At 41.0% G+C, this 72,089-nt stretch overlaps 1 long non-coding RNA gene across 1 annotated transcript; it reads left to right on the top strand.

The window, feature by feature from the left end:
- The first annotated feature begins 20,248 nt into the window (after window positions 1-20,248).
- LOC136290516 (uncharacterized) lies at window positions 20,249-47,217 on the top strand. The gene is made up of 3 exons (XR_010721166.1): window positions 20,249-20,357; window positions 42,229-42,369; window positions 46,876-47,217. It is a non-coding gene; the product is annotated as an uncharacterized lncRNA (long non-coding RNA).
- The last annotated feature ends 24,872 nt before the right edge of the window (window positions 47,218-72,089 follow it).

Below are 72,089 nucleotides of genomic sequence, written 5' to 3'. Positions count from 1 at the left end.
GCTGTTGACAGAACGATAGAGGCTCCACCAGAGAGTCTCAAAGGGCACTCTAAATAGCTGTTAGCGATGGGATAGGGGCCAGAGTGTTCCAGCAAAGTGTGCACAGGCTGGAGGCTGGTTTGGACTGCAAGAGGGCCATGGTGGGTAATACATCAGATCCGTCCACCTGAAGTACATAAATAGCTGTAATTACATCAGCATCCAAGTGCCTCACAGCACTCCTCTAAGCTAGAGATTTCCTGTTATTCCCAATTTATGTAGAAGCCTAGGGGACAAGAGGACTATAGGATTTCAGTGGGATCCAGACCTTCAGTTACCCTTCCAAGCCCTACCCTTGGGGACATGTGTATCATCGTGCAGGAATGGCCTCTGAAGGGCTGCCAGCTGCCTGTCCGTGGGGTGGTGGAGCTGGACTGCACTGACCCACTGCGGCCATTTGGGCACCGGAGCTCACACAGGGCTTGGGAGCTGCTTTGCAGGGTGGGAATAGGTGCAGATTTACTGGGAGAGTGGAGTGGGTGCGAGGGTTGTAGCACCCTCACTGGCACCATGCGCTGGGTCCTACATGCTCCTGCTCTCCTGAGCCAGGATCTTGGATCTTGGGGGATCCTGATGATAACTTCCCAGGTGATATCAAAACAGCTTTCTTTTCCTTAAGCTTTTGCTGAACTAAGAAAATCAACTTGAAATATAATCATGAGGTGCTGGGAAAGGTTTAGAGAGAAAAGCAGCATTTTTACCAGCCTGAAGTGGTGCAAATATATTTGAGATGATTCTAACAAAGCAAGACTTATCTCACTGATATCTCATTGGCTTTACCAAAACAAAACTTTCTTTTGTGAACACAGATAAGCCATTTTATCCAATTCTTGGTAGTCAGTTGCGGGATAAAATTGTTATTTTGCCTTTGTCCTTATGATGTTTTTATATTTTATGCTTCCCAGGACAGAAGCTGTCCTGAAGAGTGACCAGGGCTTAGATCTCAGCTGAGGTCTCTGAGTGTTACAAAGGCAGATCACTGCATTCCAGTTTCAGTATCAAGCCAAAAATTACTTGTCTTAAAGACTCAAGATCTTTGCTTCTGAGAAAAAAAGTCACTTGGGCAAGGGGAAAGAGAAGCCCACAAAGCCCTCAGTCCTCAAATTAAGTAGGTTCTCCCATTTTATACAAATGAAAGTGAATATGTCTGAAAGGAACATAAGAAAATCCCCACTCTTCTCTGGCATAGTTACTCTGACATGCTCCCATGTGAAAGGGCACTGTGTACCCTACTAAGGATCAGGAAGGATTGTGTCCCTTGGCTCTCTTCTTGAGGCAAATGTACAAGTGGTATCTTGGGCTCAGATGAGTGCAATCCTTTGAAATTTGATTTGTCCCCTGGTCCTGTTGCCTGCTATGCAGAGTTGCAGTGGGTGGGACCATCATGTTGATGTCCCCATTGGTGACTGCATGTATTCCGGGAATGTTCTGTAATACAACCTGGCTCATTGTTGACAGCCAGAACTTTCCAGGTCCCTTTTCTTCTCCTTGGCTCCCTCACTTATTAGGAGGGCAGTAATCAAACAGGTGTACCTGGAGGGGAAGGATGTACCACCACACCAAGCTGAAAGGTTCAGGCAGAGCAGGAGAAGGCCTATCCCGGGGAAGAGATCTCTTGCCCCCACGTGCAGGCTCTCCTTATACATCCATCCTTGCCCGGTATATTACCCAAGGGCAGACCTGACCAACTTCTTAGCAGGCAGGGTGCCATCGTGACAGATGGGCACTAAAGGGGCAGCCAAGAAGCCATGTATTTGCATCCAGTGTGTTTAGCGGTTGGGTTCCCAGCCAGGAACGTCAGAGCAGCTGTCCACCCTCAGTTTACGTGCCTGTAGTTTAGGGGGATCTTCCACCACTAATCCAGCTTCAGAGATGGTTTAACTTTCAAAAATTAAAAATAGCATTCATTGCCCCTTATGGAGAGTGAGTCTTGACCCATTTGCATCAAGGGCTGGTGTGGGTGAATGGGGAGGGGGGCAGCATCAAAGAATGGGAGGGTGGGGAACTGTGTTAATCTTCATTTGTCTTTTGGTTGGGATCTGCTTTGGGATTGTTAGGAATGCCTCCACAAACCAGTCAGATCTGGCCAGGGTGCCCAAGGCAGGACTTGGGCTCTGCTGAGAGAGAGCAGAGAGGAATGGATTCTTCTACCCTATTTATCTCAGTCCTAGAACTCCATGCTACCCTGTACTGGCAGTGTCTAGACCTAGTTGTTCAAAGTTGACATTTTAAAGCCCTCTAGTTAAACTGAATCCTCATCGCAAACGTCTAACATCTCTGTGTCAGATTCTGCCTCTGACAGATGCCTCAACCAGGCACTTATTCTCTCTTGACCTTGCAGAGCTGCAGATGCAACTCTTCACAGGGATGGAATAAGATTTTCTCTAACTCTAATTATCAAATGTTCAGGTGTATTTGGAGGTTCAGAGCTAGAACTAATAAAGGAGTTAGATTGGAGAAAGTCAGACACTGAGGTGCTCAGCCTGAGATGCTTAACTTCTAGAAAGAGATCCAGATCAGTGGTTTGGGGGCTTTAGCCCATGCACTACACAAACAACTTAAGGAAGGGTGTGAACCAGATAACATATGGGGAGCCCTCCTAATTAACCCCAAGGAAAGGCTAAATACGGGTCAGTGTTTTCAACTTTGCCCCTCCTGAAATGTGGGGTAGTGATAGCCCAGCAATTGAAGCATCTCAATTAAGTGTTCATCCAAAGTCTAGAAATCCTTACATGTCAATCAGTATGACATACATATGTGGAAAAAGTTACGAGAGCCCAGGATTTAAGTTTTTTATTCTCTTGCAAAAGATTATTTTCCAGCCACTGGGGTATCGGGGGAAGCCAGTTGTACTTTACATTCCCCCTGGTCTGAGTAGGAGCTTGCCACTAGACCTCTGCTCAGACCAGAGGTTCACCCCTGAACCTAGGTTTCAGTGTGATGTAGTTGCTTGGTAGAAAAGCTGTTGTTAGAAATGTAGCTGACAGTATCAGTCAAAATGTTTAGGGGAAAACTTTATGGTTACATCTGAAGCACTCAGTGCGCCTAAATTTTGCACACCTGAACACTTGTGTTCTTTTGGAGCCTGGATGCTCAAATACGCTCTGATCCTAATAAGATTTCAACTTTGAAACCTTACTGGTCATCCTAAATTATCACAGATCTTGCAAAGAAAAAACTATTATAAATTCTCCAAACTCCTATTTTTCAGAGTTACTTTAGATTTGTGATGACTTGAGATTTAGAACATGACAGAGTGAGATGGGGAATTACTTCATTTCACCTCTGACTCTGAGTAAATGTTCTTATCTGTGCTAACATGTGAGGTCATTCAAAGCAGCTGGGGTTATCTGTCACACCAGAACATTCCCAATCAGCCATCATGATGTGACCTGTAGTCTGTACAACTGGTCATCTGTTTACAGTCCAGTCCATGAAAATGTGCTGATATAGTTGTTGCTTTACCCTCCAAGGTCATTCAGATGCAGTTGGATTTTTTTTCCACCATTTGAAACATCTTTTCTTCCCCACCTTTCTCCTTGTCTATGGTGTTACTTATTTTCCATTGTAAATTAAGTCTCATAAAGCTTGTGAATTTGAATTTCATATGAGAGATACACAGAAAAATGTTGAATCTCATCATGATATCTTCCAGGGGCCCCTGTGCACACCTCAGTGCTATGTAGCATTTGCAGCTTACAAGACGCCTGTTTGTTGTCCCAGTGTGGTTACCACAGCCATGAAAAGCAGCACACTCAATCCTGGTATGTGAGTTCTCCTTAATCACTGGGTTTCAACCCTTTGTCTATGAATAGCTTGTGTTTGTAGGAGTATTTTCCCTGTCTACCCAAGGGAGAGGGAACTTTGTAGTGTTTTGCCATTTTGCAAAGTAGTTCTACACAACATTCAAACCTTAACACCTTTGGGGTGCTCTAAAGATAATAGAGATAATAATTTGCCATGTTTGTTTCAGCTGGTGACTTTCTTCAACTTCCCCTCTCACAATCTCAGTACATTTCATTCATCATCTGCAAACTCTGTACTACAATGTAAACCAGGGAGAACAATTTCTGGAAATGAAGACCTGGAGATGGCATTATTAGTACTGAAACAATAAGCAGAATAGGAAGAAAGGGGACATAACAAATGAACATCAATTTTGCAGAGTTATTGGTATATGTTAAACCAGAGTAACTACTAAAACATATAGTTATGTATGATACTTTATGTATTTAGTATTTCTATTCAGAAGATGCCAAGGCATCCTGTAGATAGACAAGATGAAGATTCTGGTAGACAGCTAGTAACCCAGGAATGCAGAACTCTGACAACACAGGATTTACCCAGTGTCCCGCTGCTATCTAAGTAAAGGAATTGTCTGATTTGTGATGTTCACTAGGCATCTCATGGCACGTGAAATTCTTCTTAAACACAGAACTCATGGAGTTAAAAAACAAGGCAAGAGCAAGTCAGTATAATAGAAAGATGAGGAACATACACCATAAAAGTTCATAATTACAGAGGGCAACAATCAGTTAATAGCTTAATGGTTGGACTCAATGATCTTGGAGGTCTTTTCTAACCTTAAAAATTCTATGATTCTGTGATATGAGCTTTGCTTGAAGCAAGGAAGGATGGTTACTCTTCTCTTCCTCATATTCAGCTTTAGCCATCAGTTTTGCTCCCTCTCTTGCTTGCTGAGGGGATTTCTGCCCCCATCCATGAGAACAGAGCACCTTCACCAGAAGCAACTGTGAATCTCTCGCACTGGCGGAGTGGTTAGGGCTGCTTTCAGGAGGAATTATGGCTGCTTAGTTTGGGACCAGCATGGGGAAAATCAGAGTTATTCTCCACCCAGGCTGGAGCAGGGATGTCTGCAACACCAGCCTGTCCTGCATCCTCTTATTCCAGCTGGCAACGTGGCCATGTCAGTGTCTGCATCCCCTGGCAGCCCCCAGCTTCGGTGTGCAGAGCACTCAGTGTTGGTGGATAAAGAAAAGACCTCTGTAATAACTGAGCAGAATAAGGCTTTGCTTTCAGGAACTTTCTGGACTCACCCTATTCCCCAATCACTGTAATATTCCAGCAAATATTTTGTGAGACAGTTTTCACACTGCTTCTAGGAACACACAGAATATTCAACCAAAATGTCATGTGTCGTCTGTTTGACCTCTTGGCGTTCATTGATGCAAGTTTACCTCATAGCTACTATTTTCCTAATAAATTCTGTTTAGGGCTTGTTTTTCAAGCTCAAATGGAAAATCCCAAATTGTGTCATGACAAGAGAAAACACTCCTACATGCTGAAAATGTTCTGTTTTCCACTGCTCTGTTGCCAAAGTCTAGGGGTGAAAAAAGGCTCACACAGGCTGAGTGTCGAGGGTGTAGTAGAAGTGGGAGGTAGCCAACTTGGAGTCTGAATCTTGTGTGTTCCTTCAACAACCGAGTTGCTATTGCCCTGGTCCATCCACAAAGGATCAATTAATCAAAGTTTTCTCCTTAATCAACAGATGCAGCCATCCCTGCCCTGATTAGCTAGTGGAAGGAATGTTTTCCAGTGAAAGCAGTATAATTTGCTCACACAGTGCTGGGCAGACCACAATCAGTTTGAAGAAGTGTGAATCTTGCACATCTGGATGCTGGACACCTCTGGACCACAGCACTTGGAGACGTGTTGGTGCAGCAGAGTTCCCTGAGGCTTTACCATCTGAATCTGAGCTCTGCCTCTTTGCAAGTCTGAACTCAGAGCAGCATTTCAGGGAAATGAAGGAATTAAATTCCAGATAGGCCCTGGGAAATGGTCTGGATGATGAGGTGCCTGAATCCAGAACACAGGCTCCAAACTCCTTCTCAGCTGCCATCTGACAGAGCAGGTGCCTAATTTTCTGCTAGAAAGCCTAAGCAAACCTGCCAAGACTTGGCAGAGCTCAGATACCTGGACACATGCATGAACCTCATGGGTTTCTCAGAAGAGCCACTTCTCTCCCACTCCTACCTGTGGACCAAAGGGATGTTCAGATAACTGGGACACGGCCCTTTGAAACCAGCTGCAGACTTGTCCTTGCAGAGATCCTCCCCTCCAGTTCATCTGAGGCTGGACTATCAGTTTATGCTTTGTTTCCAAGGTCAGATAACCTTTAGGTTATTGAAGAGATACACCCTATTGAAGTCTTATCATTCTCTGTACACAGTCAAATATCTATCAGGTCGGGGGACAAAAGGAGCAGTGAGCTGGAGGAGGAATGTTGTTTTCAAATCTTGGATTCAATCTCCTACATTTCAGGTGTGTGTTTTCAACCGATGGTTAAATGAGAGGGTTGGAGGAAAGGCAGACCAGCCTTGAAGACAGAGTAGCAGAGGATTCACAGCTGAGTTATGTACCTAACTGCATGGCAATGTTTAATTTGCCTTTTTTTCAGTTTTATGTCACATACTACCAAGACCTCCCTTCATATTTTAAGTTCAATTTCTAAGCTGCAGAGTGTTTGTCTTCAGCGCACTCCAGATCTGAGCTAATGTCTATAAAAGCTGAATACACTTTAAAGGCTGATTTTTAAACGGACTGTTTAAATCTTCCATTGTACAATATTTACCCCACAGATTTCAGTGCGGAACTCATTTTCCCTACAGGGAAAGGGAGAATAGTTTTATCCTGAATGAAGCCAACTGACTGATGAACACATGTTCAGGCATGGTGTGTCCTCATGTCGGTGGTTTCCCAGGCCTTTCTGAAGAGACAGGCTGACATCTAAGCTCTCACATGTGAGAAATCTCAGTGCAACTGAAGTAAGTGACAAAAGTTTCTTGATTTTCCACTGGGAGTGATTTCACTGAAAGCAATTAGAACTCAATAGCAGAAACACAAAAACATCTCAAATGATAACGTGGCCCAGACGTTCATGCTGAAATGAGAATTGTCTTGCTGAGACGTCTTACTGGGGAGAAATACTTTGAGAAGAATTGCTCATTCCTCTTATGTGTAGGAAGTGGGGGACTGAGTTAACTCCTTCCATCCCTGCAAAAGGACCTGATTTCTCACAAGGTGAGCTGGACACTGCACAGCTGAGTTTCCCAAAAACTGTTCATCACTTAAGAAATGCTTGGCTCTTGAATCTGTCCCAAAAACTCTTCTTGACACATCCAAAGATAATCTTAAGTCTGCCAGAAAGACTTTGGAGCCAAAATGTTAACCTTTCATTTTTCTTATCTGTCTCCACTGAGTTTAGTCCTGCTCCCAGGGAAGAAGCCACAGGCTTCTGCTGCAAGCTGCTTTGCTCAAGTCATTCACTGCACATGTCCAAGTGTTTTTGCAAGGAGAGAAAAGCCAGCTCCCCACCAGGCTGGCTGCTTAAGGAAAGCAGGAAGGTGGGTAGCAGCAGTTAAGGAGCTTTTTCACACTCCAAGAGCTTGGTCTGTTCTTTCTCTTCACTGAGTGAGCTGATTGGCATCCAGGACACATTTAATCCTGCTCTGCGAAAAGGCAATATTTTAACTAAATGGCTTGTTCACCTGAAACCTCACGTTTTCCAAGAAAACATGCCAAGCTGGGGTTGAAAATCTGCATGCAAGTGCATTATGGGATATGTGTGATGATTTCATGACTTTCTATGACACTTCTTGCAAGGATAGCAGCAGGCTTTTGTGTATTAATGCAGTGAGTGATTAATTTTCTAGAAATCCTTACCTTATGGTAGATAAGACAAGTACAGATGTAAAATACAGGGATTGCTTCACCCACAGGCAAGTCCAGCTGTTTCCAGGTGGAAGCCTGCCATAGTTTCACAGTTCATAACTGCAGTGTGTAAAATTTTAGAGCTGAAATTGTATTTCTCCCACATACTGACTGCTGTAGATGTTGCCACAAGCTGCATGTAACAAGGTGAGCAAGGGGATGCTGACTTCACCTGTTAGTAGAAGGTGACTGGTCAAATACTGCCTTTAAAGCAATCTTTCATCAGTGCCTTGAGTCACCTTCACGTTTCCAGTGAAGGAAGCAGGTCTTTAGCAGCTGAGCTTTCAACAGGAAAAATTTTCTGTAAATGTGTTAAGGAAAAGAGCATTTAAAAAAGATGCTCCTTAGAAAAAACGAAGGAGGAGTTCATCAAATTGGGTAGGCGAGGGTAATGATTGTACTGGGAGAAACCCTAGCATAAATATGAACGCAGACCAGACCAGTCAATAACATAAATAATTGAGTACAGATACTGGCACTGAGTCGAAGGAAACATGGAATGTGGGATCAGGTGAGAAGAAAGCAACAGAGCTCCTAAATGTCTTGTTTCACTGGTCAGAAGGATACCAGCTGGTGGGAGAGTAACAAGACAGTAACTACAAACATTGGGATTGAGGAGGTGTGAGCAGGGAGGAAGAGGAAACTTAGAAGAGGAAAAAGTAGTCAGTGTTAATCAAAACGGGACTGAGTCATAGAAAAGTAAAAAACTGTGAGTGTAGCGGGAGAAATAATGAGACCTGGGGCAAAACCCCAACATTACACCCCACTTCATGGCACAAGAATTGGTTTGAATATGTGGTTTTGCAATCAATATATTAGAAGAGACATAAAATAGCTGCAGTATTGGTTGGCAGTGGGCCGTGTGATCCATCTACTCACTGTATCTGTCCACCATGGGATTTGTTTTCCCTCCAAATGCTGGGCTGACTCACACTTTAATGTGTTTGCAATTGCACAACTGCTTTTGGATTTCTGTGAAACAGGCAGACAGTTCTTTTAACCTCCAACCTTTGTCTCTATTATGAGCTTTTGATGCTGTTGTTTTGTGTGTTCGACTAAGTGAGGATCAGACCCTGTGACCCTGTGGGCTGGAGGGGACCCTTCTCCTGGCTCACCCAGGACTCTTAGCTCCATGTAACAGCATAAATATCCAAAGGCCAGACTCAGTGCTGCTGGAGGCAGTGGAAAGGATGCCACAAGCTCAAATGACCCAGGGCTCAGAGCCAAAAGTTTCCTTGAACAAAGATAAGGAGACACTTGCCCAATTCATGGAGACTGGTGTTTTGTGATTCATTTCCTTTTTTAGTACATTGTGGAAGGAGAAAGGCCTTTCAATGGGAACATCCACAGGATGTGTACAGTCAGCATGAGACTTGTGCTCTTTACAAATTATATGCACTTAAGAACTGAAGTCACTTAAAGCCAGACAAGTTCCTCTCGAAATGACAGTTCCTGAGGAAACAGATCATGAAGTTCAAGACAGGACTTGCACTTTCTTGGAGAGAAAGAACCAGAATCAGAAGTCAGCAGGATCTGGAGGAGTTTTTACACTTCCAAGGGAAAAGGAAGGAAGAAAATGGAATGACATTACTGCACAGTGAAGAGGGGGCAGCTTAGAGATCCTGACTTCCATCTTGGAAAAAGGGGGGAAAAAAAAAAGAAACATCCAGGGACAAAATGAGAAAAAAAGTGCCAAAAAGTCATTTGCAAGAAGAAATTTTATTTGACTTCCTGTTCTATTGCTTTTTTTTTTTTTTCCCCCTTTGGCTACTCTTTTCTTTGCACACCCTGAGCTTCATTAAAAGGCCATTTATTTCACTAGTTTGTGCATCAAGCTAATTATATCCTGTGCACAGCACGCTTGGACTTGACAAGCCAAAAGGGACAGCTAGGACTGAATTCCTTAAAAACAGGGTTTTTTTTGTTTTATAGTACTATAAAATATAATGATACAGTTCAGTCCCAAACTTGCAGTAACCAAATTTGTATGGCACAAAATCCATTCCTCCTAATTTGGACTTCCTAGTTGAAGACTCAAATACTTTTCGTTGCTGTATTTTCTCTATCTCTGGTAACTGCCTCATTGAAAGGCGTCAGGAATGATTTAACCGGTAAAATTAAACTGTTGTTTTTCTATCAAGAGTAATGCCTGGGGTTGGCCAAAATGGCATGAAAGATTCAGGAACACATTGATTTAAAAATAACATTTAATTCCAATATAATGTGGCTCCAAGGCCCCTTTTAGTGAGATACTTTAAAAGCATAAATATAGGCAGTACTGGCCTTGAAAGAATTTATATGCTGGAGGCTCTGATCCTACCAATATAAATCTGTGCCTAGATGGAGGATTCTATCTGTGGAAAGTTCAGTACTGCTAATGGTTATTGAACCAGAAATTACCCCATTTAAATCTCAGCTCTCCAGCTGAATTTGTGAGGCTGAAACTCCCCAACAACAGAGAGAAGAAAAAAAAAAAAAAAAAAAAAAGAAAGAAAGAAGAAAGCTGCTCCTGAACCAGACACCAAAAATGACACTTTTACAGCCATTTATTCCTAGTTGCAGTTGTGCCATAAATAACCCAAGATAGCCCTTTTAAAATAATTGTTTAGGGTCTGGAAGCCTAACTAATAATTTCCAAGTAACAGGACTTTAACTTCTAACAGGATGGAAGATAAGAATTAGGAGCATGACTGAGAAGTGTCATCCCACAACTCTGTAGCCTGGCTGTTTTCAGGGACTGCCCTTCCCTGGCCTACCTCTGGTCCATGTATGTGCTGTACCCCACAAATATCACCAGACAGAAGATTTTTGGGCATATATTTTGCCTAAGGCAAGGCTGTATTGTTAGATCCTGCCCCTCAATGTTTGGTTTGAGCTGATCATGTGAAAAAGTGAGCAGCATCTTTTGTGCTGGGTCACTCCTGAACACAAGATGCCTTGAAGTCATCGGAACCTCAATATATGAAAGATTTACCCCCCAAAAAACCCCAGAATTCTTTATATTTGACTATAAGTGCTTGGATCTTCATGACAGAAGGTTTACTCTGGCTAGACCAGGGTCCCCTGAGTTCACAGTCATGAAACCACCAAATGGCAAGACTATAATGAAAGTGTCCCAGAGAAAATATAGATGGACAGGGTGTCTGATGGACACAAAATTAAACTACAAACTTTTTTCAGAAGGACCAAGGAGAAGTTTGTTGGACATAAAAATGTTTTGTTAACTTGTTCCATAGCTGGATTTAAGAACAATATTTAAAAACAGGGTTTGGAAGCAGATTTGAATTGAGTATGTATGAGCAGAACACCAAGAGGTTTCATTTTAAATTCCAGACATTGGGATTTAAGTCAAAAAGTATTCACGGCACCTTCCCTCTTTGCTTTCCACCAGTTCTCGACACAAAGTATTTCTCCTTCTGGGAGGGCCTAGCAGCACAATTGCCTTCTTTCCAAATATTTGTTGGAATGACCTCCCATTTCAGAAACCAAAGGAAAAAAGAAAAATCATTAAAATTTCCCATTAATCAATATTAACTTTGATGTTAGCCTCCCTTATGAGCAGAACCCTTTCTTACAAAGGATGAGTGTTCTTAGCCTGTGATAAGAAAACAAGTTATTTAATCAATATATTTTCCAACATACGTGTTCCTTGGCAGTGGCTCTAAGCTGCCTCTTCTGAGTATGCGTGTGTCTCTCCTCGGATATGTGTGTGTGTGTGTAAGCTTTCTTGCCTCAGAAAACAGAGCTGTTGGACATGGATAGGAATGTGTCTGGCATCTTTAGAAGAAAAGACTCAGAAGGAAATCAGTATTTGAGTCAGTTTTGCAAGATATCCAGCTCTGACTGTTTTGCGGTTAACTTTCCATTCCAAAATTGCTAATGGTGAGCTGTCCAGACCTTGTCCCTTACCAAAGAATTTTGGAATCATGAGAAAACAATGAGTTAGCCAGTAGGAAAGATTAACCTCCCAATCTTAATCCTTCCAACTATCGCTTTACATAAAAAGAGCATTCATGTCTAAACCACTGCTAAAGACTCTTGGATAAATTTCTCGCCTAATTCCACAGAAACTGTCATTTCCACACCAAATATACAGTGATTTAATGTGAGCTGGCTACAGTTATTGTTGCAGTAGTGTTCAAATTGCCATCTAATACGGGAGTCCTGGTAATGGTACTACATACTGCATTGGCACAGAGAAAATTTACAAGATGAACAGACAAGAGACACAGAGGATTACAGAGAAAGGAAGTGTTTTTATATTTTAGGCAGTGAAGTCTCATACTAGTAAGATGATTTGCCCATAAATATATAAAGAATTTGAGAAGGAATGTGAAATAAACCCAACTGTGCTAAATCCTGCATCATCCATCCCTATTGCTTTGTAAAGGACATTAGGATTTAATTTATTGTGGAAAAGGCAGGTTGTCCTTTGTGATTTCACTGATGCATCCACAACCAGAACAAAATGTAACACTTCAGAATAACTAAAGAAATAGTTTCCCAGAATAGGTCTGCTGTCAGTCCCTTGTAACAACTGCATTTTAGGCCTAGGAGCAAAAGGATGCTTTGTGCCTGTCACTTACTCAGGCATTTTAATTCTTGCTGCTTTCCTAACCAGGACCTAGTCTGCTCAATATATTCATAGTGCTCAGGATACTAGTTTTAAAAGTCAGAAATTAAGAATTTTATCAAGATGGGGTAGTTTTTTTGCTGGGTTGTTTTTTTTTTTTTTTTTTGGTTTTTGTTTTTTTTTGTGTTTTTTGTTTTGTTTTGGTTTTTTGTTGTTTTTTTTTTTTTTTTAAATCTACCTATAACCTACCTGTAAATATGTGTCCAGTCTCTATCAGTGCTACACTGCCTGACTGGTGACGTAAAATTGGTGGTTGCGACATTGACATCTTCTATCTATATGGCTGTATAGCAAATTTGTGCACTTTAAGTTGTGAAAACTGTAGAGACAGAAATTGGATCCTCATGGAATTGCAGCCTCTATGCTCTGGTGGCTCCAGGTGAGCTGATGAGAGAGCAGCAAGATCTGCTCCTGCACAACCTATAAATCTACCCTGGGAAATGTGCTTGTTGATCATCTGAATGCAGCTTTCAATTAACACATTTTGGATAGGAAAAAAAATTGAAAAAAAAAAAATCCATCTTGCCCAAGTTCGGATTCTGACCCTGCTGTAAGGGCTTTGGAGGGGTTTGGTGATGCTGAGCCCAATAAAACACAGGACTGACACTGAGTGCCTGGATACCACTATGGAAATGCAAACGTGTGTGGTGGTGGGATGGGGCAGAATAGAGGGTTGTGTGCTGTATTCCAGTGCCTCTGCAAAGGGAGATTTTTGCTGTTAAGGCTCAACAGCTGTAACTAATCCAGTTGCAGGTTTACCTCTGGCTCCAAGTGCTGCAGTTCTTCAGCCAGCACAAGTGGTCAGCACTGTTCTTGACAAGAAAAACAAGCTCATAGCAAGAGGACTGACAACTCGCAAGTGTTACGGACAGAGAAGGTTTTGGCAGTCTAGAGCCTTTTTATCATTGCAGTGCACCAAGTGAAAGCCTGCATATAGAAAGGGAAGAAAGGACAGTCTGGTTCTTAAAGGTCTTTTCCTCTGCTCAGCACTGGTGAGGTCACACATGGAAAACTGGGTCCAGTTCTGGGCTCCTCAGTGGAAGTGAGACATGGACACAAATCAAGCAAAGGGCCATGAAACGCCTGGAGGGGTTGGAGCATCTCTCCTGAGAGAAGGCTGAGAGAGATGAGACTGTTCATCCTGAAGAAGAGAAAGCTTAGGAGTTCTTATCAATATGTAAATAAATAACTGCAGGGACGGTGCAAAGAAGACAGACAAGATTCTTTTGGTGGCAAAGGAGTGAGAGGCACCGGGCACAAACTGAAACACCGGTGTTCCTCTGAACATCAGGAAACACTTTTTTATTGTGAGGGTGAGTGGCACATGTTTCCCAGGGACACTGTGGTGTCTCCAGTCTTGGGGCTACTCAAAAGTTGTCTGGACTCATTCCTGAGCAAACACCTCTAAGTGCTGTCTCTCAAGCAAAGAATTCAGACAAGATGATCTACTGAGGTCCTTTCCAGCCCCAATTAGTTTGTGATTCTGTGACTGTCCAGCTAGAAGCCTTATGTGGCTTTACAGCTGCCAAAATGCTGAAAAGAATAACTTTAAAAAGTCATGCATAATACTGCTCCTCGTCTTCTGGCTCAGACTGATGAGGAGGGTTTGAGCAGTGCCCCTCCTGAGTGCACAAGCAGTTTCTGTGACATAAAAGGGTGCTGTCAATGTGCTCTTCCCTTCTTGGGAGGTAAAAAAGAAACAACAATCTTTTATATTTTCAGGATGTGCAAGGTCTCCCTCTTCCCTCTTGCAGTAGGGGCACCTGCTCTGGGCTGCTGTGCTCACTGCAGAGTGTCTCCAGCTGCAGAAATATCTGTTGTGACAGCAGGACAAGGGACGTGTCAGGAGGCACAGGAGATAAATGGCACAACAGCCGTGCTAATGCTCTCCCTAATAATGCAGCTGGAGAGCTAAGAACCACTTACCTCGTTGCTGGATGAAACAAATCAAAGAAAGCAGCTTCTCTACACAACGTACAACGTACGCTACTGTGTCAACAAAAATTATCCAGGTGGAAGTTTATTTTGCCATACGACTCAAAGTTTTTTTAAAGAAATTGGAAAAATTGGTTAATATCCCAACTCTTTTGTTGGACTTCTAATTGTATTTGGGTGCAGTGAGCAGCATTTCCTGGTCAAATGATTTTTAAGGTGGTTATTGTCTGTTGAAAGAATAGGAAGAAAAATAAGAATAGCAAAAAAATAGAAGCTTGTTCAATTTTCTGGAGTTACTATCACCATCTGTGCTACAATTGCACCTGCAAGTCCCTTGCAGTGCAGCGCTAACCCATCCAGACCATCCTCATTCCAAAGTGGGCAAAGGGTCCTTAAGCTGCTCCAGAAGAATGTGACTGCTCCAAAACGAGAGGTGATGCCTGTTACAAACCCAAGAATGGATCCAGTCTAAGCTCAAAGCTTTAACACCTGTATTTACACTTCAGGCTGAGGAGCTGTTAAATATTATGGGCTTCATACATCTAGATAGGGAGCTATATGCACACACAGACTTTAAATATAGATGACCTCCATCCATGGAGCGACTCCCATCCCATCTGCTGGCAGTGCCTGGGTGGAAGCACTATCATCCAAGAAAGATGATCTCAAGCCCATGAGCCCTGCATGACATGTCCCTTCAAAGCCCTGGCAGGCTGATGCTTGTGCCCAGAGCAGGGCATAAATGGTTTTCCTGAAAGCACTAAGGCTCCTTGTCTGCCAAAAGCCAGCTCCAAAAGCCTGGAGCTTCAGTTAACAGAGATAACCAAGTGCATAAAATTTCCTTATGTAGTTCAGTAGCTGATTTATTTTTAATGCTCTGAGCAAACTATCCCGCCAGAGGAGATTTATCAGTTGTCTGGTCAGTCCTCTGGGCAAAGCCAGGGCTCCTGATTCCCTCCAGCAGTTCCCACATCAAACCCAGCAACAATAGACAAGGAAGTGTCAGTTATTAAATGGGCTGAAAACACTTTCCATTGTTAAGTAAAGGATTTCCTTATGATTTCCCATGCCAAATAATAAATTCTAAGTTATACAGTGTGTGCCATGACAGACCAGCACCACTGCGAAGAAGATAAATATTAAAACCAAATGACATCTTCACCATTTCTTGTCAAAGCTGGCTCATGACTATCCGCAATAGGTCCAAGGCTGAGTTTAACTCTTGTTTTTCCCCTTCCCCTTCCATTCTCAACTTGAAGAGATGAAAGGGGAATACAGCTTTTTGAGGGAGAGCTTTGCTCTCACATGAGGAGAGCTCGTTCTCCAGACATTGAAGTTGTGGAACAGCCTGGCAGAATCGTGCCGTGATCTTTTCCATTTCCCTGGAAGCAAGAAATGCAAACTTGTTCATTGCTTCATAAATACAGTAAGTGTTACAGTGAGGGTTTTTTTTAATGGGACTTTCTTTCTTTCTTTCTTTCTTTCTTTCTTTCTTTCTTTCTTTCTTTCTTTCTTTCTTTCTTTCTTTCTTTCTTTCTTTCTTTCTTTCTTTCTTTCTTTCTTTCTTTCTTTCTTTCTTTCTTTCTTTCTTTCTTTCTTTCTTTCTTTCTTTCTTTCTTTCTTTCTTTCTTTCTTTCTTTCTTTCTTTCTTTCTTTTTTTTCCTCCAGTAACTAGAAATTGAAAATGCTCAGGGAAAGAAGAAGGATTGTAGGGGAGCCCAGTTCCCTTGGGCAAGCTGTTGTACACATGTACAGGAAATTGAATGCAGAAATTATTGCATACAAGGCTGTTAAAGAAGTGTTGGGGTTATAGAACAGATCTTTCAGCTGCCACCCATCGTGGACATTCCAGTTGTAAAGAATCAAGTTTTAATACAAATCTACTGTCCCAAATTACATTTGTCATTTTCCATAAACTAAAAGTCGTCAAAGATTTACAGGTAGGTAATTTTATTCTATGTTACTTTAACTCCTTTATTTTCACTCTGAATTTCTAAAAAAGGAGAAGGAGAAGGAGAAGGAGAAGGAGAAGGAGAAGGAGAAGGAGAAGGAGAAGGAGAAGGAGAAGGAGAAGGAGAAGGAGAAGGAGAAGGAGAAGGAGAAGGAGAAGGAGAAGGAGAAGGAGAAGGAGAAGGAGAAGGAGAAGGAGAAGGAGAAGGAGAAACCCATTGGTTTGGTAGAATTTATTAGGATGCAGTGGCGTAATGGCTTCTGTTCTTGGTCTGCTGAAATATCCGTGAAAACTCTGAGGGCCTTTTCCAAAATACCTTAGCTCTCTTGAAATAGGAAGTGTGATGCTGCATAAATAGAACACAAAATCTGATTGTGCTTGATGTGACTATTTATTACATACATTCTGTTCTCCTGATCTGATATTCCACCATTTACTACATGAGATCATAGCATGCACTGGAAGTGAGATGGCTTGTTTCTAAATAATTGTGACAATGAAGCAGTTTGATATTCAGATCTTCAGTTGCTACCAGGCATTTCGATTCTGCTTCCCTTTCTCTGCCTCTACTTTTCTTCCCGTTTTCAAGGCAACAGATGAAAATATGTCTCAAAGCCATCTGCAGAATTAAATTTGAGATTATGGTACAAGTAGGTACAGTACCAGTTAATTTAATTGGTTTTGAAAGAGGTAAAACAAAAAAAAGCTTACAGCCCTATCACTGAAATCATATTCCAGAGGCGTGCTACTTCATGCTAATTTTTTTCCCAAAATTCAGCTGAATTTTGTTATCAGCAAATCAAAATCTGATCTTCCAAATTTAACATAAATTCTGATCTAAATCCTTTTTTTACTTGAAGCCAGACACAAAGTACATTTTTAAACACTGCTGCTCAATTTACACCCTGACTATTAATGTTTCATCTGGCTGTTCTAGTCCTATTCATTATTCCTTCAGACTTTATAAATGCACAGGACAAATCCCCCAAGTTTTGCTTCTCAGCCTGCAAATTCAATTTTGGTGACTCTGCGTGAACTTTGAAGCTCTGGCTGGAGCCAGTCACTAGGAACTGCAGCTCCTACTTTGTAGAGGCTTAGTCTTGATTTTGCAAAGAGCTTTTGTGTAATCAGTCAATTAGAGCTGTGACCAGTGATCCATATCAGAAACTGATAGGGAGTGCAGGATTGGTACGCTTGGAATCCAGGTTTCAGCTTTTCTGGTTAGGTAGTGATTCTCAAACAGCACCAATATTGAAGACATTACATCAATTTCTTCAATTCCTTGTCTACAAACACCAATAGTCAACTCTGTATTAATTATAGATGCTCTGGACATTGTTTCTTTCTATATTTCCATCTATGCTTGCACTATTAGGAAATCCTTTTCCAGTAGTTTTCTGTAACATCATCTGGAAGTGTAAATAAGTGCACTGATACAGTTACAATCAATTAATAACAACCAAATCCTGCCACTACAGCTCCAAGTGTATTGGTTTAAACTCTCAAACTGTATAGTTAGATTGTTTTATCTCTTCATAGAAGCCTAACTTTTAAAAGAATATTAAGCCAGAGTAAATTTTGCGTAAGTGGGTGCTTATTTAAAGGCCACATATTTAACAAGACACTTTAATAGCTGCTGTTCTGTAAAAAAGAATGACTGGGGAAAGAGCTTCAGAGCTTAGCATTATTTTACAGTTTCCCCTTTCAATGACCCCCTTAGATCACGTTTGCTGAGATCTCTGTTGTTATAAAATGCTCACACTATTACTGACAATAGATGTTGAATGCAAAAATGTTCTCCCCTACTTAGAATGGCATGAATGCCTTTATTTGCTGTGCATAGTGCCTGCCACTGCCTTTAAATACTCAAATGTGCTATGAGTCACTTGCAGCCAGTTTGACTTAAATATTGCTAATTCGTGTCTGAGTGTAGTTTTGTGTACTTAATAATGGAGGAGCCACCTGAGCAATTGTGAGCATGTCATGGGAAGGCACGCACAACGCTGAAGCAGGTTCCACCTTGGATGAATACCAGAGAGAAAGAATAGGAAGGAGAACAGCATGGGCACACAGCAGCTGGCTTTGTTTGCTCTGAGATCCAGGGATTGCTCCTGAATTTGCCCATGGATGTCAAATCTCAGGCACAGGGATGTGCCTGTGGATGCCTGACTGCTTCCCACAGAGACCTGATGAGTAAGGTGGTAGTGCAGGGACAGATGAACTGGGATGTTTGCTGTCCAGGCATTGAGGAGGCAAATCCTTCATGGAAGTGCCTGTCCACAAGGAAAATGGCACCAGGAGGAGCAAGGAGGGGGATGGGCCTGAAAATCAGATGTTTGGAGAAACCAAATGAGTGGATGCAGCAGAAACTGTTTGGTAGTTAGAGCAGGGAAAATCCTGGGGCTCTGCCACTGGCCTTGTTTCTGCCATTTCAGATGACTACATCAACTGTTCTCCAATTAGGAAATGAGTTCTCAGGTTTTCCCCTGAGGACCAGTTCCTGTCGACTCATCCAGCTCTGCGCGCCAATGCCAGACAACAACCATCAAAGTTGGCTTCTCAGCACCGTCCTTACCACGAAGGTGTCTCTGGGAGGGGTGTACCCACCTGCAGTGCCCTCCTCCTCTTCCCTATGGCAATATGTGGTGTTGAACAAGTTCTGCATCACCTTATGAGATACCTGTGCCACAGGTCTGCTCTAACTTCTCTAAACCAGTGTCACATCAGCCTGCCTCACTGCCTTTGCACCACAGCTGGCTTCTGCACAAGTGCCCTGGGCACGTTATACTCTTTGTCATTTTAAGGGAAAACATATTTAAGTACCTGAACAAAATGAAGCTTGGTCAAGCAACTGGACTCTCAGCATGGGATAATGGCATTCAGGCCATACACAAGCCCATGAGACACACTTTATCTGGGTGTGGAGCTCATCTTTTCTCCAGACCATGGGTACCTAGTGTAGAAGCCAAGTACCCTCTGGAGTTAAATAGGATGGGATTCACCGTTGTTTCTCCAAAGACTGAAAAGAGAGAGAGAGGGAGGGAGAGAGAGAGAGAGAGAGAGAGAAAAGACTCACTCTTTCAAAGCATGGTTGCAGAAGAGAAGGGTCCTGGTTTTCCATTGCTACGTGTCCTCTAAAAATGTGACAGAAAACAACCTGTCAGTGAGGACCAGAAGTAACACTTTTACCCATGGGATCTTGTTGATGCTGTTTGTTTATCTGTCTCCACGGACCTGACTTGGCTTTGGTGGGAAGGGTGTGGGCATGCCAGGACACCTGTCCTGGGCTCACATCCATCATCTCCTGCTCTCCTGGGGCATGATGGATCCAGAGTATTTGAACCCCGAGGCTCAACTGCAGCTTAAACAGAAAAATGGCACCCTCCTGTGGCAATGGTTTAGAGAAAAAAAAAAAAAAAAAAAAAAGCTGTGACTAAATTCAGAACAGGGTCTAATCCTATCAGCATGTGCTACCCCTGTGTACTCCCACCAAAGGAGGATTCATGAGGGATGAAGGTGCCTCTGTGCTTGTACAAAAGTATTGGGATTTGAGTGCTGGGGCGATGCGGGGAGTGCACCAGAGCAGAGCCAAGGCAAAAAGTCTCCAAGGTTAGGCAGGGAGTCCCGTGGCGAGCTTGGAGGCAACTGTTCAGCTGCACGGAGCCACTCTGGATCCCAGAGTCCACATCCGGACAGCTTCGAGAGCCTACATCCTTTTTTTGGACTTGGCTCTTTGTCAAAACCATAGGGTACAGTGCCTGCATGGACTTCAAAGGGAGGACACCAAATGTGATTTGGCCCAGGCAGTTACGACCATTTATTGCCAGCATCTTTCTCAGATACTGCTGCCAAGGGTTAAAATGTTTACATGCCCCCTGATTTTAAATGGACTGGGTTGCATGTCAAATGCCAACGAGAGAGACAGCTGGAGTATCTAAACCAAGAGCTTTGATCTTGGTATCTGTAAAAAAGAGGTCATTTGGTCTCCCCAGGAAGCACAGACATTTAGAAGGTCCCCGTACAACTCATGCAAGTATTTTATTAACAACAATTTCTATTCACATTTAGGTAGGTTGTATTACTACTTATTTAAATTCCTCTTAAATATACATGTATATGCATATATATGTAAGAATATCTGCATTTTGTGTGTGTGTGTAGGCATATATATACACACACATATCTCATATACACGAATTTGTATGCTTGTGTGATTGTCTGTGTGCTTTCTAATGTCCAGTATTTCTATGCAGACATACTGATCTATCTAACTCACTTGCAAACAAGCAACAATGATTTAAGTATCATATTTTATCTCTAAGTCAGTGTTTGCAGAAGTAACCTGAAAAATTTATCTGTATGAAATGTTTTGAGTAAACCTGCAATTGTAATGAGTGTGTGATGTTTTCAAGAAGATGTAGGCAATGAAACACAGACTTCATTGTGCTGTAATCAGGTCTGACATTGATTCAGAAGAGAAGAATTCTAAAATACAGTATTGCACAGGGGAAATATTTTTATTCTTTAGAGGGGAATTTTGTGGTTAGTTCACAATGCAATTAAAATAGCCACCAGATGTTTATGACTTCAGGCAGCAGTTAACTTTAGTGTCTCTGATCGCTGTCCTTTGCTCCGTTGTCAGAATAAATAAGTATTTTTCTGGCTGGAGGAAAAAATCCTTAATTTTTAAACATACGGGGGGTGGGTATGTATTTCCATTTGGCAGAGCTCCTGCTGTTCTGTGACAGACTTCTAAAAAATTATAATCTTGAAGTTAAAATAAAAGCTCTCTCCAGGATGAAATAAACATATTTACTCAAACATGAGATGAAATGTACAATAACACCATTAAACTGAAGTGATTTGTGAGAAGCAGTATGGTAAAAGACTATGGCTTTTCCAGAGCATATAATAAACATGAAAGATATTTTTTTTCTCATTGAATAATAGGATTATTAGTATGCATGTTTTTATAAAGACACATTTAAAGAGAGCCTGCTGGGCTCCTATTCTGGTAATTTTTTTAGAGTCCGTTATTCTTATTTGTTTCAAGGCTATTAATTTTGAGGCCACATTATATTCAAATTATATTTGATTACCAGGCTCAGTAAGTGATCACAGTTTGTGTTCCATCATCCAAAAGAAAGTTAATAAATTTAGCTGCACATTAACATTTTGAGAAATAAATTATTGAAGTTCTGCAAAGTAAATTAAAAAAAAAAAAAGTTGCAAAAAGTTAGAGCAACTTGCCTGGCACCTTACCTAAAGGAAAAGGAGAGCTCCAGACAGGGAGTAAAACACTCTGAAGTGTCCTAATTTTAAAATGGTGTATTTCAGCTATTCAGTCATGTCTGAGATGATGTGTTGACAAAGTAATCAATAATTTAAGATTAAAAAATTATGAAATACCGCAGATAATATGGAAATATATAAGAGATTTCTATTCATAGGTACACAGCAATTTTAAATAGTTGAATAACAGTATGATTCTCAGAAACAAAATTATGGCATTAGAAAACCCCTGCAGAGTGGAAAGAAAATAATAGATAGTGCGAGAATATCTAATTTTGCGGGTGTTGATAAGGTCTTGAAGGTCTATGTCCATGCATAAAAATTGGCAGTTTCTCCCCTAAACCGGGCAGTGTCATGGATCTGTGTTAATGAGGAACCCTCCAAACAAACAAGCAAAAGAATTTGAATTTTCTTAGCTCTGCTGAGCCCTGATTACTCAAAGATTTGGCGTTCAGTCCCTTGGGACATCCAGACATGATCCCCAGAGCATGGAGTCACCAAGACTACTGCTCCTCTTGGAAAAAAAACTTGCAAAATTGCAGTGGACTCGTTCTGGTCATTACGCACAAACACATCAGTGACTCTTTGGGGTCAGAAAAGAGGTGAAGTGGTTGGATCCTCCCCAATCTCCCCCCAAGCTTCCCTAGGCGGCTGTCAAAGTCTGAAAGCTGCTGCAAAACATTTCAGCTGGGACAAACAGGCATTTTTCCCACTGAAATGCTGCTGCTCACCCATTCCCATCTCGCTGGATTTCTCTGGCTGTTGCTGATGCAAGGATCCAAGGCTCTGGTTGTGCTCATTCAGCTTCAGCCCCACGGGCTCTCAAATGGGGGACTCAGAAAAACCCGAAGTGACACAGGAAAGGCTCTGACACCATCCAGAGCCACATTCAGCACTAACTCCTCCGTGCCTCTATTATGGTAATCATTTAGATTGAGAGAGAAAGTGTGGGGGTTTAATTTAAATTAAAGTACACTGTGATTTTAGGATCTGCAAGTCACAGGGTGCTAGGTTTGCTGGCGGCGTTGTTCCAGCAAATTTACAGTTCACCCCTCCTGCTACACTGGAGTGTGGGACTGAGGGCGAGTAGGGAGGACTGCAGCAGGACTAATAGCTGATCATCCAACAACCAGAAACTGTATTTTTGTAGAATACAAGTGAGTCACATTTACTCAAGTCATGGCATGATGCCAAAATCGAGACCAGCAGGTCAAAAGCAAGTCCCCCTTGTGTCTCCCTGCAAGGCTGCCTGGGCTTATTTTGCTCTGTCTCTAATCCTGGAAATTCAAAGTAAACTCTGAAGGAGCAACAATACTCCTGAGCAAGCAGGTCTTCAACACTATTATTTACAAAAAATTGATTTTATTTTTTTTTAACCAGCTTTTTGTGACTTGATATTTCTTGGTAATAGGGTTTAGGTGTAGAAATACATCACAGCAAAAATCCCTGCCCCAAACTGCGTTTCAGCCTCATGTGTACAAACTGCTATGTCTTAGCTGCCACTGTTCTCTCTCCAAAACCCAAACTTCGTGATATTTTATTTTTAACCTGCTGTAGGTGGTAGCGAGTGTCTAAAATCTCTGTCTATCAGTTTAACGACATCTTCCAGTCAACGCTGCAGAATTGTCCTACTATTGTGATTATATTTTTTTCCTCGCTTAATTCCCTCGTTGCGTTTTTTATTAATTTCCTGCATGAATTATTTATTGTGATCAGGAGACAATTATGTAATTTGTTTTGAAGCTGGTATTTCCTTCTGTTTTTTCTCTTACCAGTTTTGCAAAAAGTTCCTTATTGTTTTATTATAAGAAGCTAAACAGTAACACCTGATTTCACAGCCCGAACTTGTTCATTGCTTCCAGTGTTTTGTCCTGTCTTTCCTTCTCTCTGCCCCCTTTTTGCCGGTGCTTTTCAGCCTCACTTCAGCTTTAAGGTCTGGGGTGTGCAGGCACTGCCCCACTCAGAAATTCTCCCTCTGTCAATGGCACTGCTCAGATGTGCAAAGTGACTCAAGTACTTGAGCCCTTGGAGAGCAGGACGTGAACCAGCAGTGATCTGAGTGTAAACCAACCAAGCAGACTCCAGAAAAAGCTTTTCTGAGCCACAATGATTTCAACATGCTAAAATTCACAAAATGCAAGGCAGATGTGCAGTGATTGGGAAATGATGTTGGTCATGAGATAAGAGAGCTGTGATAACTTCTGACCCTCCTTTTGATGTTCTCCATGAGACGCAGCACCCCTAGCAAGGTCACCTAATGCAAAACAATGAATAAGCAGGGAGGCAAAATGCAATTGAGCAGCATTCAGCAATGGTTTGAAAAAGCCTGTTTTCAGCCCACTGGAAGCTGTAGCAAGGGGCTGTTTGTATAACAGCTTCCCTGCTGCCCAGAAACAGCACGTGAGGCTACTGAGTGGCTGCAGAAACTCAGATCTGATTTGTTTGGCTTGGATATGCAGGAAAACTGATTTTTAAATGTTACTTCCGCTTTGAGTCAGTGATTACCCTGGTACTTTTACAAGCCTTGCCTGGAAATGGGATGTAAATTGTTGTTAATGAGTCTGTCCACCTGAGTAAGCTCTGCAGGGCAGAACTCACAGAACATAATTCCTCCACGATGTCTCCAGAGTCTGTACTGCTGACCCTGGTGTCTCCAGCATTTAAGAGCAATGGCACCAAATCTGCTCCTTCAGACCTCAGAGCTTTCTTCTCAATCCAGGACAGCAGCCAATTTCTGTTCCTCTCTCAGTCCCATGGGATTTTGGGAACGGACTAAAGCCAAGGTTCAGCTCTTGCCGACATTTTTGGCACAGGGAGAGGACACTGGTGATTACAGGGCTATGGGATACTGAATAGGGAAAAAGAGTTTGGATATGCAGCTGGAGATCCATATTTCTATGTAGCTTAATCCATGGTGTAGCTGTGAGTAAAGGTGTACTGAGCTGCTGTATCCTGATGGCATTTTATTTTCTGCATTGACGGCTCTTGTTCCAATTGCTTCAGTTAAATTTTCATTGACCTTTCCTCTGCTACAGTACCTTAGGACCTATTTTTATGGCATTTCCTTGCAATCCATCAGTAATGTTCACCTGTTGGGGATGTTTCATAGTAGCTCCCTGTGGGGCTCCCAGATAATTTTTTTAAAAATCAGAACTAAAAACTGCATAAAATATTCCTGTTTGGAATTGAGAGAAGACAAAGTTTGAGCAGTTTGAAAGATAGTGAAGCTTTGTATTTTGCTTCAGTGGGTGACACCTGCCTGAAAAAGTGTTGTGGCATTATTCACATGGAAATAAAACAACTTTTAAGACCAAGTTTTTGTGTCATAGTTGATAACCCCATTTATATGCCTCTTGCTCACCAGGCTTCTTGTGCAAAGTACAAAGTCAAAATTGTCACAACTGGCATTATTCCCCATGTTACTCCAGCTGTCCATCCAAAGTCACCACAAGGCTGCATAATGCCATGAATTTCTTAATGTCATCCTCTCCTGGAAGAGCCAAGTAACTGGTGGGGTTTTTCAACCAGCAGTAAATGTCACCAGGGCTTGGCTGCTTCAGGCCAAGAGGAAGGGCTAACGAGCTCAGAAGGGCTAACAAGCTCAGAGGCAAGAGCCCTCTTGGAAAATTCCCTGTGAGCAGCTGCTCAGCCACGGGGGCATCGGATCCGGAGATCAAAGCTGGCAGGGCATTCCACGAGGAGGAGGGCAGTGATTCAGCCAACCACCCTTATGGTCAGCAGCCCCTACAGAGGACCCCTGTCCACACTGCCTGTGCCCTGGGGAACAATTCATTTGGGCAACATTGCACTCCCCACAGAGAGATATTCTTTTAGTGTTATTCTAGATCAAATTTTTTCACTCTGGACACAGTGTCCATATGTCTACATGTTTCCAAACTCATCTGTGCAAGGAAACAAAGTTTTTCTGATGGCAATAAGGTTTGCCCACCCTTGGACTCATGGAGCCTCATGTTGCCGAGTCTAACATCTTCATCTCACTGGTGGAGTTACTTCAGCTCAGTCATCCTCCAGAACTGGAGACTGTGGTGACTTTTCATTGATGCACTGTATCATTTTGACTGTGCTGCTCCCTCACTTTAGGGTAGGATTTATCTTGTTTATCTGTTGCCTTCTCTAGGCTGAGTTAGTCTCCAGCCCTGTTGGATGCAAAGAACTCTTTCCAGAATAAGGGTGGTTTGCAACTGGTCATGGCATTAAAAAAAAAAAAAAAAAAAAAAAAACCAGAAAGCAAACCCACCAAAAAAAACCCAAACAGAAAAGTTTCTCATGATTTACAGCGAAGAAATACTATGTTGCATGTTAGTGAAGCTGTAGTTAAAATCACCTGGGTTATTGCTCTTTACACAGGTAACTCCTGCTCAGAATTTGTTTGCTCATTGCCCAGAAATGGTGACCCCATACACAGAAAGGCCCATTGTCACTTTGTCCCCTTTTAGTTCATCTGACATGGTCTTGGCAAAATGAAAAGACAGTTGAAAGGCACCTCTGTCTCCTGTCACTGTTGCTATTAAGGGACACGTTCTGTAGAGTGTCCAGCCCACATTTTAAAGCTTTTAAGATGTTCCTTGTCATTACCATGCTACTGTCGGGTTCAAAGCAAATACAGCTGAGGTGGGATTTAAGAATCTAATTAGGAGTCTCATTTTGTAAAGAAAACATGGTAGAGGTTAAAAACTTAATGTCACTTTCATTTAAAAAGCACACTATTTACAAAGAATGGGTACTTATTTGCAAATCAGAGTTGCAGTACTGGTAACTCATATCATTCCTTGCAGTGAAATTAATATTTTCCCCCTGAACAAATGCTACTTAAAATTGCAACTCAAGTGTCTGAACAACACTTAAAACTCTGATCAAGATTTTTTTTTAAAGTAATTAACTTTAAAGAAGTAAATCTTTTGAATCTTTAGATAAGACAGTTTTCCAGAAAATAAAAATACAAGAACTGATATCTATTTATGGTCAGATTTTATTCCTACAGTCAAAATGAATCTATTTGTTCTGTCTTCATTGGAACTAAAATCTAGAAACAACTATAAAAGTTATATTATCTGCACCTGTGAATGAAAATCTTTGTTCTACAGAGGTTTTGCAGATCAGACTGGAATTATTTTCAACTTAAATTCATTCAACTAGCTAGCAATTAAGGAATAGCATCTCAAATGTGCCTTTTATTCTATTTATATATTTTTAGATATGTAAAATATAAAGGCAGATCTGGGAACAAGCAAAGTGAAAAATGGTCACAGTAAAGCTTCACATACTGAACTGTTGAATGTATTAATTGTTTTGTACCTTATTTTCTTGCTAAGGTTATTCCAGTAGAAAATAAAAATATTTCAGGATTCTCATAAAGATTAAACCTGGTCTAAATTAATAGAAGTTACGTGAAAATTAGAAAATTATAATCTGATACAGGATAGTTTTATGTTCACATGACTTCTAATAAGCAGGAAAAAAATTAAACGACACTCAAGTTTTGTACAGCGTTATGATAATCACCAGAAATGTGGCAGTGCCAAATGTAGAATTTATTCCTACATTTAATAGTTAACAATATTATATACAATGTATGCATTACTATACTAGGAAAAATATTATAATTTAAAATTAGCAATATAGAACTACTAACAGAATTTTTTTGAATATATTTGTTTCAATATTTAAAGAGTATATTATTGATCTATTATCATTATTATTATTTTAATATATAATAATAAAATAATTATTATGTTATATCAGATTAATATCATTAAATAGATATTATCACCACAACAAGGTATAGATATGAAACGTAACCACATAATTGTGTTTAAATTTCTTATTATGTTTTAATATTTTTCTACTTTTAATAACTATATTTTCAATACTATTTTAACTTATATTTTTGTATTATTGTTATTATTCTCTTCAATTTTGAGGAATAGGTTAAATTTTTAGTGGTCTGTGGCTTTATTATAAGCTTTTATGTCCAGGTCATATATCATTAATATTTCTTTCCATAAAATTCTATAAACTTAGGAAGGAACTTTTCTTTATTTTGTGACATAATGTTACCTTTACTGAATATATCTGTTGCCCTACGTGGGCTGGCATAGTCTGGTTGTATGCCATGTGGAGGTTTCCTGAATTTGCATATAAGAAAAATACACTCTACACAGCTCTAGCCTTTCTCAGGTTTTCTTTTTTTTACATTTGTTACAAATTATTTCAATATTATGGAAGAATGTACACATGTCTTTCTATTCTTTCACACTTACTTAGACTAAGAAAGATTTAACAGAAGACAAAATAAATCAGAGAACATTAATTTAAAAATCAAGAGGATTGAACTATGTCTGTTTTCTTTTACATTCTTTAAGTAACTTTAAAAAAGTCAGAAAGTATTTTAAAAATTGTGATAAAAGGTCTTACTAGCCTTGGAGAAATGAAAACAATTATGCACAGAGTTCTTAATTCCATTTTTTTTCTCTGTTATTTTCTTTCTAAATTTTTGGTGCAGAACTTCATCAATAAATTGAGTAACATCACAAATTTTCACTTCTGAAAAAGAAAACCTCATTCTTAATACACCATTTAAGATCTGCTGCATTCTGTCCCCCTTTCCTAAAGATACTCATAAATACATGACCAGCTATTACAAGAATTGAAAATCCTCTGGCTCATCTATGGTGAGCCCAACAGCCAGTGATGACCTTAAATCCTAAAAACTGAAGTTTTCACTAGAAATAAACATCAAAGCTTTTGATTAAATAATGGCTTTGGGTCTATTAAGGAAAGGAAATATTGGCTTTGTCCTTCCTCTCTGAGGTCAGTCGCAATCATGGCAGGGTTCATATTTTATTCCCATTTCCAGTACTCTGGACCACTCTGCATGGATTTCATCCAGTGTCCTTTCAAGTCTGACCAGTATAAGGTGAATATCAATGCAAATAAATTCAAGGGCAAAAGCATGGGGCAGTGACATGTCCGCAAAACAAAAAATAAGGCTCTACAACAGCTGTGTGGTATCAGTTTTGCTCGATGCTGCAAAGACCTGGGGCATTACGCAAGCTGACAAGAAAAGATTTGATGCATTTGATAGCAGGTGTTTAGGAGGGATCAGTAATGTCAAGTGGCATCACTATGTCAGGAACATCGAGTTTCAGGAGAGAACAAGAAAGGAGAAGATTGTGGACTTCCTAACAAGGCAGTGACTTCCATGGTCCCACCACTCCATGAGCATACAGTGAGGCTGGAGGTTAGGGGTAGGTCTTGTGAGCTGGGTTTGATCCTCCTGACTTCCCAGCCCAACCTGAGACTCATCAAAGGCTGGGGAAGACAGTAGAAATCTTTTGTAGATTTTGACTTAACTTGTCTGCTGAGGATGAAAAAGCCTTGGGGCAAGGACTGTTCTTCTGCTTCTCCAGGGTGTAGGATGTGGTCAGTACTCACTGACCCAGTGGAAGAGGTGAGGAGGGAAAGAGGTGAATGGGAAAAGGAAAATAAAAGACATCTTTTTGCAGGACTGACCTTCAGCAGGAATATTTACATGAATCAAGGATTTCCAAACCAGGCCTCTAGGGTTTTGTAATGAAAACTCAGACCACGCAGTCAAAATGGGCTTTAACAGACGCTGCAGAGCCAAAATCTACAGCAGTAGGCTCAGCTGACTCCAAAGAACTCCCACAGATGTGAGAGCATAAAAGTCCCCTGTTGTTCACATTTTCTCTCAGAAACAGCCTTTCTACATGTGGCTGAAGAGCATCTCTCAGTAAAACACAGCCCAAATAAGAGTAACTTACAACAGATGGGAGCAAGAAATACTAAAGCCAGGCCATATGGGTAGAGTAGACCTGTTTGAAGCAAGTACAGCCAAATGGATTATGATGTAGCAACGTGTGAAAGAGGTTGCACTATTGTATGGACTATCTGTAAGTGGAATTTTTTCATGATTGAATCAAGAAAAGGAAATGTACTCTATCCAAATGTTAATGAGAACCATACTTCAAAAACATCCATGTTGAGTTCTTGTATCAAATAATGTCAAAAAGAACTCACTGTCCAAACTAGGATCTTACCTTTTTGTTCTTTATTTTTAAAACTCTTACTTTAAATATTTAAACTATTTAAAGGTTTTAAATATTCTCCTTAAAACAGCAGCTGGTGAAGTTTATTTTTTTTTTTTAATTTATAATGTCTTTAGACTTCAGAAAATGTAGGTAGTAACTAAAAAGGTCCATTAAGGTAAAAAAAAATCAAATCCCCATTAGAGGTATATATCTCTGGTTTTGAGCTAGAATGTTATGCTTTACTTTTCTATGAACAGTTTAGGACAGTTTATTCCAAAAAGAGACACAACTAAAATGTAATACTTCTAGTGGTAAAAATGTTATTTCTCTGCAATATTCTAGCTGTGTTTTAAAAGCCAGCACAGGAACACTAATCAATGATTCCACAAAAAGAATCTATTACAAAATTAATTTTAAACCAACAATACTTACCCCAAGCTATTTTCAGTTGAATGCTTGGCTCCAGCGTTGACTAAAAGAAAGTGAAAATATTTATTCAGGCAGCTAACTGGCCTATCAAACATCCAGCATTTGGGAGATCTCATGACAGAGCAAACACTCACACGAGTGTGAGGACAGCACCACATTTCAGCAGCACCACGGCATGCCAGGGCTCTGCAGAATGAGACCTGGGTAACACCAATGACATTTAGCAAATTACTGCAGAAAACTGATAAGGGCATGATCCTTTTTTATGCCGAAGATCATGCATAATGCCTGCTGTGCCTCAGCACCTTTTCATAAATATAGAACGAAAGCTTGTGGCAATATGCTGACAGATGCCACAGAGCAAGCAGTGATTCCCCCTGCCCCAGGCTTGGAAGCTGTACCTGGAAGCCTCGTGGTGTAACACTGTGGATGATCCCACAGCTCAGGAGGCCACGTAGCAATAGTGCAGGACAGCAAGTTGGATGAAGTGCTGAGTTTTGAAGTAAGAGATTAACTCTCACTGTATTATGTGGCAAAAACACAGCACGGCCTTGTTCAGGCAGTGTGTGGTCTCTTGCTGCATGTGATTCTGTGTGCGTGTGCATGCAAATATGCATATAGAGGGAGAGCTGAAGAGAAAGAGTGCTAAAAAGCTGGTTTAGAGAAATTTATAGAGCAAACTTTGGCATCAGGAGATGATAATTAGTTTTAAAATATCTTCCATGTGTGTCAAATGAGGGACTACGCCTGAAACAAGAGGAATTGAGAGAAGCCTCTTTCTTACACTAAGATTGGATCCTGACCTAGGTCATTCGGGGCCTTTCCCACCCAAAGACCCTGGAGACAGGATTCTAGGCAATGGCAGCTAGATAATGGCATGTGATTAATGCAGGGATGGACAACGGCACGTGGATAATCTTCCAGAGAAAGTACATGGATCCCCTGCTGAAAGATGGGATGGGAAGGGTACCACCTACCTGTTGCATGTCAGCCCCAGAGGATTTGAGAGTTTCAAGATCTAACTGATAATTATCTAAAGGACTGTCAGATTCATGGAGGGGTTTCAGTGACCCCATACTCTGGTCACACCACGTTTGAACCTTTGGCTAAGTGCATGTGATAGGGGTTGGCCTGCAGGGTTCACCACCAGAGGCCCATTTTCCAGGGGAGCACATAGCACAGCACAGAGGTATCACTTCAGCACCCTATAAACTCCAGGATTACCAGTGGGAAAAGCACATACATGGATGCACCAAAGTCGAGTACACTTTCCCCTATCTATTCAGTAGTGATGGCAGCTGTCTAATATTTAACCTGAATGTCCTGGAAACAGTTCTTGATTGTGGATAGTAGAGGATTTCTTAAAGACCCTTTCCTTCAGAAAAATTATCTGCATCTTCTCCCTTTTAGTTAGGATAAAGCCTTCTCTCTCAACTCTAGGAGCAAAAAGACCAAATCATCTTGATAGTAGGAAGTAGCATTATGATCTGGGTATATTTCAGATGTATATTCAGGGGTGAAGTATACCAATACAAAAATTAGTGGCAACAGCAGTTTTGCAATTTTAGTATGCTGTTCATGTCATTTACTGTTATCCCATTTGAAAATTGTAAGTGCAGTGCTGTGCAATCGTTTCATGCCGTAGCCTCTGTTTTTCCTGACCACTCTTCTCCTCCAGTCATGGGAGGGCAGGGACAAGAGTTCCTCTGGGATTAAGAAAACAACCATGACTGTGCTTCTGCATGAATGACAGCAGCCCTTTCTGGGAAGTGATCGCACAGCATTTCTTACAGAAGAGGCAACACCACTTTGTCTGGGGTTTTGTGGTATTCCAGATCATAGGAAGGATGTAGCATGGCAGACTAAGTGCAGTGGTAAGTACTGGAGTTTCAAGTTAAGGTGCAATTGTCTAGGTAAGAAAGTCTGAGCATCTTGGCCACAGCCAGCTGTTTCCCAAACTATACAAACCCCTTTGATTGGGAACAGCTCTCTACAGGCTCTGTTTTTGCTGGGGCAGAGAGTTAAAATCAAATCAATGAATGGCCTCATTCACAGCAAAATATTTTTGTGGCAAAAGATTTTGCTGAGGCAAAAAGATCTTTACAAAGAAGAGTGCAGGCCTCCTCTGTGTCTCTGTGTTCTCATGAACTTGGCAGAAGGAAGGAAAAGACTAGACTTAGATTATGATTTACATTTATATAGCTTATAACTGTTATAACTAGTAACTTTTCTTTTGTTAGAATAATACTGTTCTGTCAAAACAAAAATTCTTCTGACAAATTTAACTTGTTTAAGAAGATTATAGAGACTTTTAAAACTATTTTGTCTATTATAGAAAGAGGAAATAAAAGCAGTTTGTCAGAAATATTTCAGCTATACTTAAATGTCTTTGGCTCGGGTGATGGGCAACAGGGATGAGGGGTTTTTTCCCAAGCTGGAATTTCTAAACACATTTTTCAATTCCGATTAAGAATGGAAACAGAATCTGAAATGGCAGAATTTTCCAGAGGATAGAGACTCCAGTTTTGACTTAGCACTAAGAAATGAAGATGGAAAGTTATAGCAAAAGAGAATTAAGGCACTCATAAAGAATAAATGCAGGCACTCCAGACATTAAGTAATTTTCAGGTGCAAGGGGAAACCTTAGAGGTGTTCAGGTCTCTTTCAAGGGTACGTGTCCAAAAAGATGCCACTTTTCTTACTTGTACTGACTATCCCTGCTGCTGGCTCAGAGGGACCATGGTGACTCTGCTACTGCATCGTTTTCAGAGAGCACTTGTGAACATAAATTCCATGGAGCTTATGGAAAATGGGCAAGATTGTCAATCCTCATGCACACTATGTGCTCAGGTAAAGAAGGAGCTGACCTGTTGTGGCTGATTTCAATGAGGAATTAACAGACCTCGGTGTCTAAGTTTGTCCAAACAATACCTGGCTCACCATCAAAGGTGGGTGAAGAGGGGACAGGAAGGACGAGGGTGGCAAAATTAGATACCAGAGTAACATATGAAGGTCTCAAAGGGGGAGTTTCCTTTGTTCCAAAAAAAATCTGGCTGATCATGACAGCTCCTACGAATTTACAGTAGGTGGAGGTTCATTCCTCCCCTGCACCAACACAAGTTTTATTCAAGATGATCAGCAGCAAAAACCCTGGTTACTCCTTCACACTCTGGGTTGTGTTGGCAGCCCAGTGCCATTGTGGCAGTGGTCAATTTTTTTATTGGCCCAGCACACCACTGTTCTGGCAAAGAACGCAATGTGGTTGAACATTCTCCACTACCAGCTTCACAGGATCACAGAATGGTTTTTGTTGGAAGGGGCCTTAAAGACCATCTAGTTCCTCACCCCCAGTCACACCTTGTATCAGATCAGTTTGCTCAAAGCCCTGTCCAACCTGGCTTTGAACACTTCCAGGGAGGGCATTGCAGCCAAACGCTGCTCTTTCTTTTGTCCTGGCCATTGGAGACTGTTTCACAGGAACTTAGGGTTTGGGTTTACGTCTTCCACATACTGGTGTTTGGCATGTGGTGGGAAAAGAAACTTTGCTCTTTCTCTTCTGGCTTCCCTAATGACATTGAGATTTTTGCTGCTTAGAAGTTAATCACTATAATTTGTGTTCAAAAAAATGTGTATTTTTCAAGTTTGAAAGCTTTTTAGTCCTCGTTAGGACATTCACCATACGAGTAGATATGTTCTCCTCTACCTCCAAACCAATGACAGTTTGGGGTCCTTCTTGCATATATTTTGGACTTTTTCACACTGAAAAATTCCACTTCTCTTTCCATGAGACATTTTTATTACAGACCTGATCCTCTTCACCTTCAAAGCAAAACTCAAGAGAAAGAAGTGATTCCAAATGAGTCTATACAAAAAGAGCAATGTTATTTTTCTGACATCAGGTTTTTCATGTTGATTTTCACTGAAATACTGTGCATAGGTTCCAGTCTGGTTTAATTGATAGCACTGTGATGAGATACCCTGTTTAGAGCAGGAATAACTTGCATGGCACATAGTTTTGTTCCTAAAACTTGCATTTTTATAAAAAATTCTTCCAGGGTCAAAACTTCAGTGCTCCTAAACTACTTAGGTGCTTAGCTGATCTCATTGCTGTTCCCTCTGAAAGATCAAAAAGCTATATTGAATATGTATATTCCATAAACAACAAGTGGAACCTGTCATTTGCTGGGTCTTTATTGTCTTTCAAACACAGAGAGAACCCAAAGCTCGTGTTCATATCTGTATTGCAACAACACAAGGTGCACCTAAGTCTGTGCCCTGGTGGGAGAAGGGGTTGTGAGCCTGGAGGATCAAGAGGTTCATAATAAAGGTTGCCTGTCCTGAGGATTCACAGTCTAATCATTTGAGCAGTTGTAAGGGAGCTGGGGGTGTTGTTTTTAGTGAAATCCAAGGTGACAGCATCCTTGGAACGCGGGTCTTGTTTGTACAATGGAGCTTTTACACCAACATTTGCACGGCTCAGCTTCTCCTCTTAAGCTTTTAAGACCTTGACCTGCTTTGCAGCGATTTAAAGGGCATTGGTGCTTTTACTCCCCAAGCGTCTCCTGGGTAAGGAGCACACGGCAGGGGGGGAGAGGATTTTATCAGATGAATGTTGGGCTGGGCACAGAACAAGTGCTATGAATTATGCAGGCAGCCAGAGGAGTGCCATGAGACCCGCACCGCCCTGTCACACCCTCTGCTTGTGCCCCTTGCCTTGCAGAAAGGGCTATTTTAGGAATGTTTAGGAGAACTGAAAAATATTTAATTAGGACTATTTTTTACCATCCTGTTTATAAAGTAAGGGGCCTTAATTGCTTTGGTCTATGACGTGCCTTCATTCTGATCAAAAATAGCCTGCTCTGTTCATAAGAACATTACAACTGTAAATTCTGATAACTTGAGAACCAGGAATGAGCATCGATATCTAAAAATGTCCCTTTTTGACAGCAGTGAGAGACAAGGGCTAAATCTGGATATGAAGCTATGGCATTTTTTACTATAAACAAATGCTGTCAATGACTGAGTACTTTGATCTGCTAGACCACGAGCCAGAGTACATTTGTGGGGAAATATTCCAGTGACAAAGCACTTGCGAGAGGGGAAGGGACAGGGCTCAGCTGGGAGCCTATATGTTGCCAGATCAAGAAATTAGGGAGTGGATTGCAGATGAAGATAGGAAAGAATGTGTTCTGAAGACATTTATCACAGCCTACCTAGGACTTGAGCTTTTTTAATATTTATTCACCCCCTCAAAAATATATTTATTTATTTGTAGACATATACATATATATATGTACATAAATTTACACAAAAACATGTGTGATGCCCCCCTGCCTTTATTACCATGAAAAAAGATTGAAAAAATTATAAATAAATATATGATATTAATATAATATTTATAAATAAATGTAAATGTGATTTTTTTTTAATCTACTAGATCTGGGAGGGAAACCATCCCCACCAAGGCTTACACCAGTAGCAGAGTGGCACAATGGCACCCTCTGTTGCCCTGCATGATTCCTTTGATAGCTGCTCCCATGTGGATGCATAAACGCCTGAAAGTATCTGTGCACCACCTTCTCCAAATCTGACTCCTTACTCCCCAACTTACTTGTTATTTGTAGTTATCCTCTTGTTCTTCGAGCCTGTACTGGAGGAGGCGGCAAACTGTGCGATTAATGAGCAAGACGAAGCGGTGAGAGCCAGTACTGCCACACTCACTTTGCGAATAGCAGCCTTCTGTCCCTGCTTTGTCCTCCCTAACGCAGCTAATGACAGCTTCCTGCACCAGTGGCATGAAACACTGAGCTCAGTCCTGCAGAATAGTGATCATTTCTGGGAGATGCTGTGTGAGACGGCGCTCAGCGCTTCCTGGAAAGTGATTAGTCCTAATGAGATCAGGTTGTCCAACTCTCATGCCACTAATTAAATCACAACTTCTCCTTTTTTTTTTTTTTTTCAGTTACACAAAAGCTTGATTCATGAATTAAAATACATAGTGAATCTGATTGTAACTCTGATCCTCTGTGTGTTCATAATTAAACAACCATTTCCTTTTATGAATTGAAACAAAATTCCTTCTGGGGCATGGTATGTTTTCACTCCTAATCATATTCTCTTACATCCATGTGACTACACTTTAATTGCTCATTAATGGGATGACACACAACCACCTTGTTCTTGCTGGACTTTCCTAATAATGACATTTTTGAACCGTAAGGACACCAAATTCTTCTCATATACTGATTTGTTCTGTCCTTTAGCTTCCCACACTCTGCCATGTTACTAAGAATAATAAAACTATCTTGCTCTAACATAATTAATGACTGATTTAACTGTGTTGGCATAAGAAAAATTAGACACATGCTTTCCATTATTGCTGATATGACTGCCTACTTTTCCCAGTGGAGGCTGAAAAAATGATCAAATGTTTTACTTACAACTGATCACTTAGGAATGATCAGTCAGAAGTCATCAAATGTTGTCAACATCAGCAGATTTTCCTTTTAAAAAAACCCCCATGTTTTCTTGGATAGGTGTTTTCTAGATAAAATCTTTTACACCAAAAGTCTTCAAATCTTTATATAAAAGGGGAGGTGAAGAGAAATTCAGAGAGAAAGCAAAAAAAGTGACCTAAAAGCCAGCTTGGATTTTGCATGTACATAACAATATTTCAGCGTTTATGCCGAATTCACTTGCTTTGATACAAAGAAGATGTCATCAAGAAGTTAAACTGAGTTTTATCCCAGGCCTCATTAAAAAAAAGCATGTTTGACAGTTTTGGGAAAGAAGGGGGCTCAAGATGGATCTATTGTTCATGCAGAAAGATCTCATTTTGAAAGTTAAATTACTTGCAATGATTCCATGTTAATCTGTTATTTGAATCCCCTGCAGTCCTACTTTCCCCAGACAGAGCTGGATGATGGGAGATGGTAAGGGTGCTACTTAAGCTTTTTGGCTTAGAATAGATCTCTGCTGAAACAAGTTCTGATTGCTGCTGAACTAGATATGCATTTTATTTTCTTTTAAAATTAAATCTGCAGGTTCCAGACTTCAACAAAACCATTTATTTTCTGATTTTTACTTCGATTTTGTTAAAAAAAACCCCAACAACACAATGTTAAAATGCCAAAGAAAAGTTTCTCTGAAACAAAACCAAGCCCAAAATAGCAGCATTTTAAAAACAGCACATTTCAACAGGACGGAAATTCTTTCCCCTTTTTATTTTCCTTAACTAAAGTGCTGACAAAATCAATACATTTTCTGAAGTGTTTCATTTTGACCAAATTTGCATGTAATGGTAGAATAATGGATCCACTATACTGATTATGAGTGGTTGAGGCTGCATGTTTTTCTTTTTTGGGTTAAGGCCCCTACAAGTCTCTCAAGACTGCCTTAGTCTTTCCTGAATAGAGAAATTACTCTACGACAAAAACTCCAAACCAAACAACACCCAGAATTGTTGTGACTCTCATCCAGAAAGGTGAGAGGTGTCTGGTAAAAATACATTACAGAGCCAGATATTAATGGGGACAGCCTACTTTAGGCAGTGTGTTTGGAATTCCAAAGCACCATATAAAGGATAGAGATGAGGGAAAAGGTGGATTGTCTGGAGACAAAGATGCGTATGAAGAAAAAATTTCTGACTGGAAGCTGACTGGAAGTTGGTGAAAGAAAGGCAAGAAGGGAACTCCGGAATCTGCAGGTCTGTTTGTGTCACTTCAGTGCCTGGTAAAGTTATGGAGAAGATTGTTCTGGGAGGTACTGGAAAACACCTGAAGGACAATGCAATCATCAGTCACAACCAGCACGGTTTCATGAGAGGGAAGTCCTGCTTATCAAACCTGAGTGCCTTTTATGAAAGGGTAACATACCTGGTTAAACAAAGGAAGCCATTCAACGCAAAATTTTGGATTTCAGTAAAGGTTTTAATACTGTCTCTCGTAGTGTCCGTCTGGGAAAAATGTTCATGCCACAGATAGATAAACTCACCACTTTTCTGGGCAATCACCAAACATGTGAGGTTGAACCACAGAAAGTGCCGGATTCTGCAGCTGGGATGGAGCAACCCTGGATGTACAGACGGATGGGGAATGAGGGGCCGGAGAGCAGTGCCAGGAAAAGGGACCTGGGGGTCCTGGTCGGTGGAAAGATGAACATGAGCCAGCAGTGCCCTGGCAGCCAGGAGGGACATCCCTGTCCTGGGGACATCAGGCCCAGCATCGCCAGCCGGGCAAGGGAGGGGATTGTCCTGTCTGCTCTGGGCTGGGGCAGCCTCACCTCGAGTGCCGGGGGAGCTTTGGGTGCCACAATATCAGAAAAACATTAAACAATTAGAGCGTGTCCAAAGGAGGGCAACAAAGATGGTGAAGGGCCTTGAGGAGAAGCCGTGTGAGAGGCTGAGGGCACTTGGCCTGTTCAGCCTGGAGGAGACTGAGGGGAGACCTCATCGCAGTTACAAATTCCTCGTGGGAGGAAGAGGAGGGACAGACACTGATCCCTTCTCTCTGGTGACAGTGACAGGACCCAAGGAATGGCCTGAAGTTGTGTCAGGGGAGGTTTAGGTTGGATATCAGGAAAAAGGTTCTTCCCCCAGAGGGTGGCTGGGCACTGAACAGGCTCCCCAGGGCAGTGGTCACAGCACCAGCCTGGCAGAGCTCAGGGAGGGTTTGGACAATGCTCTGGGGCACAGGGTGTGACTCTGGGGGATGGTGCTGTGCAGGGCCAGGAGCTGGACTGGATGATCCTTGTGGGCCCCTTCCAACTCAGATTATTCTGTGATACTGAGCAGCTGTGTGAAAACCCTAATACAATAGGCCAGCAAACCAAAACAGGCCACAGAGTGCTGTCTGTCCTTAAATAAAGACAGATTCATAGCAGGTGACTCCTGTTTTCCCACTAGTTCACAAATATTTTGTTTAGCTACACAGATTCCCTGGAGGTGGGGGGCGTGTTGTCAGGTCAGAGGACCTGCTGTTGGGTTATATCATTGTTATGACAGTCGTGCTGCTAAGGAGCTTTGAGTTGTACCCCATACTGAGAATTGTCTAAATAATCTGTGACTCAAAGCATCTCTCACCAGGGATCACTGTGAACACGAGCAATTTCAGCTGACCCAACAAGCTAAACACAAACATGTCAAGATCTCACTAGCACCAGAACATTTGTTTTCAATATTCTGAGTGTGAAATCAGGGCCAACGGGCAACATTTCTTTGGTAATAGTTTTGTTTGCCAGATGTTTTTTTCTCTAATTTTACTGCAGAGCACATAGGAGTATGTACTGGAATTAAAATGATGATAGGGAAGAACCCAGTAGCCAACTCCTGGTTTACTGCAGCAGCATAAACTGATTTCCAAGACAAAAGCCATTACTCCACCTTCGTATGAACCCAGCCCATTCTCTTAAAGGAACAGCTCTTGTAAACAAATAAATTAACCTTTGAGCCCTTTGAAATTAAGTTTTGAGAGTGGTCGGGCAAAAGAGAAAAAACTGTAAAGCTCTTCTGTCTCTTGGGCTGAAGGTTGTGCCTTCCAGAGGGAAAAAGCAAAGTGCACCTCACTACCCACTGCCACAGCTGTTGAGGCTGACTGTGATTGCTCCTTCTGAAGCTGCCAGGAGCCCAGAGGGAACCACAGCCTGCAGGAGACACCCAAAACAAGGAACACAAACAGGTAGAACTGCAGGTGAGATGAGGCACAGAGACGCTTTGCTTGGGACCCTTGCAAGGCTCCCCATCCATGTTCCCTCCCCAGCCATACCTGCAATGCACTGTAGGAATGTGTTCTGTGATGTAAACTTTTTTTTCAACAAGTAACTTAACTGTTTAATTATAATTTCTATTGGGAGAGCAGTAATTGTCCAGATGGACACATTAAATATGGATGGAAGCTGTGTAATGCTGGGACCAGGGAAAGGTTTCTGACTTCAAATGAGCTGCACTTACTGAGTTCTGTGTCCACATCAAAGGTATTTTGCAAGGAAATAGAGCTGACACACTGTTATACTTCTATCAAAGTATCAAATGTAATTTTATAGATAATTGCTGCTGTAACATATTCTGTGAAGAAACTAAATCAGGAATACTGAGACACAGCTTAAAATGATAATGTGTCTTTTCCCCCAGGTTGTCAATAAATTCAGAGCAGGAACAGTGCCAGGTTAAAGCAGAGCAAATATTTCAGCACAATATTTTATTCACCAGAAAATTCCTCAAGTTTCTTATAGATAATTTTGGCTGATAAAGCATTTCTTTAACTGCAAAGTTTTATTTGAGTGCTTTTATATACACTACTGAGTGTGAGCCCAGGAGAACAGACTGGGGTTATTTTTAGAATGCTAACTCCTAGATAAAACCAGAGCATTCCTTTCTGCAATGCACTTTTTGTAAGTCTTTGTAGATTATTTATTAGTTGGTTCTGGAGATTGTATATGGAATGATTTGTCCATGATAGAGATGTCTTTAAGCCAAAATCTCAGCTCCTGGAGCTTTGCATACAACTCTTCCTTTTCCTTTTATTGGTCATAACCCTGTGAGAACAATTCCCCAGAGTCTGGAGGGAATTTGGGCCTGAATTTGAAATTATAGTAAGGTTCATCCACTGAATACTCATTCTTGTTTACCAAAGGAAGCCAAGCTCAAACCACATCATGTTGAACTTTGGCCATATATATTATAAGATATGACTTCAAATGCAAGAAGGCATGCCACCTTAAGAAAATATCACTCTTACCTCCTTTCAAACAGATTTTCTTTGCTTTTCTGGGGTTTGCCCTCTTCACTGCTCAAAGAGTAAGTATTCAGTTGATAAATGGGAGACCTCTTCCAGATAGAGTTCATCTTGGCTACACTCACACTATTAAAAAATGTAAATACAATTTGTACGGGAATTCAAAATTTTCTAGGAACGCTTAGACCTTACAGGAGCGTCAAATTCTTCAGACTGAGCGGGGTCTGTCCAGACGGTTTAGTTGGGATATGCGTGCTCACCTCACCAGAGGAAACCCAAACTAGAACTTAGGAGGTTTTATTAGCAAATCCCACACACACTGAGCTATCCTTATAAATACCTAAGGAATTAATTTATAGGTTAGGCCAGAGTACAAAAAGAGGAATGCACTGGTTTTTCCACAGACGGTTATGTGAAAAAATATTTCTCCACCAGTTGTCATTACTTTGAGATAATATAAATTACTCCTGGCTTCTACAAATGGGTTCAGTGGCAGAGGCAGTCAATCAAGAAGGGCCTTGCTCTGGATTTTAACAGCACTTTAGGACAACAAGCATAAAAACTTCACTAATATTTAAGATGGATTCATTGATGTGGATATGCTGTTTCATACACATAACTTAAAAACATCTTTTTGAAAATAGACAGTCAGTAAGCTTTCTAGCTGCAGAGGATCCTATATAACCCCTTAAGGAACAGAACATGAAAACTCCACCAGCTATTCCACCAGAATAGCTCCTTTCTATTAATTCCTGATATGATTTCACACTGAAACTGGTCAAATATTTAAATACTCCGTGTACAGCCTTTTTTTTTTTCTTCAAACAGTTCAGTACAAAAGATAGCGCTTGGTTCTGTAACTCCGTGTAAGCTCCCTGAAGCTTGTACTCATGTCTGGTTGCTGAACTGAGCTGCTGTCTTTATTTTTGCCAGCCACAGGGGCTGAAACAATGCAGGTCTTTGATAAGTCCTATGGAAAGCTGTGGATGACAGAGAATTCATATTTATAGTTCACAGCTTGCTGCCCAAATGTGATGTGTATTATTATTATTAGGTCTGTAAAAATAGTAAATTTACATTTTTTACAATATTAAATGTGATTGTGATATTTATATTAAAATAGGTAATATCACATAAAGTGCAAGGGGGAAGGAACCTCTTTACCACATTGGAGGTATTGTAGCAGGTTGATGTTTTGGGAAAAGGAGGAGGAATTGCACCTTTCCTGAAAGCAAGAGCCCACCGGTATGGGGAGGCTGTCACAGACAGCTTTGTTGCCGTGGGTAGGAGAGGCAGGAAATTGGTCTGTAGCACGAGTGAATAGGAAGGTCTAAGCAGAGCCACAAACTAGACACTAAAAATACTGAGATTTTAGTCCCCAGAATTACTGAGCAAGTTCTTCCTCTGTTTTCACAGTTGAGACTTGTTTCAGGGGTCTGTGTCCCTGGCTTCCAAAGCAAAGCAATGTGAACAAATGGATGACCAGAACTGCGCCCCAAAAGTAACCTGATCATGGAAACTGTCCTAGAATATTGGATTGGACCTGTGATGGTCATGGTAAGATTTCACAGTTATACTCTAAACCAGCTGAATCCCCTTCAGCCATGTTCTGATAGCCAACATCAGCCCTTTGAGGTGAACCACGGGGTGAGAGCTGTTTGCTCAAACATTCACTGTTTAGTGAATATTTCAAAGTCAGTGTTTTGCTAGAGCTGTCCCATAGGCAAATATTTTTTACAAAATCAGTGATATTATGATCACCCCCTGTGCTAAAGTCTCCTGCAGCTGCCAGAGTGTGCAGTAGTGAGGGTGGTTCCTCAAGGGAGACCTGTGCAGACTCCCATATTTTCTGACTTTCATGCTTCTGCAAGGCAATGCTGTGATTACATTAAAATAATTTTTGTCATTTAATACTGTGGCATACTCACATAATTGTTAAGGGACTACACAGTGCAATTTAGCAAAATTAAGACAATTACACAGTTAAGCACCATGAGCAGTCAGTAGCCAAAATTTTTGCCCTAGTGTAAAGAAACCTAAAGGCTCCATGTATTGTTCCTGTGCACCCTTGGGGTTTTGATTGCTGATGAGCATGAAGATGATCATGGTGCACTGTCAGGCCTTTTTACTGGGGGGATGCTGTTGGTGAAGGAAGAGGGGGATCTGAGCCTATTCCCATCACCCCATGTTACCACGTGGGAACTTGACCTCTAAGCATGTTATTTGAGCCACACTCGAGATCTCACCAAGGGAAGATACTTAACACATTTCCTCTGCATTTTACATCCATCTGAAATGTATTTAGCTAACTTTTGAGGTACCTTGCATGTTAAACCTTGAACCACAATTGTAATGTATCCAGTTTCCCTTATTCACACAGTATTTGATTTGGATGACATATTTTTGTAATATTTATTTTTCAGCCCATTTTGAGACTCTCATGTTAATGCCACAAGAACTTTAGTCTCCTGTATAATATTTCAGACATGGAGGGGGGAAAAAAAGAAGAAATAAAGAAAAAGAAAAACCAGCCGTCTGCATCCACTTAAACTATATTACAATAAAGCTCAGTAAAGATCCGATCAGCAGTTTTTCAGCCTGCTCCGATTTAATATGAAATAAATTAGTGGAAAACCTAAAGGCTGAAAGGAAATTTTTTTGCCACTGTTTGAAAAAGGACATGAATCCTTTAACATAATATTTACACACATTATATTAAATACTTTCTGCAAAGGTAAAATTTAGCACTGCCAGCTTCAGACAGACTGGAAGGAAATTTGTTTACACTTAATAAATCTGATTTTGAGAAGAAAAAGTTTTGTTCTTTTTCTTTTTTTTTTTTTTGTCCCTCCTGTGTATACATTAGCACTGACAGAAAATCCTTATTTCAAATTATGTAAACATACTCATTAAGAAACTGCTGAACACTTAAAGGAGAAGACACAATTCATATTCTGTTTGTCTGTGTGTTCATCTTGGCCTTCAGAGTTCCTATGATTTATTATCTCTGGTGGTCCACAAAGCTTTTGAGATTCTTGAAGCATCATGGCTTTCAGTGATCTCTATATCCCAGCATAGCTTTATTCATGATCATTGCTAGTAGATTTGGCAGGAATTTTCTGACAATATACTTTAATATTTGGGAATAAAGGTATCTGCCAAGAAACATCAAATTGTCAGATGTGACATTTTTTACCAGAAAGCACTGGCCAGTTTCTCCAGGGAAAACTTCAGGGTCCAGGATAGAACCATTATTCAGAACAAGAAGAAGATGGATGCCACAGTCCCCAGCCCAATTTTTTCAGAATATTTTGGAAGACAAAATATAAGTCTCCTGCTCTGTTGACCCAGAACAAGGACACAGAATTATAATCCCAGAGCCTTAAACCTTCAGCTTTATCTTGGGAGGGGGTGTGAGGTGGGTACAATTTAGCCATGTGGAGATAAGAGCATTTTGAAAAATCAAGAGAGCTTTCATGAAATAGAAAAACAGTTTCCTACAGAGCTGCAATTAAAACCATGCCCAATCCCTTGAAAACACATACTGTTTATTAAGGAAGTTACTAAGATGTGCCATAGCTCCCAGGCAGAGGTGAGAAGTCTTAACTCACCATCTACTTCTTTCATCTGAGATTTATCATCTATCCAGACAACTTGGATCATTAGCACATCAAAGATCTTAAAACATCCCAGATAAAAAAAAGAAAAACTTATTTAAGGCCATGGTATTTCAAAGATCAGCCATGTATTTGTAGATTTTAAGATCACATGGAAACTTTGCAGTCAACTTCTCTGTCAACTGCAGAGCATAGCTCAGAGGAGGCTGCCCAGCAATTCCTAAATTATTTCCAATAAATTGTGGTTGACTCAGGGCATCTTTCTCGGAAAGACATTCAGTCTGATTTAAAGACTATAAGCAACTGAGAATCCACCACATTTTTTGGCAAGCTGCTAGTTGCAAATAGGGCAAAATCTCACCAACAGGAATGGGAGTTTTGTCTGGGCTCATATTTAAGCTGCAGATTAAATAATCACAAAACATAGAATTATTAAATATTCACAAGACAAGTGGGTTGTAATTTTCTCCGTCCAGAAATTATGAGACTGCAATGATAAGTAAGAAATTGGGGAAAGTATTAACAGATTTGAAACAATTTTTAAAGTCTGATTAAGGTGCACAAATATCCCTACAAGAGCATGAGAATGTTCATCCAAGACACATTCTTTATGGTTTTGAAGTCTAAAATCTTCATGCTCAGAGACAGCATCTATTTAAAATACATGAACAAACCAAGCATAAAAAGACTGTTCCTCTAACTTTTCTCCCAGGACAGGTTTACTGATGCTAGTAAGAGTCATAGAAAAACATGAGCAACACTCATTCCACTAGTCAGAAATTGCTTGTATGGCAGGACTTCCAATAGAAAACTGATTTTATCTTGCCATAACCCCAGTTTTGGCCAATTGCTTTGCTATACTGACAGGCAGAAGTCCTCAGTTAGCCCTATGAATAGCTGACAGCCATAATGTAAACAGAGTTTCTGTTTACTCTGAAGTCAGAAAATTCATTCCAAGAGAACAATAAATGTGGGACCACATGCACTGTTTACTTATCTTTAGGAACATTGTTATTCCCCAAACAGGCTGACTACTTCTTACTACTCTTGCTCAGCTCCTTTTGCAAATGTATCTCATCAGCTTCAGCTAATTCATCACTGTGGTTTGACAATAATCACTGACTTTCTTTCTAAAGATAATCTGTGTTTAAAGGCTCTGTTATATAATATGCTATAAGCCAAGAATCTCTTGCAAGATTTGGAAAGGTAGGGCAGTAATGTTCTGCCAGATTCCTCTAAGCATTTAAACATCATATTTTACATGCCAAAAGTTCCTTCAATTAATAATGACTTTCAAGTTTTAAGATGGATAATTTATATCTGAAAACAATTAGGGAAGGCAGTTTAGAAAAACTTATCTGTGTTTTGGGAGACATTAGCGCAAAAATTGTCACTGAAAGAGAGAGCAATAAATGGACTGAAATTCAAGGATGTGTCCTGGCCCCTTGGGAAAAGTCAGTGATAGTTCAGAGCCACTTTCCTTCAAACATAATTCTGGAGAAAGCAAGATTTTTCAGAGACATCCCAGTAACAGACAAGTGAATGAGTCCTTGTGGGCTTGAAGAAGCAACAGAGAAGAGTAGAGGCGAAGAAGGGGTTTTCGTACCAGTGAAAGAGAGCATCCTAGAAAAGGGAAAAGACATAAAGCTGAAAATCTGGGACAAAAATATGCAGAAGTATATCTAAAATATTCTCAGGAGAGAGGAGACAGGTTAGAGAAGAAGTTCAGAGCCTCAAGCAGGGCATCAGGGCCTGAACTAGAACTATCAATGAACTGGACGCAAAACACTGTCCTCCATATTTCTCTAGCTGAGCAAAAAAATGTCTGTTCAGATTAGACAGAAAACAAGGGTCAGGATTAGAGATTCATCATGAGAAGGACCTGTCAGGTAACAGCACAAAACCCATCAGCTGTAGTGACAAAGTGCCTGTGTGGGCTCAGTGGGCAGGGTCATGCTGACCCCAGTGAGCACTGTCAGCAGACACCCCACCCACCTAGTGGGAAGTCACACCACAGCTTTTCTGCAAAATCAAGGATCTGCCAAGGATCAGCAGACAGCTGTCCAAGCCCCCAGGTCAGCACAGAGATACAAACCTATATGCAATTCCTGTTGCCATTAGAAAATAAACCATATATTAATTTTTTTTTATTCTTGCTGGCATATGAGAAAACACTATTGAGGGAGCATCCCTGGTTTCCATACCTCACAAACAGACACTCACATTATCACTAAAGGAAAGGTGTTACTTCAAACTTCTAAACTTCCCCAGCTGGACACTCTTGCTCACCTGTTGCCTGGCTAAATTGTTTTAACTAATTCCTCTTTGATAATTGCATAATTATCCTACATATCCTGAACAGAGAAGACCTGTTCATTATGGAAGGGGGGAAGACATGCAAGGACCAGTCCCCGAAATCTGATTTCCTTGAATGTTTCTCTTCCAGATGAATGGACAGACTGATTTCCCACAAGCTCAATGAGGAAAGACTTAAAGGCTCAGAAAGAAGAGGCCACCACTGAAGTCTGCAGTGTCTCCTCCAGTTCAAATAAAATGAAAAAAAAAAAAAAAAAGCCTATATTTGCTTATAACCTAAAAAGTGTGCATGTCACCATTCTGACTAATTAATTTACTTTTAGAGTTTGGATTAATTACAGTGAGAGACACAAATACACTTCACAGGCACTATGTAGTTTTATGACTGTTGAATAATTAATTACTACTATTTCAGTTTCTCCAAGTGGGAAAAATTAGGCATATTAAGCCTTGGGCACTATCAGCCACCCAATAGGTCTGTATAAAGGCATAAAGGCTTGTAATGGAGTCAAAATATCTCATTATTCAGCTGAAAGATTCAGTCTCAAAAAGTACTATCTTTGGTATGTGGTTATTTCCAAACCTCTCTGAAGATAATGGGTTTGGTAGAAACATTTTATTCAAGATAAATGGGAGAGGGATAAAAAAACTCTTTCATTTAACAACAGAAGTTACTGTTTGTGTCATATGGATCTGCCTTTGGTGATTTGGCTGGGAACTGAATTAACACTATAAATTTTGCTGGTGGCATGGCAGACCTGGATGTGTCTGCATAAGTGACAGAAACAACCGGTGGCAGGCAGAAAATACCACAAAGAACACCTATAAAATAAAATCACCAAAAAAGGGTGGAATTTCTTGAGTAGGAATGTGGCTTTGTGAACAAAGACAGTGACTCCAGTCCATTGCTGCAGGTCTTTGTGAACATTCTCCACAAGGCAACATGATTGCATTGAAGAAACACAGGTCACCAATCTCTTCTTCCAGTGAAAACAATCTCGTACACCAGAAATATTGGCTATGAGGCAGGCGAATATCACCAGAGGAATCGAGTTTCCCAGAAGAGAAAAGATAAGCTGATATCTGCAATCAAACTGGAACAAACAATGGAGGTACTCACAAAGCTCAACAATAGCCAGAAAATAATTAAAACAAGATCTAAACAATTGCTGGAGCCCTCTATAAAGAATCTGAGTCAAAATTCCATAGCTTCCCAGAAAAGGCAGAAATCTGACCATGTCTTTGGGGGCAGAAAGAAATGTGTCTGAGCAGATTGAAAAACCCTGCTAACATAAATACAATTTTGTTCCGCACATGAAAAACCTGCAGAAAACTGCACTAAGACAAAACAAGAATTGATGTAAAATTGTATCCTTTTTTAAACTACACCCAGTATTAGAAGTTTAGGGCAGAAGAGTGGAAAAAAAACCCTGTAAGATGATTCTTCTCCCTCTGCTCTGCTGCCATAGATTCTGGCACTCAGCTGTTGTGGGACTTTTGAGTTGACAAAACACTGAGCAACGAGGGACAATGGGTCACAAAGCTTCTCATTACAATTGGGAGACCTTTTTCCACAGGAATTTATTAATGCACTTCAGCTGACACATGGGCTCAAGAAGCTGAAGAAAACAACAAAAAATAAAAAAACAGCTTTCCGAATATGTGGAAGATGGACTCAGATTATGTAAAGGACTTTCACTCAGAGGGCACTGGTAGCTCTTCCTACTCCAGCTTCTATTTGTGAAGATCACAGGAACAGAGGGCATGTGCCAGCTCAGGGTCAGGCTTTTCTGGAGGCACACATACCTCAGCCTAGCTCACATCCCAGAAGACTGGCTGGGGTTTGTGTCTGAGCAGAATCACCCTGATCATCCCACTTGGAAAGCACTGCACACAGTGACTGTTTTTACCTCTAAGTTCATCTGAATCTGTTTGAGGTGAAAGGTAAGAGGTTACAGCTGGATGGGGAGAATGAGAGAAAACCTTGAGTAGCAGGACAGACGTCCAAGGAGTCTTGTGCAATCTCAGTTTACACGGGCTTGGATTCACACAAAGACTTGTAAGATAGAAAAGGCTGACATAGGGATGCTTGCCTCAACTCAAACATGTCTCTTGAATCAGAAAAAAAGGCCCAGGATACCTTGGGACATGGAAGAAGTTGCTGTGGTGCTCCTGCTTTCCAGTCAACAGTCCCTTAGTGTGAGGAGAGAGCAAAGAGGCTGAAAGATGGTATCCGTGAGCCCTGATGCTCCATCCCTGGAATGCCTACAGCACAGGGACTCTAACTTGGCTCACAGCTCTTCTGAGCTAACAGGGAAACAATGAAACTCAGTTCTGTTATTTTTTTTTTTCCCTTTTTTTTTAAGTGAGACAGAGAAGGAGAGAAAAGAAAAACTGGCAAGTGCAGCAAATTTAGGGAACGGACCAGATAAAAGTTATTGTTATGAAATTTCTTTGTTTCATGGCCAAGACCATTATATATCTCTGGCTGGCCAGACAAAGCATCATGTGTCTTCAGCAGAAGCTTCTCTTCTACCCAGGGAGCTGGACAGAGGAAAACAAAATTTCAGGAAGGAGCTGGCCTGAAAAGGCATCAGAGTTCAACTCATCCTGAAGCACTGACAGTCCACCTAAGGGAATGGTACAAGACTCCTGCTCACATTTAGGAATTCGGGTCTGTTGTATTGTGTTGGTCTTAAAAATATAAAATTCCCCCAAAAAGGGGAAAATAACACCAGAACAAGACCTGTAGTGAAGTGACAACTTTTAACCCTGGGGGAAGGAGAGTGTCCTATCTGTGAGACCTATGGATCAGGTTTGGGTGGCTAAGCCTGCCAGCATTAGGATGTTTGGTGGTTTTTTTGTTTGCTTGTTTTTTTGGAAATCCAGATAACACCACAGAGCTTTCTAAGGTCTTTGAGAAGAACTTGTATTTTCATTGCTTCTCTCTGATGACCAAGCAAGTGCACTGTCAATAGGAAAGTGAGAGCAAAGAAACATGAGTTAAGTTAAAAAGGTATTTGCTAAGAAACCCAATGGGAAGGAAAAATCTGTTCTTACAAAAAGAAAACAAAGGTTCCGTGGAAGATTCAGCTCTGCAAATGTTTTTCAACATGAAGTTTTCCGTGAAGTTTTTTGCTTACACAGGGTTTTGACTTTACATACAAATCATAGAGAAAATGTGATACAGACCTTGGCACTGCCTAGTAAACTAACAAGCTCTTCTTGAGAAATTTATTCCCAGAAAAAAATCAAATTCTGCTTAGTCCTTTCCATTCAAATGTTAATGATGTCCTCTCACTGTAAGCACTAGCGTGTGTACTTCTGAAAAGAAGCAGGCAAACACAGGTACACTAATATTGGAGATGGCCCCTGAGCCTTTTAAACTTTGAATTCTAAGTGTTTCATCATGTTTCTTAAATTCTGTGTATCTAGAAATTCCACGCTTGCCTCTGTACCAGCAAGCTGATCGGGTAATAGTAAGGTTCAATAGCAGTTCATCTGGTTACGTGCATCAAGCCTCCCAAAAAAAGACTGGGAACAGCATATTCCATTCCTTCCAATAGAAAAAACCAAAACAACACTCTAAAAAGACAGTAAAATATATCACAACACTTTCCAAAGTGCTGGGTAAACTCAGGTCCTTCATAAATTCTCATTTGTGGTTCCTGAAAATAAACACAGAAGTGTGGATCTTGAACAAGCCTTCTACACAGCCAAACTGAAAAAATGCTCATTTCTGCTGAAGAAGAAATTTTCAGTTTATAAAAGATTTCTCACACGTTCAAACAGTGAAATTTTTGAAGAGGTATTTTGCCTGGTGTGGTCAGAGTTGTGAGGAAGAACAGGCTGAATAGAGTTTGGAAGATGGCTCTGAACACTGCGGGGTCACCCAAAAAAGTGTCACAGCACTATTTCAGGTTTCTGCCACAAGAGCCAAGAGTATCATTTCAGAGACTGAAACAGTTTTACTGGAAAGAAACTAGCTTCAGGAACCAAAATGAGCAGATTTTGGAGAAACAAAGGAGATCCAGCAGAGACAGAAAGACCTATTCCACATGCTGAAAAGGTAAGGCAAGAAGAGGGCTTGGATGATATTTGGTCAAATCAGTGGGAGCTAGAATGACCTTGCGGGGGGATGTGTCTGAGTAAATCCATTATAAATATTTAAATCTCTATCATCCTTAAATTACAGAGGAAACATGCTGTGGTGTGGACATGAGCAGCCAGGGCCAGTAACAGACTGGTCTCCAAAAGCTGCAGAGAGCATCAAAAAAGCAGTAGATGAGGAAGCCCTTGCAGCACACCTGGAGAGATATCAAGGGCACCTTTAGGTAGGGAGAAAGGCCTGGAAAGGACATGGAACTACAAGCCACTGACTTCTGTTTTGTTATTTCTGCATCCAGAGTAATTCTTTCTGCCAAAGAAATACTAGGTTGCATCTGTTTTTCCTAAGGTAAATAACATTCAGGGCCCCCACTTGGGCCAGCCGTGTAGACCATAATGCAGCAATGCGAATTGGAATTACACCCTTACCTGAAGGTCACGTTTGTAGCTGTCAGCACACAGAGATAGTAAGGAGAAATTAATCTTGGTGTCCAAAGCAATCTATAGTATTGACAGTTACAGAAGATTTGTAGCAAAAGTCCCAGAGGAGTTAGGCCCATACAAAGAGGGAGATGCAAACCCAAAATCCTGCTCTCAGCCCACTGCTGTGTTTGATTCTGCCTCTCACAAATAGTCTCAAGTCCAAATCCACCCCACAAAGACTGTGTGACTCACTGCTGAAAGTAAACACACTGTTTGCAAAAGCTTTTACATTTCACACTTTGGACTGACTGTAAAACCTCACCCCTGAGAAACTCATAAACAGATACACATTTGGAACAAAGAGCTCTGTACTCACATTTCACTTCTTCATTAGACACTCACACTCAACTGCTCCATCTCAAACTGATGGAATCAAGCCTCTGTGGCGTGAAGAATTTGCAATGAAATGCAGTCTGGGCCCACAGACTATGATTCCAAGCTGAAGACAATTTGATAGATGGTGCACTGACCACACAGATGGGTTCAAAAGAAATCAGTTTGGCATTCTGGAGAATTTTGAAAGTATTTTTGATCAATGGTGTTTGGAAGTCTCAGGAACATTAATTCCATATCCAGTTTGCCAAAATGTCTACCTTAGATAGAATTTATGAGCATACATGTCAAGATATATTTAAAATCCTTTGAGACTTCCAAGTACATGAATAACACACGTATCATTACTACCTTTTTTTAACATAGCATCATATAAATCAAATGAAAGTGCCAGGCTTTCTCAACTAAGGAAAACCACTGCACTTAAAATAACAAAGGTAAAACTTATTTATTAATGTACAATATCCAAAATTCCTAATAAAATCTGTCAAGAACAGTTTAATGCAGCACACTCTGAGGAACTGAAATTAACACATACTTGCTCAGAGGTTAAATCCACCACGTTGCTGTATCCGTATTTTTCATTTCAAAGGTTAGGAAGTCCCTGGTTGCTCCTTTGAAAAAGTGCAGAAGTACCATGCTGAAAAATGGAGACAGCATCTGAAAGTACCCACTGTCATTTATCAACTGTCTTATGTCGAGGTACCATTAGGTGTTTATCAACAACACATTTGAGGATGAAAATTTATCAGAAGCATTTCCTCACACTCTCTGGGATGGTGCCTGTGAATGAGATTTTGAAATAGCTCATTAGCCAGTTCTTGCAATCTGATGCGGACTGTTCTCAGTAACTGCAAATGAAATTCCCCCTGCATGGCAGATTTTGGTAGTTGAGGACACAGGGAAGAAGGTCATCATTGCCATTTCCATGCTTCCAGCCAGTGACAGACTTACATGGTCAAAGGCTTGGCATGAACAATTTCATTTTAGGTCAGTTGTTCTGAGTGTATATCTCAGTATGCAGAGACTCTAGAATGGACACAGTTAAATTAAGTTAGGGTTGATTTTTTTTTTCTACAACCGCCTTACAAATTTACAGGAGTAATTCTGTGTTGATTGAGTCTCAGGGAGCAGAAGAAATCTTGACTGTTGCTCCTTAGACAACCATCCAAACAACAGAATCATAACTTTGGAGTCCACAAAAAGAAGATAAAGGAGCTTGTTATTTCCTTGGCTGATGATAATACCCTGAGTGATAAGGACCAGCATGTCATTCTGAAAAACCCTGACCTCATTCAGAGTTTTCTCTTGAGCCTGAAAAACTGCAGTTGGATCCTGGTGTAATTCTTCATAACAATAATTGCATTTACCTTTCCTGTCAGGGACACTCACTCAACACTTCTGTAAGGTCCCCTGACCATCTTGGGCAGCAGGCAAAGATCAGTTTTATTGAAGAACACTGTTAATATGTGCTCATATGCAGGAGACATTCTCAGAGTAGGTGGAGCACATCTCCTTCAGTTCTTCTATGAGATGGCACCATATTGTCCCTAAAGGAGTATGGACTGTCCCTAATTCATGATAGGAGGCCTTCTCTTTTGATGTGGTCAAGAACCTTTGGTTTGGCCAAGGTTCAGCTCTGGGACAGCTCTTCCAAATCTTCAGGCAAAATTAACCTTCCCCTAACTCTAGTTCCTTTGTTTACTACTTCCAGTGGGGTTTCTTTATCTTCTCTTCCAAGTGCAAAATTCTGACAATTGGTACTCTTCCTCAGGCTCTCTGTTTACTCTCCCACCTCTGGAAAATCCACATTTCACCTTCTTCCTCTTGCTCATACTTTTGTACACCCTCCATGTTACTCAGTTGTCTTACTCTTCTCATTTTCCACATCACTCAGTAACTCAAATTCTTGTTTAGGCGTGAAAATCTCATTTCAGGCATTTGCGCAGTTGTGGCGGATCAATTCAAAAAGACCAAGGACAGACCAGGATATTTGTCAGCAGAATAGACAGAGCTGGGAGCAAATCATGAGCTCAGTAACATCTCCACTTCCTGCATATGTAAAAAGTTGTCTTGAGCAGAAGAGATACATTGCAGATTTTCAAAGGAAAAATATTGTTAGTAGTCACATCTCCCCTATGAAAGCCTTTTTTTTTTTTTTTTTTTGTACAAAGCACAAACTGAATAATGTTATCTTGTTTTCTGAACTACTTCTGCACACTTTTAATCTGAATCTTCCTTTAGCACTTCTTGCCTATTTGGTATCATCACAGTGAGTTTGCCAAATTCAAAGACTCAGATTTAAGTGAGGCTCCTGGGATCAGTGACATCGCAGAGCCAGAGATCAAGCAAAAGAAAACACCATGAGACAGACAATTCCACCACCAAAAACCATTAGCCCATCAGGTGAGGCACACTTAGTGGCATATTTACTTTAGACTTAAACTTTACATGAAATTATGAAACAGCCCAGGCTTTGAAAGATTGCCAAGGCAAAAGGGACAGTTCTGCATGTGCTACATTGTGCTTGTCAAACAATGTTAACACTGAAAGCCTTGTTGTTAGAACCTCACTGAGAACGTCAGCAAGAGGAAGGAAGATTGGATATAGGAGGAGATTACATAATTCTTTGGGTTCGCAAAAGGAATTTGATTTGGCAGGTTTGAGCAGCAGAGATGTAGCTCTCTGAATTGGGGGTTAGTTTCAACTAGTGGAAAATGTCCATTTTGAAACAACAAAAATATAGTAATGCACTGTAAGTCTGAAAAGACATTTCACAAGTGAGAACCGGCAACAAGCAGAGTGATTCCCCTCTATATATTAACTTGGGGGAGTTTAAAATAATAAAAATTGGATACCTCTAGAACCTTATTTCATGTTAAAATAAATATAAATTAACAGTCTCTATAGCATCCATATCTCCAAAACATTCTATGATTCTATAAATGTTTCTTCTTCTGTTTTGGTGTAATCAGAAACTATTTGTGGGGTTTTTTTTCATAACTATTGCACAGAAAATGATAGCGGTGACTGCAAGGAGACAGTGTTTTGCTTGTCACTGAGTAGATAATTCCAAAATTTTCCACTTCCTCCAAAGATTTAAGGCCTGTTGGGAAAAAGGACATGGGAAGGATGGTGACAATAAGAATTTTCCAGTTAAGTTTTCTACCAGGTCATCTTTCAGTGGGCACAAGCACTGAGGTCTCTGCAAGGGAAATCTCTGCTTAGAGCTGATCACTGTGAAACATTCCTGGGGTGCATGGCACTTCCTGCCTTCTCTCCCTGGGTTTATGGTCATGTCATTGAAGGCACCTGCGATTTTCAGACTGTGTAGAATGCCTTGGCTCACAAACACATATTCCAGTTGATTTTTGGGATAGTCACTTCCACAAAAGTTACATTCACACTTCCAGTAGAAGCAAGAAGGTTGGGGCTAAGCCAGGATAATCTATAAGAAAAGCAGAGTGAAGGATTTCTTGCTTCTCTGAAGAGAGAGGGTGATGCAAGCAAGGTGAGGATCATCCCTGGCCTTGTGTCCTCTTAACATGTAGAAGAAGCTGGAATAAGATTCAAAGGTACTGTGTGGTGGGGGCAGAGGAGGACAAAGCATTAGAGATGGCAAATCAGGTGTAGCTATGTCCTTCACATTTCTCTGCACTTACAGTGAGCCTGCACTGCTCTTATCCATAATAAATCACACTTTGATCTATAAGAGTTTGGCTTCCTTTTCAATGTTTTAGGAACATTGCTTTAACATGTGAATTACAGTTTTGTTTGTGAAGGAGCAGCAACTCAGATTGCTCATGGGAATGGGCAAATCCTCTGGAACCAGTTTCAGTAGAAACTAATCCTAAGAAAAGCTTATCTAAAAGTTCAGCATAAAACTCTGTACAGGAGTTAGAAAGAGCTGACGGCCAATTAAATATCCTGGAAACTGAAGGGAAATGTGGGGGTGGAAGAAAAATGGAGATATTTTGCTGTTCCCTGACTGTTGCCCCTGGAAAGTCATTCCATCCTGAATTTCTCCAATGCCATATCCTTTGTAAGGTTTCAAAACCAACATTTAAAATATATTTTTAAGGATAACCATGTCTGAAAGTTAAAGCCCTTTGGGGAAGAATAAAAGAGGGACTTCAAAGTAACAAAATGCTAAATCTGGCAACTTGTTTTTAATGGAAGTAAAAACCTGCACGATTGAATACTTTTAAGTGTAATAAGAAGAGAAATGTCACACGTAGAGTTCAATTTCTACCCATGGAATTGTGCCCCTGATTTAACAAATTCCAACTTAAATGCTTCCACCACAACTGAAAAATGTTTTACTGACCTCGAGCTCATTGTACAGCAGAGGTCCAACAGTATTGCTCGGACTGGGATCAAAGAAGCTGTGGTTTTCAAAGCGGCCAGCCCAAAGTGAGCTAAATCCAGCTGGCAAACTTTTTGCAGTTCAGCAAATGTTGAACCCCCTTTTCTTTGTGGAGTTCTGTTCAGGATGGGTTCCGACATGTTGCATCAAAAGTCTATTTTAGCTTAAGAGGAGCCCGTTGTCTCCCTTACTGAAGAATATTGCTGCACATGGTGCTGCAAAGACCTGAGTTGTCTTAGATCAGACTTCAGCCTGGCAGGAGGACCAGGCCGAGCACTGCTATTCAGCTACATTCACCTCTCTGGTGTAACAGCTTTCCTTTGGTGCTGAGCAACAACTTTCCACTTTTAAGACTGCACAAAATCTTGTAATCAGTGTGTTATTTCTAGTTAAATTAAGAGCAATATCTATTTTATCTGTACAGTTTTAAAAGTACATTATTATTATTATTATTATTACTATTATTATTACTATTATTATTATTATTGTCTTCTCACCAATTCAGGTTTCACGTACTCAAGCAACTGGTTTTAATACTCTGGACATGAAACATAATTCTGGATGCTGAGACCAAACTGATGCATATCCTAAGATATTGGTCAGATCTGTCTCATAAGGTAATACTAATAGGTGTTACCACTAGGTAATGTTCCAGGTTATTTTCAGCTCTTCACAGTGGGAAATTGCTGTCTTGGATAACAGAATGTCTGCAAGTTATTACATTTTGACCATTGAACCTAATGGTACTTAACAGGGATGTTATGATTAATGTTCATGATGTGTTTTGGAGATGAAAGAGGCACCAAAATGTGATTTCTGATATGGCTGTGGAGCCAGCATGGCAAACTGGTGAGAGCAGACTGAGCTGCAGTCAGGCATGAGGGCTGATCAGCTCTGGTCAGCTTCTGGCTCTTAGTGTGCAATTGCAGAAGAGTTCCAAGGACTCAAACTAAGAGACAGGATACTGAGCTGAATGCTTCTGATCTGGTTTAGCTGGCATCAGTGTCAGCTGAAATGCAATGTGTGGGCAAAGGAAGCACAGGGTGCAGCAACTAAAACACGGCTCAGAGCACCTTCATGGGTATCTGAGCAGAACAGGCATTGTGACATGAGTTTGCATGGCAGATCAAGGATATCAAAACTCAAACTTGGATAATGGAAACCCTGTTAATGAACAGTGGGGTGTCACTGATCACTTCCAAGTAAAATCACTGGTGCCTTTGGATTTAGGACCCCAAAAGCCTGACGTGCAGAGCAGAAAGCAATCTAGGAGGTGTTTAATATACTCACATGTAGGAACTCCTGCCTCTCCCTCTTGCAGAAAGTCTGGGTGATCTCTGCTGACTTAGGAATCATCTCTGAGAAAAAAGACAGCACCCAGCCCACGTGTGCTTTATTGTATGAAATTTGGTTTTCTCACTAAACTTATTAACTCAAACCATCATTTATTTTCCTTTTGGCAGGAGCTGCCAAGACACAGAATGACCTGGCTGATAGGAAAAAAAAAGATCACACTCTATCTGTCCTATTGAACCTGTGCTACAATAAAGCCTGTCAAGCAACAGTTTTATTGCCAAAGGAGAGAATAATCTCTCCTGGTCTGGAGACCAGGTCTTCCCTATCCCATGTGAGTGCCCTGCTGTAGGTTACTGCCCACCTTTCTTAGTCATTCTCCCAGACATATGTCAACCCACTAATGGTTTTGGTCAAATCATTCACTTGAGACATGACTTACTAGCTGCAGAACTCTTCAGACAGACTACAGCCAAGACACCCAGACTGATTGACTGAACCAACGTGCTGCTAACCCAGCACTAACAGCTCAACACACTTGGAAAACAAATAGCAAAATAAGCTTGGCTTTCACCAAACTTCCTTTGTCCAGATGCCCTAGAGTCATGAAAAAAATTATCCACACACACTGAGCCTTTCCTCTCAAGAAACAGCTTATTGAGGCTTTAAATGAGGAGAAAAGTCTCTCTAATTGAGGAGAGGAATAGAGGAGGGATCAGGCAAATTCCCATCTGGCATTTACAGATGAATCCACTTTTTGCTGCTCATTACAATTAGCATATCTGTGCCAATGACGATTTGCAAGTCTCTGTCTGTGCTGACTTTGGATGTGTCTCAGCTGCAGGAAGGGTGAACTCCACAGCATTTTGCCATTCTGAGTTGCCTAGTTATCCATATTACCCTCATCCAGAAACCAGGGCAGACAATCAGACATGTCTCTTTTTAGTGCATAATGAGGATGTGGTAAGTGCAGCCTAAGATCCAGAAGTTGGGAAAGGATCCCACCGCTTGGGTGTATCCATTCATTTTCTGGTGAAAAGCTTGGCAAAAACTATGAAACTACAATACAGCAACACTCCATACATGATAGATGTAGATTATGACACCTCTCAAGATGTTTCCCTCTCTCCTGCAGTGTCCCCAATAACTTAGCCAAGCAGATGTTCACCATTAATTTGAGCCATGGAAAAATGCAAGATTCACACTAAAAGAAAAAATATGGAACATGGAAGACACTTGAACTATTCTCTGTTTGCTTTGTCTTGCAAGAAATGAGGAATTTGTTTTTTCTGAGTCAGAGCTGGAACTGGAACAGAGACACCTCACGTTCTGGAGGGTTCTCACTATCCAAAATATCCAGGCACAAGGAAAGATAAGGCCTATGTCCATCCCTCAAAGAAATGTCCTGCTTTTCTGCAAAAAAGAATCACTTTTCTGTGAAACAGCCAGAGAAAGAAAGAAGAGATCTTCCTGATATTTTTCACTTGTTGTCTTGTTCAAGCACATTATTTTGCCCAGTGATCAAAGGAGAAAACACAGACCCAGCTGCCCCCAAGGTGCAATAGCTTCTGGCTCCATTGTCTTTTTGGAGATAATGCTTGTTCCATAATTATATCCCCCAGTCACTTCTCAGCCACAAAGATTTCAATTTGTCTAACACTTCAAGACTCATTTCTACCTAGGATGAAATACAAGCCTTGAAGTTTTCTGGGAAAAGTGTTGGTGATAAAAATTCACTATTGTCCATTGTTGGCACAGAAGAAGGGCTGTTGGAACATGGCATGGAGCCATTTCCTTCCACCATTCCTTCCCAGTGTTAGCAGTATCACTGCTGACCCAAATAAATGCATTGTTCCCTGAGGCAGAGAGAATGAAGTTATTCTGAATTGATGAGGCTCCTCCCTGACTATTCACTGTTTGGAATCTGTTACCAGAAAGATGGTCCCCATCTGACTTGGCTGCTCCTCTTGGAATAGCCCCAGATCTTCTCTACACTCCAAGTAGTTTAGTCTTTTTCCTTCTCTCTGCAGCAGATTCACCCATGGAGCACCAAAGAATCCCAGAATCATAGAATGTCCCAAGCTGGAAGGGACGAAAGGATCATCAAGTCTACAACAGGAAAATCCCAAAAATCCCACGATGTGCCTGAAAGTATTCTTGAAATACTCCTTGAACTCTCTCAGGCTGTGACCACTACCCTGGGGAGCCTGTTCCAGTGCTCAGGCACCCTCTGGGGGAAGAACCTTTTCCTGACGTACAACCTAAACCTTCCCCTGACACAACTTCACATCATCCCTCAGGTCCTGTTCATGTTGGTTTGCAACATGGTCCAAAGACAACACAGCTTCTGGAACTGCTGCCCTTTCCAGCTGCCATGTGAAAGGCAGTGGCTGCTGCAGCTTCTCCTTCCACTCCCAACCCAGCCAGGCACTACTGCTCAGCTTGCACTGCTCTGGTGGCACAGCAGGATCAGGGACTCGCTGACCTGGCTGCCCCTCAGCTTTTCCCTGGGGAGGGTGGCTCTGGGGCACTGTCACTGTCCGGCTCCATCCCTCTGTGCCAGGCCTGAGAACAGTACGTTTTGTGCAGTCTCAGGAAATGGCAGTTCTGCCGAAGGTCAGGGTTTGTGAAACAGACACCTTTTTTTTCCTTTTCCTTCTTTTCCCTTTACTGGGGAGTTTCTTTTACTCCCTTCTCCCTCCTCACCCCACACTTTCCCTGGGCCTGTTCCAAGAACAACCCTGGTGCCATTCTCTCCCACCAAAGGCACAAAGAGCTTCTTTTACCAACCCACTGGCTGTTCAGGATACAAAGAAGTTAAACTAACAATGTGGCAATGCAACAGCCCATTACAGGCAGGTCTGGATGAGTCACAGAAGTAAAGAGTAGGGAGGGATTTAAGGGGCCACCTTCCCCTCTCCCCCAAGGCAGCCCATGTATTTTCTCCCACTACATTTTCCAGAGACCTGCTATTTCTGTTCCTTTGGAGTACAGCAAGGTCTCAGTTTCTCCTCAGGAGTGGTATTTATTGCCAGGATTTATCACTCCTCGGAACAAGTTTGTCCAGTCTTTATGCTTATTTAGAGAATACACCACATTTAACTGTGAAGTTCAACCCCAGAACAAAATACTATCTGAAAACAGCATTTTAAGTGCATATTTAATCTTGGAAAGAGGCTGATATTCTACTCTAGAAGTGTTTCTGAGATCTGGCTTGCCTAATGGCTAAGCTCTGAGCAGATTCCAACAGAGTGAATGCTACATATATTATATGGTGACTGGCACCATTTTCAGGTACCTGCTGCAGTTTGCAGAGATTTAGAAAGCAATCTTGAAGATTTAGAAGGAAAACTGGAATTACTGCATTCAATTGCTTTGATAAAACATAAAAAACTAACCCAAAAACCAGCAAAGCAAATGTTAGTTCCACACTTGGGTTTGCACTCAGCCATGGTTAGAAGAGGTATCATCTCAGCTTTACTGGCATCAGCCATCAGAGATTTCTATCCCTTCAGCCAGCCATATCAGAGACATCCACATTTTTATCCTCATCTTGCTCAAAAGTAGGAGGGAATTTATCCATTCATCTCTGGGCACAGGTCCAACCAAGCCATGCACAGTATCTTCCACTATTTTTTGTGCCTCATTTGCAGACCGTTTTGCCTATTTTACCCTGACTAGAAGGGTATTCTCATTCCTCTGATGATCAGGAAAGGTCTTCAGATTCTTTCAGACTGAACACAAGAGGTTGGTACCATCTCTCCACACATCTCAGAGTACACAGATCATTTGCAGCACTACAGCATTTCCTTAGGCCCCACTGAATAAACAGCCTGGGAGTGTGGCAGCCCAGATGTGTGGTAGGATATCCCCCAGGGCATGGTGTTATGGTGGGACCAGGAGCATGGTCCCCCCTGCTCTGAGAGCTTGCAGTTTTGGTAGCAATCCCTTGCTGGGTACAGAGGCTGCAGAAATGCCTGATGGGGATACTCTTGCTCTCCTCCAACACGTGCACAAAGCCCAGGGAGTTCTGCTTTTTATGGGAAGGTGAGGCACTTCCAAGAGTAATAAAACAACCTGAAAGAACACAAAACACATATAAAAATGCCAAATTCAGTTTGTCTTCTGCACTTCAAAATGCAGAGGCCACTGGGGACCTACCTGGGGTTTTCTCTGCTGTGGCACAACATGGTCTCGCCTGGAGGACAGCTGAGAATGTTCTTGCTAACAGACAAATAACATTCCTCAAAAGAATCCACTACATTAAAGCCTGCTACCATGACCCAAGCAGGTTTGCAGTCTGCAGCTGCAAAGCATCAGCCTGTGGCTGTCCCTGGATTCCTCATCCCACACACAGGGCCTGATGCTCTCCAGGACAAGTCAGACCCTGTCGCCCTCAGCATGTCACCCTGCCAGGCACCAGCACAGTAAAAGGGCACCTGTGTTATGTCTCTGTGCCAACGCCATAAACCAAATACCACCCCCATTATTCCCAGTGAGGTCAAAATAATTTTCACATAAAGGTCTGCAAACAAAGGAAGCCCATCTTCTACAGGGTAAATATAAGCAACCCTTGGACTATTTGCAACTTAATTAAATGCTTTTATAGAATATTTCCACTGCCTGTGTAAAACCTGGATGCCATTTCTGTTGGGTACAAATCTGTGGGTGTATTAACTACTGTTAGATAAAATAAAACAAAGGAAAAAAAACCCCAGCAAAAATAACTAGTTCTTTAATATTTTTATTTCAAGGACATAATTTCAGTGTGGAATAGGTTAAACTGTCTGACTGAGCTTAGTTCAACCTCATCTACAGTTTCATAACACTAGGTGGAGATCATTGTTGGCTGACAGCACTAAAATTACTAGTAAGGGGTTTTTTGTCTTTTAGGGATGGGACTTGTAAAAAAGTTTGAATCTTTAATTCTTTAATTTTTTTTTCCTTAACCAAAATCATTATTATGAAGTTCTCTTCAATTTGTCCTGGAACGGCTTCAGTCATGGCTCAATTCAAGTGGAAACTGAACTGAAAAGTGCATTGATTCCTCTCTCTGGGCTTTACTCAGTAATTTTGTAATAAAACTGCATGGAAACAGAAGCTCCAAACTTCCACTTTGTGAAGGAGTTTGGAAATTCCAGACATGCTTCTGCCTGAATCAGAGCAAACCCTCAAATATTGCAGGATTTTACATGAGTGAAAAACTATCTCAAAAATTACCCTTCATTTTGACCAAAATATTTTTTAGAAAACTTCATTTAATTTCAACTTTTAAAGGCTATTTGTACACAAAGTAAAAAAATTAAAAATCTAAAGATGGTCCAAAATGGAAGGAATTTGTAAATGTACAAATGGAAAGTTTTAATTCTTTTGTAATATTTTAATGACTTTTTTCTGATCAGCAAACAATTGACCACGCTTTATGAACTGTAGTAATTTTTGTTTCTTTTTCAACCTAATTTTTTCCCTTCCAAATTTCTTCAACCAATCCTTTTATAATAAAGGGAAGACTAATTATGGGCATGTGGAAAGCATTTTCCATTAAAAATGCTTTTTATCGATGGTGAGGATATATATGAGCATCACAGTCTGAAAATAATTAGCAGCACAGCTGAAGACCTGTTTCCATTAGGGACAGCATTAGATATGGCACTTGGCTGACTTCAAACAGAGAACTTCACAAAATTAATGGAACTAACAGGACTCTTTTCCACCACCAAACGAGACAGCACGTGTGAATTGCTTTATTGGGTTGGAAAATAAGAACACAGTCTCAGAAGATCTGATCTGTGTTTCTGCCTTGGCCATAAATGAGACACATGGCTTTTTGTACCTAAGGGTGTTACAAAGACTGACAGCATCAAATGAAGCTGAAATGCATGAACAATAACCAAGACTTGAAATTCCTAAGTGTTCCTAAGAGGCCCAAGCACACCTACACAGTGCAAGTAGTTCTCTAGACAGAACAGGCTCCAGTTCAGGATCCACATACGAGGCATATTAACACCCTGAATAGTGTTGTGTTAGTTAAAGCTGCTTGCTGACTTGTTAATCAAAAGTTAGTATTATCCAGGAAATAATGGCCCCAAATAATGATCATGTTCTGAGCCTCAGTCAGTCCAGAAATCTTTATTTTCTTTTATTTTTTTCAGTAAGCTCCTGATTTAAAATTGCAATAAAAATATCTGTAAGCTTCCACTGGGTTTAATCAACTCAGACTGGATACAACAAAAGCAGGGGAAGTGAAATCCTGGCATGATCTGTATAAGACTCTTTTTAGCATACGTTTTCCATACACAGGCTTATATTACAGAACAGCTAATCAATGAAAACATTGTGCTGACATCTGTGTGTAAAATCAAGACCTTGATGTTGACACCTTTCAAATATTTATAGTAGTTATTGTACCAACACCTTCATGATCTTTCAGCCAAGTTATACACACGTGCCCACATTTTCAAAGAGTTTCTCAAGCTGTGTATTTTTTGCTGTGGGCTGCACTGCCTATCAAATTTGTTACAAGAATATATTTGTGCAACTTTTTACCCCAAACTCAGGATCGCAGTGCATGAATAACACTGATGTGCACAGTGTTTGAATGCCAACATCAAAAGCTCAGGTCCTAATCCTTCACAGCATTTCAAATTAAAATAACAGGACTTTTAAGTATTCATGAGGTTTTAAGGCAATTTTACTGGATGTTTTCCCTCCTCCACACCACGTCAGAGCAAATGCAAGGCTGAGTCTATATCACAGGGCAACACCACCAAGCTATCCCTGCTCCAGGACGTCCCACCACTGTGATAACATGACTTGTCCCAACCATTTCTCAGTGTCATACAGTGTCAACACAAGTGTATGAGACATAATCAATGTTAACTCTGTGTGGATCCATGCAATCCTTCTCCTGCCCTGGAGCTCCACAGTGTACAGTACTACAGCATGGACACCCCTCAATTTGGGACCCAGCAAATGCTAAATTTAACCTTCAGAGAAGGCACTGGATGGGGTCCATCTTCACCACTCACACATGAGGTACTGGGTGAGCTGCCCACCTCCAGTGGTGGGATGGGATGAGAAGAGGGGAGAAGAATGACACAACAAAGCTGAACAACAATTTCACACTGCAGATGGAACCTGCAGGGAGACCAGGCTAGAAGCCAATGAGGCCCACACTGCAAGCACTCAGCTCTGGTTTGTATTTGCATCCCAGATTGGTCACAGCCTTTTGCCATCACCTGGGACAAACCATTCTTGCTGCCTCAGTTCCCACCCATAAAACACAAAGCTAGCACTCCTCCCCAAACAGCTTGCCTTACCTTTTAATTTGAAAATCCAGCTTAGCAGCTGCATGTTTTGGTGTCTTGCTGGTGTGCTTGTGCTACAAGCCGTATGTTCTTCTAGAGCTGAGAAGCTTCTCTTGATCTCAGCCTGAAACATTGAAAAGGAGATATTACAGTCTCCTTGAGAAGATTTCATTTGTCATTTAAAAGTCTGCTTCAGATCATTTAATGTTTTTTTCCAGCAGTGGGGAAAGTGAATAAGGATCTAGTTTTCAGCATTCTTTGTTTGCTTGACATTGTGAAGTCTAGAAACATCCCAGGCAGACACATGGAAAACTGCTTGTGTGACACTGGTCCAACACTTTTCAAAGTACTATAAATATTTAAATAAAATAGGCACTTGCAAAGTTCAGTGGATGTTTTCCTTCTGAGCTATAGTTATTCCCTATTCATATGTAGAAATTGGATGAGTATCATATTCACATATTCATTGCACAGGCAATTTCTCTGGTTAGATCTCACAGCCAAAATAACAGTCTTATTTAGGAGTTGCATTGGTGTTTTAACAGACTAATAAAAGGCAGCCCTGTGTCCCATCTCTAAATATTGGCACTCACGCTGTTTGGTTGGAAGCAGTTGCCTTGTATACGTGTATACTTACAAAGATTTTCTGTTTCTGTTGCTGACAGAAAGAAACTACTGTTCTTCTACTGAATAAACAGATCATTATGGATTTCTCTCTTCCATTGCCTCAGCTACTGCAGAAGTCCTTAGGCCAAGAATTAAGTCATAATCCTTGGGTATGGGTTGCTCTTGATCAGTAAAGAGGTGACAAATAAAACGTAGTGCCTTTGCCCCATGTTGAAGAAAATCCATAAATGCATGAAGGAGTGGGATACATGCATAAGTTTTGTATTCAGAAAAGTTCTCTTGAGATTTTTTTGATCTCTATATTAAGGCATTGAATTCCATTGCAGTGATGAGAGACACATGCAGTTCCTCCCAAAAGGGAATGAGCCTAGACCTAAGCTGGATTTGACCACTACACTGGAGTCACTCTCATGACTTGGAAGTGCTGCATCTCTGCAGAGGCAGTAAGTTTGCAGTTCATTTTTCATTTGTGGGCTTTGAGAGCAGAACATTGTTGTATCAGTGTGTCCGTATGACACAGACACTTGCTCTCTTGTCCCACAAGAGGGTCCAGGTGACATCTTTGCTCACTGCAGGCCTTGCAGCAGGCACTGGCTTAAATCACTTCCCAGGAATGTCAGGAGGTGGAGAAACCAGTCATTTTGCATGGGAAATTTTCACAAATGTTAATTGTCCGTCTGTAAAAATATGTCTGGCTTCAACTGGGCCATGTCCCTGTCCATAAGGGTGGAAGTATGATTTCTCAGTACTTTTCTGTGTGAAAGAACATAGAGACAGAAATTACTTCATCTCATGACCTTTGTTTTCAGTTTTCTTCAGATAACCTTAGAACTTGCTTCATAAATCTCTCATAACAAAGTATTTTCTTTGGCTGTGAATAACATTTCGCTGCAATAAAACCTTTTCTATTTTTTTTCCCTCGACCTCTCTCCCATCTCCTAATATCTCTACTAAAACATGGATAGTACAGACACAGCATTCCGGGGTCTGTCTAATTAAAGCATTTAATGGAGGTAACGTCATATCCCCCACCCAGTCTTGCTGCTTCTGTTTGCCAAGGAGAATCACATCTCTTACAGCACTGTATAGTAGAAATCACTTTCACCTTGACCTGCCCTTAGTAGGGATAAGATTTTACACATGCTGGAATGCCCCTGTGTGCAGTGTTATAGAGCCACCATACCCTGAGAAATTATTAGAAGAGGCATATCTAATCACTTTTAGCTGCAGTTAAATCATCAATGATGTCCCAGTGACACTGTGAGTAAATGCTTGTCAGTGTTGCCATTATATTTGTCTGTGGTTTGGAATGTTTTGGATTACATTAAGGAGAAAAATGCAGCTTTTTTTTTGTTTGTTTGTTTTTTGCCAGACAGGATGTAAATGGCTTTGCCATTTTCAATGATGTTCTAACCCAAATTGTAAGAAACAGCATACTGTTCCCACACATGGGGTTAGCTCACTGCGATGAGGACAGTTTTATGGCCTTCTTTATTTCTTTGAAATGCAATGCGAAAATGTGAGGATTTTATTTCTGTTATTTAAATGTTGCCTAGTCAGCAGTCTGACTCCTGTTTCTGTGGCCTTCTCCCGGGAATTGCAGAGGATTCCAGCAGGCAGGTGCCCAGCTCTTCAGGAAAACATTACCATGTAAAATATTTCACAACTGCCCATTTTCTCCCAACTGTTTGTCAGCCATTCAAATAAAACGTCTGATTATACCACAAGCTGCCAAAACATCATTTAAGCAAATTGCTTGGGGGGAAAGAAGAGTGGAGAGATGAAAATAATAAACATCAAAACTTTTGTGGGAAAAGAATGTGACAAAAGTATCGCTTTCCTTATTTCTTTAAAAATGAACAGTGCCTGATGCCTTTTTATTGAGCGCTACAAGATTCAGATGGGGGCAAAAATCTTCTAAGGCTAAAGAGTTAATATACAATAGGTACAAAGATGTTCCTTTCATCTCCATGTCCCTGACACATACTGTGTCTTAGCTTTCTATTTTCTACATATGCATGTATAGAAACACAATTATTGTGCAAAATGTAATACCAAATCTTGGGCACGTGTTTTCAATACCACACTCACAAAAATTCAGAGCATAGATGCACACACAAGTATTGATGGTTGGAGAGATGGGAAAATGTGCCTTGCAGAGAAATATCAGGCAGTCACTCTTCTGAAATCCTCAAAAAGATCAAGGGGGGGATGTGATTTCAGCGTCAAAAACAATGCACTTTTTCTTTAAAGACAGTATATATCAGATATCAAAAGACTTTTTAACATAACACAGAATGACTGAAAGTTAAAGACAAAGACATCCCAACAAGAAATATGTCACAAATATCTAACAGGGTGGATGAATCTGAGAAAAAGAATTGCAAAGGGAAATGGTGGGTTCCCAACTCCTGAAGAGTCCTCCAGATGTTGCAATCTTCATGGAAACAAGGGACTTGTATGTGTGTAGAAGTTACTTAGTCTGGAGTAACAAATCTGGATCCTTTTTTCCTTAAAATATATAACTGCAAGGATGATTAGTCTCTGTTCTCCACCCTCCTTCCCCAAAATACCCTGGGAAATTGGCAGTACTGATTACCAAACTCTACGCTGCTGCTTATTATTATTGAATTTTTATTATGATAGTGCCAAAAGTGCAAGACAAAATATGATAACTTTTGGACAACCAAATTGCCTCTGTCTACAGGCCCCTGTGGTCACATCCAGGAGAAAAAATCCTGTGTTTCTTGTCACTGGACCTCATGGGATGCCACAGAGAATCCCGGAAGCAAACTCCAAGCAGAAGTAAGTGTTTAGGAAAGCAAGCAAATGATAAAACCATCACACACAGAGCTAATGGAAGAATTTACACCCCACCCTCCTTTTACCCTAAGGACTATTTGCTGTACTTAATGTGGACCTGTCCCCCTGTTATATGTAGAATAGGGGACCTCCAAAGCATCAATAACTGATTGTCCTTGGCGTCCTCTCCGTAAAAACATCCATTGTGACCAAATATGTGCAGACAGCAAAAGCCTCAGTCTCCACTGAACTCTGCAGCTACTGAAGCCAGCTGAAGGTTTTCAGAGAAGGGAGCTAAAGGACTTCTAGAAATCCCATCCATCAAATCTGCCACAAAACTGACCCTAATCAGACCATACCCTCCAATAACTCATCTAAGCTACTGAGCTTAGGATCACAAGAGACAGCCTGTTAGACTGAACTGGTTAACATTTGTCAGAGCTTGGCTTTGGGGGTGCTCATATATGCTTACTGCAGTCTGTCTTCTCTGGTTTTCATTTACAGCCTTTTCCCTCTTTCAAATCCGTCATATTTTATTGCCTCTATTTCAAGATTTTAGCAATTTGGGTATTCTGAGGCATATTTTTAGCATATTACTTGACTTCATGAAAGAGATACGTATTTCTGACTATGTTTAATAGGAGTGAAATGCGGTAAATTTTTATTCTGTTATGACAGTACAACCTGCAAAAGTCTGTCTTTCTAAGGAATGTATTGTTGCTAAAATGATTTTACTACATAGTGAAATAGAGGTAAAATTGCATATGGGTCATTAAAACATCAAACAAAAAAAATACAAGTCGTCTTTCTTAGAGATAAAGCAATATATTTATTTTCATCTTGTTTCCAATGTTGATTTTTTTAAAGGAAATTTACTTGCCTGCTGCAAAATACGAAGTTTCTGTCATCTGTTTCTTTTGGGTTGCCTTTCACAATGGCCCTATCTCTGTTGCTTTTGCTGCTGTTGCTGCAGTGTACACAAGGTTTTTGTGCTGCATTTATGGGTTTGTGGAGACCGTCAGCACTGGTGACCAGTCAGCCTCAGCCTTGTGGGACCAAGGTTCTGGAAGCAGCACTGCTGATGTTCCCAGCAGGGAAATGTTTCAGAGCAGAAGCCTCTGGGCGAAACTGAGAGCAAAGGGATCCAACCAGGTGGTTGTGATGGCTTTTTCTAGCTGTAGCTTCAACAAAGCTCAGAAAGTCATGACAAATTACAAACATTGCTCTGAGGGAGAAATTCAGGGATTTTTGCACTGCCAGCTCTGTTTCCAACCATCTTAGGTACCTCTTTGGTTTGATTGTGCTTGAAAAGAAAGGTGCTTAAACCCACTGCTCAATTTCTCATACTTGAGGTCACTTAATGAAAAAATCCAGTGTGTGAAAGCACAGTCTGCCAGAGGAAGAAAGCTACTTAGATGCAGGGCAGAACAGGGGGAAAAAAAATGCTTGTGTTTTGTTGAGAACAGTTGGCCCTGAGTTCATCCCACTCTGTGGTTATGCTCTGAGCTGCCCACACTCTTTACACAGCCAACACAGAGACAGACACTTCCAAAAGAGGATTTCCCTACAAAAACCATCTAAATCACACCTGGAGGCACTTTTCTCTGCACTGTTCGCAGAGGATGCTCTGGTAGCTAAAATACATGAAGAGTGACTGAGGTCGCCCAGGTAGTGCAGTGATACTTCACCTCACACCCAGGGCAGAGCTCTGGGAAGGTCATCAGCTTCTCTGAGCATTGTGCTTTGAATTCCAGTCCTCTGTGAGCTCTTTGAAGGGGTTGTGTCTCACACAGCACACCGAATGAACTCCCGAAAAGCAATTACCCTTGTAAAATTGATAGATTCCCATAGGTTTCTCGGAGTGAGAGCTACTAAAGATGACATTGGAGAACTGAAAAGATGAGAGGGCACCGGTGAAACCCCATTAGCAGCTCCCTTATGAGCTCCTGTTTTGCTGGTCTGAACCCCTGGCAGGGAGATTTTCTAATGATATGAATCACAATGACACAACAAATGAATTAAATCAGCAGAGTCCCGTTTCATTTACAAGGCTCAGTTTTCATTATTTCCCATTGCAAAGGAAGTGCAAGACTAAAACATCTGGTCCTGTCGATGGGCTTTCAGCCAAAGCTTCAGCGTCTGCCACTGAGCTGAAACAACAGCAGCCTAATCTCAGTATTGTCTTTAGTTTTCTCAAAAACTTTCCCTCCCCAACGAGAAAGCAGAAAGAAAACTTTCCTCGGTGTTTTATTTCAGGCGTAGCATGTTAAGCTGCAACCACACACCAAGAGCAGATACTTTCCTTCCACAATCCTCCCACTTCCTAAAGGCAATGAATGTTCAGACCAGAGGGTTCATCAGGGATAAGCAATTAATTTTTCTCAGAAGACATTTTTTTACCAAGGTCAGTTTTGCAGGAAATGGTACCTTGTTTCTGAACTGCTGGGAAATGATTCCAGGGAATGTGGGAGAGCAGTGAGAAGTACAGAGGTCCCAGTAGAAATGAAGGAATTTTATGTCTGAGATCCTGATAAGATTCAGGGGAAAATATATTTCAGACTGGATTCTCACACCCATGTTTCTACAAAGTGCCTGAATGCAGATAGCCTTATAAATACATTAAATTTTACACTTCTAAAATGTCTCCCATGTCCCTAGTGTGAATCATAATTGATTTTAGTACATCAAAGGCCAAAAATCTGTTATAAAGTAAAGAGTTGAACAAGTGATTTGCTGAACAATATATACTTTGGCCATTTTGTTGGCAAAAAAAATATAAAAATAAAAAGCTCTAAAGTCTCACAGGTTTAATCTAAGAAACTACTGGCTGTTTCAGGAGAGGAAAAAAACTCTTGCAATAAGCAGATTACCTGTGTGCAATAAGACATCAAAAAAACCCCAATTCTATAAATACATCAGCAAGAAAAGAAGAGTGAAGAAGAATCTCCATTCTTTATTGAATGGGGGGGAGTCACAGTGACATAGGATGAAGGAAAGGTTGAGGTATCTAATGCCTTCTTTGCCACAGTCTTTAACAGTAAAACCAGTTGTTCTCTGGGTACTCAGCTCCCTGAGGTGGAAGACAGGGACAGGGAGGAGAATGAAGCCCTCACAGTCCAAGGGGAAATGGTCAGGGATCTGCTACATCACTTAGACCCACCCAGGTCTGTGGGGCTGGACGGGATCCACCCTAGAGGACTGAGGGAGTCATGGATGGGCTCACTGAGCCACTCTGTCATTTTCCAGCAGCCCTGGCTCCCTGGGGAGGTCCCAGGTGACTGGAGGTCACCAAATGTGACACCCACCTACCAGAAGGACCTGAAGGAGGGTCTGGAAACTACAGGCCTGTCAGTGTGACCTCGATGTGCCAAGAAAGGTCATGGGGCAGATCATCTGGATTGTGATCCCGCAGCATGGACAGGACAACCTGGGCATCAGGCCCAGCCAGTACAGGTCAGTGACAGGTAAGTGCTGCTTGAATAACCTGGTATCTCCTGCCTTATTTCTTCCTACTTTGAAATAACTGTGTTTCTACATGATGTAATGTCTAAAATAGAGCTTGCACATTGAGAAAGATGGACACAACTATTGTCCTGCAAAAAAGAGAAGAAAAAATGAACTGATGTGATTGGTTTCCATTTTTGCCTGTGGCTTTGCCAGCAGGGTCTGTAGTGACTGCTCAGGACCTCCAGGAAAAATCACCTGTGTGCTTTCTCAGGCATTTGCGGTTTAAATCTCTGTGATGGATCTTCAGAGAGGACAAGGTGATGGAAAGCAACCTGAAGCAAGTACTCATAAAAAACAGCCAGCTCCCCAAGAATTACAATAATACCCAGGAAAGTGCTGTTTAAGCTCCAGTAGCAATCACTTCTCCATATCATTCAAATGCTGCAGCACTGAAGAGAATTTGCTTTCTGCCTGAAACTAACGTCACAGCTTCCTTTAAACAGCCATTATTGCTCCAGATGCTGGGAAGTATTGCTTAAGTCAAACATGCCTCAGTAGATGTGGTATCTCATCCTTTTG

This window comes from Chamaea fasciata, unplaced genomic scaffold (genome assembly GCF_029207755.1).
Source record: "Chamaea fasciata isolate MVZ Bird 193981 ecotype frontalis unplaced genomic scaffold, bChaFas1.0.hap1 SCAF_6, whole genome shotgun sequence".
Taxonomy (NCBI): Eukaryota; Metazoa; Chordata; class Aves; order Passeriformes; family Sylviidae; genus Chamaea; species Chamaea fasciata.
Note: the sequence above shows the minus strand (reverse complement) of the source record. Positions and strands in the feature narration are given on the sequence as shown.